Source organism: Mixophyes fleayi, chromosome 2 (genome assembly GCF_038048845.1).
Source record: "Mixophyes fleayi isolate aMixFle1 chromosome 2, aMixFle1.hap1, whole genome shotgun sequence".
NCBI lineage: Eukaryota > Metazoa > Chordata > Amphibia > Anura > Limnodynastidae > Mixophyes > Mixophyes fleayi.
The window spans coordinates 288,820,576-288,892,664 of record NC_134403.1 but is presented as its reverse complement, the minus strand read 5'-3'; the positions used below and the strand labels follow the sequence as shown (position 1 = coordinate 288,892,664).

Genomic DNA, 72,089 nt, shown 5'->3' with positions numbered 1-72,089 from the left:
ATTTACAAATGAAATAAAAAATGTAATAGAGGGGAAAAGCTCCATCTCTACTGTGTTGCAATGAAACACCTCAGTTCACTAACTATGTCGGTGTTGCTATATGAATTTGGGTCCTGTGAGAATCTCTTTTAGTACATGGGATCTTCTAAAAATTGTTCTACTAGGGATAGTTACCACATATGTAGTCTCAATGAATATAACTGGATGTACTATACAAGAACAAATCCACAACTAAAAATAAGTGTAAGATAAAAAACAAGGGATACAAATATTATTAGATAAAGATTGATTTATTAGGGATCATGGATTGATCTTTAATTAAATGGATGTCTGAGAAATACATTTGTATTTATTAACAACAATAAATTGAAAGAGTATATCTTAAGAACATATAATAAGACTTACTTTTAAATCATGGCTAGGCAGTATAGTGCTGCCTATTTTAATAGGTCTTCATTTGACTATTACTTGGTATGTATTTTTTAATATTTCGCTACAAGTCCCTTTAATTTGGAATATCAAGAAATTTTAACAAAGATAGCCCTGATTTTAATATATTGAAATAAAGATTGAGATTTGCATAAAATATCATTGCATTAGACTGCCTCAAGCAAAACACACTGTCTTTCTCTTTTTCTAATATATATATATATATATATATATATATATATATATATATATATATATATACACAAGTTAACCCGTGCATGATACTCATGCATTCTAGTCAAATCAAGCTACTTAAGGTGTTAAAAAGGTTCTTGTCATGCATTTGGGCCATAGCCCAGGCCTCCTCAGGGGAAGAGCATTACATCCCGACGTAAGCGCCCTTTTTTAACGTGGTTTTGCCCACATGTCACCACCTCATCATTTTTCTCCATCACCTCATCCTTCATCTTTATCGCCACATCTATCCAGACACAGGGATCTCTCTCAGCGGTCCTGAGTATCACACTCCTCTCGCTCTGTCACCCCTGGCAACCACCAACCACTCCCCACTGTCACCCCCGGCAACCACCAACCACTCCCAACTGTCACTTCTCCTTCAAGAAATATATATATATTTTTTTTTAAATCTTTATAAACACTTTTAACAATTAACAAATTAAATTAACAAATTAAAAACATCTTAGTATACCAAATTTCAGCCCTTTCTGAGTTTTTTTCCACACACACTAAGAATTTAGTAGGTCAGTGTATAACTTCGCCCAGCATATATATATATATATATATATATATATACATATATATATATATATATATATATATATATAAGATAATTGTCACTGGCTGGCTCCTTTAGCTCCTGTCTGCCAAGTACTATATTGGACTTTTGCCTTAATATGTATCCAGCTTGCAGTACTGCTATTCCACCAGAGGGGACACTGTGGTACTTGGACTGCTCTCCTACCTGCCAGAGCTAGCTCATTACTCCAGGATGCTTAGTACCTGTCCCTGGCCTATAAGAGCCTGCCTGTCCCAGCAGCCTTTGCCAGATCATCTGTTGCCTTTACCTCTTTTGGTTCTCCTGTGTGTAATCCTTGATTGACTTCCTGGTTTTGACCTCTGCTTGTCCCCCCGTTTTGGCACCTCTTCCTGCGACCCCTGATTCAGCTTGTTGTGACTCCTCACCTGCTTCTCCCTAATATCATGGTGGACCATCTGACTTTGATCCCTGGCTTGTTTGACTCTCCCGTGTTACTGTGTCTACAGTATATTGCTCCCACTGCAATCCAGCTTCTACAGTCTGTAGCAGCTATCCAACTATTTGTCTCCCGTATCTACAGTAGTTACTCTACTGAGTCTGATCCAGTCTCCTGGCTGTCTGCCTACCTCTGCCTCCTGTGTAACCTGAGTTCTGACATCCGTGACTCCTCCGGTGCCTTGTGAGTCCTGACACCTCTGTCTTGTCTGGTGCCTCGTGCCTCTTGAGGTATCCTTATCACCATAGTTTATCATGCTTCTCCAGCCTCTATGCCAGACCTTGTCACCCGGCTTCTCAGCACTGACTCTTTGTACCATATTATTGACCATTCCCTGCATTTACGGCTTTCCAAGTTATCTATCTATAAATGCCATACCCTGCTGTACTTGTTGCCACACCATTGATTGCAATATAACCTGTGTACCTGTGTTACTAATAAACCACTTTGCTACACTTATGCTCTCTCAGTGGTCTTCATATTGGGAATCCTGACAATAATGCATCATCGATGATGCTTCAGACCCATTGATAAAAGGAGGAGAGTTGATGGAGATTTTGATACTTGTTATCCATTAAGGAAAACAACACTCTGGTATCTCTTGAAAGAACTGAGAGAGAATGTGCTGTTTCCTTACTAGTTATATGACAATTCAGCTCACTGCTTGATTCTCTGCTAATACAGGAATATTTATCATCTAATTGGGACGGGAAGTAAGGTTAGCTGGCCCCTCACTCTTACTTCTAACAGCTTACTGTTTCATAACATACTGAAAGTGGGCTTGACTTATGATCATATAAAAGTCCATTTGATGCTCCATTTATACTAGTTAGAGTATATGTTTATTGTATTCCAATCATATTTAGCTTTTATTTATATATAAGATTATCAACCTTTCTTAAGGTCTTATTGTCCTGTTGACTTTTTTTCAGTTTTACCTTTTATTATAATTGTTATAATTTTATTTTAAGAAAATTGTTTTTTTTTATATGATAGCTAGTAGTTTTGTGTTCTTTTCTGCCATATTCAGTGTAAAACATGTTTGAAAATTCTATTTTGTGTTAGATTACCAAAATTGTATTTGGCACTCCAAAATTGTTCGTTTTAGTTTGCTGTTACATTAGGGCAACATGGTGGCTAAGTGGTTAGCATTTCTGCCTCACAGCACTTGAGTCATGAGTTAAATTCCCAACCATACCCTTATCTGTGTGGAGTTTGTATGTTCTCCCCATGTTTGAGTGGGTTTCCTCTGGGTACTCTGGTTTCCTTGGCTTCTATTAAATTTACATTAGTCTCTTTGTGTGTGTGTGTATGTTAGGGAATTTAAACTGTAAGCTCCAATGGGGCAGGGACTGATGTGAGTTCTCTTCACAGTGCTGCGGAATTAGTGGTGCTATATAAATAGCTGCTGATGATACTGAGTGGCATGCCTTTTATAAGGAGCAACTGTTTAACAATGATATATTCCTTTATAACTCTTAATAATTTAGATGCAAAGTTCTGATCCTGCCTAGGAGGTTTTGTGTTTTCTCCCCCTCACCTATGAGGTTGGTTTCAGCTATATCCATCTTCTACAGTGTCTTTGGTAAAAAAAAAAAGATAGGCCTTCTGCCAAAGTTAGAGACTAATACATGCTAAGGTGAAGAATATGCTTGGCCTATCATGTAGAGGAGTGAGCAGAATATCTTTTCCTTGGATATCCATCCTAGCCTATTCGGGAAATGCAGTACTATGGCAGTAAAGGTTACTTCTCAATGTAATTAAGGGGGTGCGTCACTGGAGGTCATATAGGAGAGGATAAAACTCGGGAAAGTGTACTAATATTCTGTTACTGGCCAGGAATATGTAGGGCTCTAAAAAGCTCTTGTTTATCCTGCCCAGAGTGTAAAATAACCTCTCCAAAACCTGACTACAGGGCCCCATCCTTGTATAGAAAGAAGAGAGATAGAGTTCGCCAGTTGGATAAAAGTCAAAAACGACAAGTTAAACATGCCGCTTTACTAAAAACATGGCATGAGGAGACCCCGCTGAGAGGGCATACACTAGGACCTAAACTTAAAAATGCGGATTCCCACTTCCATAAAAATGCACCTCCCGCTGTATCCACTTCACTGGGATTGATGAAGCCAAAGAGCACGTGTATGACAAAGAGGGCAGTTTTGTGCTCCCGGCATAGTCCGCTTCGTGTAGCTGAACGAAGCTAAGGAGAGGGGTATGTGGCAATGGGGAAACTTTGCCACCTTCTAGTAGATGAAAGAGTGGTGGTTTCCCTGGGAAACCACAGCCTAAAAGTGCAGAGAGGGTTAAATCTGCACACACACACACACACACACACACACACACACACACACACACACACACACACACACACAGCAGGAGACCAGGTGGACCACCTAGCCTAATCAATTAAATAGTCAGCCAGAGCAATGCCTGTCAGGATGCTTAAAAAACTGGGTTTGAGCTGTGTGTGGGAGACTGAAGCCAAAAAGTGGCCAGTGATCAGTTAGGGACCTAAGTGTGGTAGCCAGCGTTTAGGGCTTTGGGACTGTGTTTATTTCTGTGAATGTTTCATTTGATTGCTGAAGACACTGCCAAGACTGTTTATTCATCCTGGCAAGTAAACAAACGTCAAAGTGGTTCAGCAGAAACCTGTGTGAGGAGCCATCTGTTTGCACGATTTTCGCAGTGGGTAGCAGCATGGGAGAAGTATTGTAGATGGAAGTGAGAGGTAGTTGCCAGAGACAAGGCAAGGAGCAGGCAAGAAGTAGATCTGAGAGACACAGTATTTGAAATAAGATTTGAGATGCATGAATGTTTGGTGTGGTTGAGGACTTTGTAGACAAGGGTGAGTAATTTGAATTGAATTACGGAGGAAACAGGGAGCCAGTGTAAGGATGTCAAGATTCCCAATATAAAGACCACTGAGAGAGGGTAAGAGGAATTAAGTGGTTTTATTTAACACAGGTTTCAGGATGCAATAAATGGTAAAGCGGTAAGTGCAAGTCAGCAGTAATAGCAAAGATAATTCAGTAAGCCACAGATGCAGAGAATGGACAATTATATAGTTCAAAGAGTCAGTGCTGAGAGGTCAGATGACAAGTCTGATTCTGCTGCTGGAGAGGCAGGTTAAATCACGGTTGTTAGGATACCCGGATGACTCAAGAGGCACTAGGCATTGGATGAGTCACGGGTGTAAGGTCTCAGGTTACTCAGGAGACACAAGGCACCAAGTGAGTCATGGATAGGGAAAGTGTAGTGTTCTGAAGGGCGGAGTACTCAGGAGTCCAGGTGGGCAGACAACCAGAAGACTGGTTCAGACATGAGGTGTAACTACTGCAGATATGAGAGCCAGAAAGCTGGAGAGCTGCTACCGACTGTAGTTGCTGGATTGCAATACACTGCAGACACAGCGACACAGAATAGTCAAGCAAGCCCGGGATCAAAGTCAGATGGTCCACCACGATACCAGGGAGAAGCAGGTGTGAAGTTATAACAATGCAGAGTCAGGGTTCACAGGAAACGGGGCCAAATTGGAGGGACAAGCAGAGGTCAATACCAGTAGATCAATCAGGGTTAACAAACAGGAAAACCAGCAGAGGTAATGGCAACAGATGAACTGGCAAGGACTGCTGGAGAAGGCAGGCTTTTAAAAGCCAGAGAAAGGTGTAAAGCATTCCAGAGTAAAGAGCTTACCTCTGGCAGGTAGGAGAGCAGTCCAAGTACCACAGTGGCCCCTTTGGTGGAACAGTGGTACTGCAGGCTTAAAACATATAAAGGCAAAAGTCCAACATAGTTCTTGGCAGGCAGGAGCTGCAGGAGGCAGATCACGAAAATGGATTTGCAGGGCCTGTCCGCCATAGGCTAATACACAGCCATAGAGACCTCCCTTCAAATCATTAAAATAAAAGTTCAGAGTATTATCCAGCACAAAAATGTAGACAGAATCTCTTACCTTTTCTTGCAGTTCTTTCTTGCTTGTTCTTGCAGCTTTGTTGTCGTTTAACTGTCTTCTGGATAGTTGGGGTTCTGTTTTGAAAATGTGCAAACATTGCAACCTCTCAATGATGAGACTCTTTAGAGAGCATCCTCATGAATGCCATAAAATATAGAGATCATACCCACCAACAGCCATTTCCTCGACCACCAGCAGACAATTCATGACCCCCCCAGCCATTTCATCACACCCCAGCGGCCAATTCATGACTCCCCTGGCAATTTCATCACCCACATCCCAAGTTATTTCACCACCTACCACCCCAGCCAATTCAACACCCACCTTAGCTCCTGCCACATACATTTTACTTGCCAATTTATAACATTAAAAAGGATGTATGCATAGATGTCTCTTAACAATGGACATTACATGACCCTCTTCCCCCCAGCCATTAGATCACTGTGCCCCTTATCGCACTGCCCCTTCAATACACTGTTCCCTTTATCACAGTGTCCTCCTCCATCATACTCTGACCTCCTCCATCACACTCTACCGCCCTTGCAGCACACTCTGCCCCCCTTGCAGCACTCACTGTCTCTCTTGCAACACATTCTGCCCCTCAGCAGTCTGCCCCCCCCTTGCAGCACACACTGTACCCCTTGCAGCACATTCTCCCCTTCAGCACTCTGTCCCCATTGCAGCACACTCTGTCCCTCTTGCAGCACATACTCTCCCCCTTGCAGCACACACACTGTCCCCCTTGCAGAACACACTCTGTCTCCCTTATTACACTACGCACCTGCATAAACACACAATTTTACTTACCTAGCTTTCATCGGCAGTCAGTTCCTCTCACTGCAGCTCCTTACTGACACCATCAGGACATGATGATGACACGGTGACTCAGTGGTTAGCACTTCTGCCTCACAGCACTGGGGTCACGAGTTCAATTCCCAACCATGGACTTATCTGTGTGGAGTTTGTATGTTCTCCCCGTGGGTTTCCTCTGGGTGCTCCGGTTTCCTCCCACACTCCAAAGACATACTAGTAGGTTAATTGGCAGCTATCAAATTGACCTTAGTTTCTCTGTCTGTGTGTGTTAGGGAATTTAGACTGTAAGCTCCATTGGGGCAGGGACTGATGTTAATGAGATTTCTGTACAGCACTGCGGAATTAGTGGCACTATATTAATAACTGATGATGATGATGATCGCGCCTGACAGCCAGTGAGGAGGGAGGAGGAGGAAGAGAGGGGGAGGGAGCGGCAATGGCAGTGTCAGCACTAGGGGCAGCTTGGGGGCACATAATCAATAATATAAAAAAAAAATCTTAAATACTGCACCCCCCAGGTCCCAGCACCCTAGGCTGCAGCATGTGCAGTCTATTGTTTGATCAGGCCCAGGGAATTTGCAAAGTGGTGTGGCACGTATGGAACGGTGAGAGTGGAATACCTATAAAAGCAGATACAAAGCAGATCTAGAACAGAAATGACGGTGAGAATAAACCATCACTAGATCTGCTGGAAAAGGTTGTGCATTCATCACTACAATTGGCAGTACTCCCAATCTATATAGATATACTGATATCAATGGCAAAGTCCAAAGGAAAAGTCTGTAGGTCCAAAGTTCACCAGTGCTAAATATTTTGAGTTGAAATAGTGATCCACCAGGTTTGATCTGTTGAAGGAAGCACAACTTATAGCATACAATAAACTTGCACCTTATTCACATACACAGTAATGTGCACGTGGGGTGGTTTTAGGCATATATTGAGTGTTCCATATTGAGAACCCTTGCAAATATTCTTAACTGACAATTTTGTTTTAAAAAATTTACTGACAGCCAACATGGTTTTACTGACATATTTGCATATAATTTTAAAATGTGTTAAAAAGTCAATATATTAACATATAGAGGAAATGGGGTCTAGAGACTGAAAATAGGGTGCCCATGACCATATTTGAACCCAAAGTCATTGATATGGTGAATGCTAAGCAAAATTTAGAACTATCAGTCTCATTTTTTCACTGATCTTTCTCTATTTTATCATACTGACAGGTAAATGTGTTACAAATATGTTACTGATTTTAAATTTAGAGATAGATAGATAGATAGATAGATAGATAGATAGATAGATAGATAGATAGATAGATAGACATATTGCTGTACAAATCCCCATAAATAAAATTAGATTTCAGCACATAAATTTAAAAGAACAAAGTGTGAGAGAGTTGATTAGATTAAGTACCAGGGATGAAAATAGGATATCTAAATTAGCAGCGTAGTCCGGGTGATGTATAACAGGCTGCATACAATGCAGAATGAAGCAAGCTTCTTTAGTTTTCCATTTTTAGATTCTATATTCAGAAATTCAATTGCTCAGAAGAACGGAGCTTCATGTGAAGAAAACACTGGTGATTGTTTTTAGTCAATACCATTTAGACATAGATGAAAGTTCAATGGTAATATAAACTAGATGTTTTAGACACAACTTTAGCTAATAATTACAGGCAGCGCATCTTGTAACTAAGCAGATGAGAATAGTTTAATTCAAGTTTTAAATATCCTAGTAACCAAAGATCGCATCCGCAATGTCTATTTTTTCTTCAATCTCGCTCTGATGTGCAGTTTAGTTCAACACAAATCATTGGACAATTAGCAAAGTTAAGGTGATATAGTATTTTAATGAGCAGAAATTGCTGTGAATTGGGTTTTTGGTGTCAATAATTACAGGAAACATCATTTGAGAATTTTCACAGAATGCACTCAATAATCTGTTTTGTGGACTGTTTATAAAGCTATTGATGCTTTTAATATAACAGCGACACATGATACAAAGAGACATACATACTTTTATTGTATATTTATATGATTCAGCTATTGATTTTACCAATAAACAAGTGAGATAGTGTAAACCATGGTATAAACTTGTAATTCTGGCGGGTCCACCAAAGATGTTTATCATGAGGTCTAGTCAGGGCCTAATTATCCAATAGGCTACTAGGCTGCAGTCCATGGTGCAAGGCTTTTGAGGGGGAGGCACAACATTTTTGGGGGTGCAAAATTGTGACATGGAGAGGTATAAACTGAAATTAATTTTAAAATATAAGCTAATATGAGAATAGTGAAAGAAAAATGTAGTAACATTTTAATATTGACGTATTGCCATGGTAAAGGCTGAAGACAATGAGTCAACCTTGGGTGGGTGCTTAAGATAAGATAAGAGTGTGGGAGAGACAAGTATGGCAAAAGCGCTGGCGTGACAGCCCCTTCACATATTCACACTCAGTAGAGCTCGTTTATATCTCCGTTCTGCTATACAGTTCGGATTTTAATGAAAAATAATGAGTGACAAACATTGCCATGACCCTTTTAAAAAGCAAAGTGGAGTTGAGTTTTCAAAACACGGGAAAATAAATTAAGGACGAGTTGGTTTTATCTACCACGCATTGGCCTGATATGGAAGGCGAAGTCATGCTAGAAGTGTATTATCCTAGGTTGGCCTGAACCCGTAATCAGGCCCTGGGTCCAGTACATGGAATAAAGTACTGTAGAATATTTGTTGCGTGAGAGCAAACTTTCCCACATTAACACATTTTAGAGGCAGATATTCCTCCACTTTTTTACCACCTTGAAACTGTCTCCACTGTATCAGTCGACAACCAAACTTCAAAATAAAAAAATAAAAGACACACCTAGATATAGACTTTATTATGACCCACACAAGCAGCTTAAACTTCTAATAAGGTGGAATCATTTGGAATGACAATGACCATTAGAATGTTGAGAAAATATTTAGCGATAAATGTACTACCGTTATTATAGAAAATTTAGTCTGGATTTCTGCTTGCGGCCGAGCTGCGACCAAAAAGCCGGCATTGAAATTACCGTAATAACAGTAATAGTGTGCAGGCCGCGTTACTTTTTACAGTAATGCAGCCAATTGAATCTGCTCCTAAGTGTAGGAAATTGAGAGTAGGTCCATGCTTAACTGAATTTGTTCCTATTCATGATAATTTTTCTCATATTTAGTCCAAGTAAGAACATTTAATTTTTATTCAAGTATGCTATCAAATGAATATCCAAGGTAAAACAGGATCAAACCAATTGCTTATCTGGGGTTAGGCTTTTCAGCTATCCAGTGGTATCCATGGCATTTTGCAACATGTTGTCATTATCCTTTAGTCCAAAAGTTTTGTTTGATTTAGTGGTCCGTCCTTTAAAGTACTTTTTATTTCTTTTTTTGAGCCATTTGGTTTTGTTCCGTTAACTAACATTTGTATTTGTTTTTGTTTTAAATGTAGAACAAATATTGGATTAAAGTTCAGCTCTCTCCAAGGGGTAGGTACATAGAGTGATTTACATCCGCTTATAGTGTGTTTCCATGTGCCGATGAACACCATCAAAAAGTAGTGCTCAATTATTATTATTAACCTTCTAAGTATATAGCACAACTCTTTACAGAGTCACAGTGGGATAGTAATAGGTACAGCAGCCGTAGTAACCACACTAGGGTCCATCACATGCTCCTACCAGAATTCACAGATAGAAATTTCCAGCATTTATTAAACAGGTCACACTGATGTTTCTTCACTGTCACAGTAATTCAGTGATGAGATACAGTATGTGTACGATATGTGACCATACCCCCAATCACATCATACTACCACTATACCACACCTTGCCACTGGGCCCTGCCCCCAAATTAATATATTATTAAAGGGTATTTTAAACATGAATAAGAGTAACAGGAAGTCTTTGGAAAGATATAAAAGAATCATGAGACAAAACAAATGGCACTTTAGTTACTGGTGAACTCTGAACACAGGTTCTGTCTGAGCACTGAGCAACAGGATCACTTTCCAATTTGACATGGGTGGTCGAACTGGAGTAGTACGGTACTTGGTTGTTCAGATGAAGGCTGCATGCGCGGGCCAATGGTGGTCATCTGCCAGCTGCATTAATGGGCATGCTCAAAAAATATCTGATGGATTCATTAGGATGCATCTCACTGGTTTTAAGTTCACAAAAAGCAAAGATATCTAGCCAATTTATGCATATCACTGATATCAGAACGTGTATAGCCAACATTAGTAATACCATCATATAAAATGCTAATAGAAAGTTCTAATACAAACATATAAGTATGCATTAATATCAAAATATTTACATGATAATACAAACATGTAAAATAAGATTACAGGTTAGAAGATTAAAGATGATGGTTCCTTCTACTATTCAGGTGTTGATTGCAATGTAAAAGAGAAAGGATCCAAGAGGAAGGACCAGCTCTTGAATTCCACATGGGAGGGATCATAATGGCAACACTAAATTTTGAGTGGAGCTCTTCTTTAAGCTTGCCACAGACATGCAGATTTGTTTAGCCAACTGAGTCATTGGACCAAATTGGCTGACCATACATGACCCTATAAACAGATCTAATTGGACTAGATTTTTTCTGTGCACTTGGGCAGCATGGTGGCCCAGTGGTTACCATTTCTGCCTCATAGCTCTAGGGTCATAAGTTTGATTCTGAACAGGGCCCTATCTGCATGGAAAGTGCATTGTCTGCACATGTTTGCATGAGTTTCCTCCTGAAATTCCAGTTTCCTCCCATAGTAGAAAAACATACTGGTAGGTTAATTGGCTTCTGGTAAAATGCACTCTAATGTGTGGGGTAGGAAATTTAGATTGTAAATACCACCGGGCAAGGACTGAATGACTACATATTCTGTATACAGTGCTGTGTAACGCTGTGTATCATGATTGACGCTATATAAATAAATAATAATAAAAATAATCTACCAGGATGGAATATAGCCTGTGATCTTCAGTGACATGTGTGTGCATCATGAAGCTGATCCAGTAGTGGAGGGCAGGGCTTTACGGCCAGATGAGTACTGCAATCAGGACATGCAGCTAACTGTATGTAATTAGTGTAATTTGGCCACCTATGTGTCTGGCCTAATTTGTAGCAGTTTATGCCACTGAGTTATCATGCCAAATTAACAAATTGTATCTGGTGTTGCCAGATTTAAGATGTAGCACAACTGTAGCAAAAAAACAATTGTTACAAGCATTCAAAATGACATACTGTATATGCAGTGTTCTTCACAGTGACTCTCAGATCGTGGAATTTAAATAATTAGATCTAAATTGAATTATGAAAGCACCTGCAGCAACTAATTAGCAATTTTTAAAGAATGACTCCAAGCCATAGGTGACTTAAATATACATAATTTAGGTGTCCGCATTAGTATTATTAGTATATTTTACATGTCAAGAGTAATGCACATAATGAAAATATCAAACTAAATATATAATATCAAAGTTGATATAACAATATATATATATATACACACACATATACATACACACACACACACACACACGCATATGTACATATATACATACACCCACGCATATATATATATATATATATATATATATATATATATATATATATATATATATATATATATATAGTTTGATAACAGCAGACATTAGCATGCTTAATTTGGATGACCTATAAATATTTATGTTCAGGATATGAATAATCAAAGATTTGAGTGCAGGGTGTAAAACGGAATTATTTTCTAGTAGTGTATTATTTGTATGACCCTATTAATAATTATAAGAAGGTTGCCCAGGCAGTATAGTAGTTTTGCCCATTTATATAATGGTTGCAGATCTGATGTGACTACACAGAACATGTATTTAAGCTGGAAATTAACAGGCTACTGGTTCCTTTAGGGAATGAAGTGTCTTAGTCACAATTGCTGTTCTATTGTTTGAATGAATCGTGAGTGTATATAAGAGCCAGGAAGGAATTACCTGTTCACAAATTGGCCAGAGGATTATCTGTGTATCAGTGAATGAGATTTCACAAATCTTAAAAGTGACAAGAGACCCTGGTATTCCAATTTCCTGTAAGTATTACTATTTATTTATCCTATTGTCTATTTTAATGATGGGTAATGCATGATAAAGAATAATTAAAAACTCAATAAATACAAATACTAAAAAGTTGTTAAGAACCAAGCATTGATAAGTGTAGCTTTGAAGAAACATTGAAAGTGTGCATTTATAGGTTATAAAATGTTTACTTTATGTCTTAACTTTTTCATGTGTGATAGGGAGAGAGCAATACATATGTGTTGTATGTTAGTAACACGCTATAAAGAGAAAAATTAAAACTTTCCTAACTGATGTCAAATATTACATTTTTCAAAGACAATAATATTTTAATAATATTTTAAACTGCATTTTGGACAGTGTAATAGATTTGACATACAATGAAAGTTATGAAAAAATATAAAATCTGCCACACCTAATAACAAGATCATATCACTATGGACATGTTTAAATATGCATGACACTAGGTACAGCACAAATACATATAGCATAATAATCCAGAATAGCTGGTAGTTCTTTTAATTTAACAATTTCAACAAACTTAATTTTGTGTGTCTTTATTTTTATTTGAGGTGGAACCATAATGTATTTGTTTATTGGTTACTTATATAGATTATCTTTTATCAAAACTGTATAGTTTAAGTTATTTAATATTGGGTATTTAACAATATACTCATATGTGCTCAATGTGTTGTTATATAGCTAACTGTGGTTATACAAATGTGCTGTGTTGTAGACCTTGGGAAGTAAACAATTATTTACATGGAAATTGTTCCCTATACAAATATGTATCAAATGTTCATATAAGTGATGCTGAAAAAATCAACTGAAGGTTATCTCCAAGATAAATAAGGATCTTGTTCTGGAACACTAAACTGGGGAAAAACAATTCCGATTCTTCGATCAGACATCATGATTTCAAAGCCTTAATCTAGACCTCTAACATTAAGCAGACAAGGACATCCCCTGCCTGTATTTTGGAATAATCACTGGATATTACCCTAATAAGATGCTATTGAATTCTAATTAACCTTCTTCGGTGTATATCATCACATGGAATGAAAAGCAGAGAGCAGAATAAGCTGCACTTTTAAGTCATTTTCTTCAAACAGCAATTTTATTAAAGACAAAACCCAATGATCTTTGCCTTTAATAAAAGTGCCGTTTTAAAAAGGACTGCAAAACGCCGGGAATCGGTGGTTCTATCGAAAAGCCGCATGCTAAATTTAACCCCAAAACTGGGAACTGTATTCATATCATCTAGTAAATTGGTGAAGTCAGATATAATACCATGGTATTTGGAGAATTAAAGAATGGGCACATAATTACTATACTCTGGAAAAAATAAATGAACACACAAAACAATGTATTTATATTTACTGAATATTAATAAAATAGAATCGACACTGTGTATTAATTGTTTTAAGCCATCATTTTATAATAGTTTCTGTGTGGTCAGCTGATATGTTGCCAGGGACTAAAATCATAAATATTGGGGGCTTCTACAACAGGACCTCTGCATTCCTTTCCTGTCATTCAAGTGACTACAATATATAGCCCATTCTCATGGCTAGTATCCAAATCAATACTTATTCTGGTGGTAAATATCAGAGCACCAATGCTAAATTGAGCCAATCCTGTTGTAAATACTCAGAGCTATTATGTATGCAAATCAGACCTCCAATCTTGTGACTAGAGCAGTGGATCCCAAACTTTCTCAGTTCAAGGCACCCTTAGGATCGCCATAATTTTTTCAAGGCACCCCTAAGCCAAAATAATTACCAAGTAGTCCCCCGCCTTGCTTACCACCAGCCCTGTCTGTGGCACCCTTGTGAGATCGCTGAGGCACCCCAGGGAGCCACGGCACACAGTTTGGGAACCACTGGACTAGAGTATAAAGCAGACCACAGGTCTGTTGGTTAGTGCACAAAGCAGACCTTGTAAATGTTGTCCAGTGTATAAACCAGATCTTGAATTTAGCGCCTAGTTTATGAAGCAGACTTTCAATCATGCATAAAACAAACTTCCAATCTAGTAATCTAGTAGTTAGACATCCAATATAGCCAATTTATAACCTGAACTACAAATTGGGAGCTGCTAGAATAAGCAGGCACCCAATCTGATAGCTGGCAGTAAAAGCAACTCTCCACTCTGGTGGCTAATAGAAAAAGAAGACCTCAAATCTCATGGTTACTATATAAATCATAGCTCCAATCAGGTGGCTCATATATAAAGTAGTGTACCAATCTGGTGGGTAGTCTATAAACAACCTTCTAATTTGGTGGTGAGTAGAAAAAGCATACCTCCAATCTGGTTGTTTCTAGAAAATATAGACCACATCCACCCCTCAATGATGTATTGACCAGTCAATGGCTGGGCCTCACTTCTGCTCTTTTCTCATTGCTAAGAGCCACCAGGATCTATATAATATCTAGCAAATGACTCCTGGTGCTGTGATTTGTTAAGTGTCAGACAACAATCTGCTTGTAAAGTGGATTCTGGTTGGATGCAGTCTGAAAATAATGCCATAGCCATCAACTCTTAGCCCAGTCGCAATAATCCTGAGAGGGGATTAGATATTAATGGAGCTTCTCTTTAAATTAAAGGTAATATATAACTTCCTAATGGTTTGTTATTTGTTACAGATACTAGTTCCTGCATACGGTATACTATACTATGCTGTTTACCTTTCTGTCTGCTTCATTATAAGACTTTTTTCTAAACAAAAGTATTTTAACTTTTAACTATATATTCTAAAGAAGGGCTATAATTATAATGTTGAATACTGCTGTCTGACATAAATTATCCTGCACCTAAGAACCCCATCCAACTTTTACCCTGTCATAGTGGTAATGGAGAGTTATGACTTTATACATCTTGATGTTTATTCATTATTCAATTATTGTTCTCGAGTCATCTTGTTATATGCAAGTTCCAAACAATGTCAGGTTTTGTTATTATGTTAAATGTGATGACATTAGCATTAAAATATAGAGTACTGTCCATTGGGTCATAGGTCCTCTTACTAAATATTTGAACTTTATCAAACCCCAGGAGGAGATCTGTCTTGACAATTGCTCTCTTTACCTAGATAATGCAAACAGTAGAACCTGTGTTTCTATGTTCTTAAAGGATTGTTTATATGATGCTATATGAGCATGGTTTAACATGTCATTTTTTATTATTTTCTGTAACACTACTATAGTCTTATGTATTGCAACTATCTGGGATACACATAAAGCAGCTATAAAAGATTTCCTAATTCAAATTCAGTCTCAACACAAAAAAATAGACTATATTAAATTGATAAATTAACCGCTCATCTTTCCAAACATTGAAAAACAAACAGCGCCTGCAGAAAGCTCTAGGGAGCTGTAATTCACAATAAACTTTCCACAGAAAAGGCGTAACGTGCGATTTTGCATACAAAGCAATATTTGTATTAAAAAGTAAAAACACTATTTTAGCTTGAAAACTCAGAGGAGACCACAATTAAAAATATATCCAATCTATTCAAGGGAAAGATGGAATTTCTACACCTGATCTAATAAAAATTCTTCAATCTGTTGATAAATATTATGCTAAAAGCAGTACAAAGGTATAGTTGAGCATGTTAAAAAATGTTGCGCCGCAGTGCTGTGGAACTGGGTGTGTTCATATGATTGGGGGTGTGGCTATGCATTATTTGGGCATGGCTAGCAGGTGAAAAGCGTTAGGCCACCCTCCTACAGAACAAAACCTGCATTGTTGTGCACTCCTGACTTTCAGGACATCTATCACCACAGTGTAGTATATAAAGAATGCAGTGTGTATAAAAAGAGTTAACAATCTTGGCCTGCCCCTTACATTGGGCAGAACAGTCACCAAAAATTTCACAGACTGCTCTCTCCTACCTGTTCTTGTCACTTTCACCACTTGTGGCTGCTGGTTTCTTTAGTTGCGGCTTGTCTGGATCCCGGAATGTTGGGGGCCCTATTTGGAAAAAAAAATGGGTATATTTAGAAAATTCCATCCAGTCCAGGCGTTAAATCAATAGCACCCACGAGTAATATTTAGGCCTTCTTTCAACCCAAACATTACAATAATAGTATTCCCATTTAATAAACAAACCTATTTCCCTCCCTGCAAACAGCCCCAGCAATAAATTAATACTATTTACATTTCATAAATATACCTATTTCCCGCAACCATCACGGCCATTAAATAATTCATAGTCATATTTAATAAAGAGACCTCATTCTCCCCAAACTCACCCTCACATTCAATAGCCCCCAAACCACCTCATCTTAAATTAATAGTCCTCACTATTAATGTGTCCCACCATCGCCCGCAAACAAAACAGCACCCATTAATTAGCCACCACCTACCTCACACAAACTACATTTCCACAAGGTCCCTGTGCCATCACACACATTACTGTGCGTGATGCACATTACACATTACATTACTGTTCATCATCACCACGATGTGCCCCCTTATCACACTGCACCCTCTATGCTGCTTTTCCCCCCTTCACCTGGCCACCCTTCATCACACTGTGCCATGCTGCTCCCCCCCTTCATCACTGTGCCATGCTGCTACACGCCCTTTTTCATCACACTGTGCCAACCCCCCCTTTTTCATCACACTGAGCCTTTCTCCCCCCCCTTTTTCATCAAACTGTGCCTCCCCCCCTTTTTCATCACACTGTGCCTTTCTCCACTCCTTTTCATCAAACTGTGCCCTCCCCCTTTTCATCACACTGTGCCTTTCTCCCCCCTTTTTCATCACACTTTGCCTCTTCCCCCCTTTTTCATCACACTGTGCTTTCCCCCCCTTTTCATCAAACTGTGCCTTTCTCCCCCCTTTTTCATTAAACCATGCCTCCCCCACCCTTTTTCATCAAACTGTGCCTCCTCCCCTTTTTCATCACACTGTGCCTTTCTCTCCCCCCTTTTTCATTACAATGTGCCTTTCTCCCCGCCTCTTTTACACATTTGCAAACAAACATTTGAAATAAACAGTTTTTGCAGGACTCGCAAACAACAAACAAACTTTATGCATTTGCATTTGTGTTCAGAAATTGAAAAACTTTTTGCATGCAGCATACAAACATTGTAGTCAGAAGAGTTTGCATAACTCACCACCCTGGATTTAGAGGCATGGGTTCAAATCCCACTTCTGACACCACTTGTGAAAAGCGCAAACAGGTGGCTCCTTACACAGGTTTTTCTGAAGCACTTTGATGTTTATTTACTTGTTAGGATGGATAAACAGTCTTGGCAGTGTCTTCAGCATCCCACAAAAAAAATCACATAAATATATACAGTCCCATAGCCCTAAACTCTGGCTATCACAGTTAGGTCCCTAACCGGTCACTGGCCACTTTTTGCCAGCGGTCCCCCACACAGAGCACAAGTCCAGCTCTTTAAGCTCCCTGGCAGGCCTTGCTCTGGCTGACTCCTTAATTGATTAATTGAGTTTGTGTGTGTGTGTATGTGTGTGTGTGTGTATGTGTGTGTGTGTGTGTATGTGTGTGTGTGTGTAGATTTAACCCACTCAGCACCACTCCGTCCTCTATTCGAAGATGGCACAGTGTATATATAATCTGAATATATTATATATGTCCATATATATATAATATATATAATATTATTTATAATCTGTATATATATATATATATATATATATTCATTCAATGTCAGTTTCTCTGAAAAGGTTACTTTCAAGACATATTTTGAGTTGGAAACTTCAAACCACAGAGTCTCAGACAATATTCAGAACACATTTTCATATAGTGGAGATCAGAAAGGGACGACTTCTACCACTCTGAGCTAAATTCTATTGCGACCCGAAGGACAATAATAATATCGGGTTATGTATCATTTGTGAGCTTCTATAGCATCACATGTTTGGTATGTTTATTAATTAAGCATTTTATGACATTAGGAATAGTTTTCTACAGCTACTTATTAATATATCATATTAATTAAAATATCCATATTTACATGCAAAGAATAAAAAGCATGATTTCTCTTCAGAGAATGCACTATAGAAAGCTTTGTGTTACTATAGATTAAAATGGAATGTTACTAATTAGATGCACTGAAACATAAAACCTGGTAGAACACCATGTAATTAGACATAATTAATTACAGATTGACATGGAAATAAATATCTGACAGTACTATCCATCTGTTTGTATAATTCTTTTTCCAGGATGCCGATGCTTAGAAACAACTGCTGTATGCATCGTCTAGTAATAATCAAATTTTATTCACTTTATTTTGTGATTAGAAAATGATGGCAGCAGGAAGAAAGACCCCCAAAGAGAATGATGTATATAATTTTGTTGATGACTTTCAAAGCTTGTTTCAAATAATGCTCCATTGTAAATTATAAGTAAACCAGTGTCGGATTTTAAAGTCTGGGTCCGGAACTCTCCCATTCTTGATAATGGTTCAAACATTTGCTTGCACAGATGTTGTAAAAATGTACTTAATAGGCTTCCACACTAAAACCACTAATAAGTAGTGTCCGTTAGGATCATAGATGAAATTTGGCTAATATAAGTTTGATAATGTGTGATCAGTACAGATCACCAAAAATGATACATGACATAGAATAGGAGGAATTATTACCATAGCATAGTGTTAACCAGAAAACTGCAGCTAGCACCATAATTCAACCACAGAGGTTTTTGGTAGAAGTAAAGAGTACAAAACTGCCAGTACATTGGTTACTGGGCCCTGCTTTTCAACCTGATGGCAGTTTAGCAAAAAGTGCAGAGGGTGACTGTAGATGTGTGCTCATCTCATATACATGCCACAGTTCCCCTTATTTTCCTATGCAGATGGTTCTTACCTTGCTGGCAGTACAACAGTCCAATAGGAAATTGAATTCACTTTTGAAGTCATGAATAATGGCTACTCCATTATTTTTTTTTAAAGTGACTGCCCTTAAATAAGTTGCGCTGAATTCTCCCTATTTTTGTTCTGCCCATTTCTTCATTACTCCTTTAACTGGATCCATTTTGCTGCGTCATTGTCATATAACATTTCCATATTCCATTTTTCTAGTGCAAAATGAGGAAAATGTTATAAAAGGATGCTGGAGAGAGAGAGAGAGAGAGAGAGAGAGAGAGAGTGAGAGAGAGAGAGAGAGAAAAGGGTGATATGGAAACTGAAATGAAGCATGTCAAATGGGGAAGGAGGAAGGAGGTGTGATATGGAGGAGAGTAAGTGTGAGAATAGGGAGCAACATCAGAGAGGCTGTTAAATAAAGAGCAAGAAGAATCAGAATAAAAGCAAAAAGTGTTAAAAGGGGAGGGGGCGAAGGAGTGAGAGTATTCGATGGAATGAGAACCATCAAATTGGTAAATGGAGAGTGAAATGTTATAAGGAGCGAGAGAAAAAGTGTGTAAAGGAGGGAGTAATGTGTTAAAAGCAGGGTGAGAAGGAGATTGAGTAAGTGTGAGAAGGACAGAGAGTAAATAAGAAAAATGTAGTGAGAAAAAGAGAAAGAGGCAGATAGGGAGAGAGGTAGTAAGAGAGAACAGCCCACCCAAACAAACAAAATATAAAAAAATAGGTTTAAAAAAAAAAACAAAACACAAATTTTCAAAAATGTTCAAAAAAGGGCAGTTCTGACAAGAGTTTTAGATTGAAAATGGATGTTGTTTGCAGTACCAACAGTTGTTTTAAGCAGCTGTTCTCTGCTTCTCCAGAACATGAAGGTTTGTCTACCAGTCATACGGCTGTTGCAAACACTGCTTCTTCCTTCTATGCCTAATAACACATTGGGTGGTGTTTCTAGAAGCCAGAAGCACTGATTTCCCCCTAGATATAAGAACCACTTCCTTCGTGCGGGAGGTATTTGAGCCCCCTGGAACATTTCTGTTTGACATATCCTGACGTGCTAATGAGTCAGGACAGAGGGTCCAGCTTGATTCCTCTGCTTCATCAGAGTGTGCCAGTAACAGAGTCAACACTTCTTCAGCCACACCTCAGGAGAAAGTGGCCTCCTTAACCCCCCAATAACACACAAGGTGTAGGCGCTGATCTAAGTTTATTTATTATGACTGTTTATTTATACAGCGTGAATTATATTAGAGACATAGATACAGATAATATGAACTCATTCACATCAGTCTCTGTCCCACTGGAGTTTATACTATGAATACACACATACACATACACACACACACACACACACACACAGACTCTAGTCCATTTTTGGCAGAAAATTAACCTACCAATATGTTTTTGGCCTGTTGTAGGGAACCGGAGAACCCAGAGGAAATCCACACAAGCACATGGAGCACATACACACTCCACAAAGATAGAGTCATAGTCAGACTTAAACTCATGACCGTAGCGCTGTGATGCAGTAATGCCAATATCTGGGCCACCATCTGGTGAACCTAGACATTCATCTACAGTTGCTGCTTTTCCTCCCCCACAGTCACCACCAGCAGAGAGAACACAGGGACAGGTAGTGATAGAAAGCAACAGCATGGCTCAAAGATAGTCAGTTTTATTTGCTCTGGATGGACTAATGTGTGATGTTGTTTAAATACTGGCATTCAAAGATATATTTAGTCTGTCAGGAACATACAGTCAATGCCTACTTTATTAGGTACACCTTTCTAGTACTGGGTAGGACCTCTCCCCATTTGCCCCCAGAACAGCGTGAATACTTTAGCATGGATTATACAAGGTGCTAGAAACATTCCTTAGATATTCTGATCCACTTTGACATGGCAGCATCAGAGTTACTGCAGAATTTTAGACTGCACATTCATGCTGTGAATCTCCTGATCCATCAGATCCCAAAGGTTCTCTATTGAAATGAGATTGGTGATGATGGAGGACATTGGCGTACACTGAACTTATTGTCATGTTCGTTTTATCAGCTTGAGGTGACGTGTGCTTTGTGACATGGCATGTTATCCTGCTGGAATTAGTCATTAGAAGAGGGGTGGAATGTAAATATAAGCATGGACATGGTAGCAACAATACTCAGGTAGGCTTTGGCATTTAAATAATGCTCAATTGGAATTAAGTGGCCTAATGTGTGCAAAGAAAATATTCCTCACACCATTACAGCACCACCAGTCTGCATCGTTGACCCAAGGCAGGATGGATCCATGAATTCATGTTGTTTATGCCTAAATTCTGACCCTACCCCTTTTTCAACTGTCCAGTTTTGGTGAGCCTGCACTCATTGTAACCTCAATTTCCTGTAAATAGCTGACAGGACTGGAACCGAGTGTGGTCTTCTGCTGCTGTAGCCTATCCACTTCAAGATTTGTCATACTGTGCAATCGAAGATGCTCTTCTGCATGCCCTTGCTGTAATACTTGGTTACGTGAGTAATTGTTGCCTTCCTGTAAGCTTGAACCAGTCTGGCCATCATCCTCTAACAGCAAAATGTGTTTTCACCCACAGAACTGATGCTTACTGGATGTAATTTGTTTTATACACCATTCCCTATAAACTCTAGAGACTGTTGTGTGTGAAAATCTCAAGAGATCGGCATTTTGAGATACTCAAGCCACTCAGTTTTGCACCAACAATCATTCCACAGTCAAAGTGTCACTCACCGGACTGTGAGTGCTTCTTCCCGGACTATTAGGAACCGTGGACGTCCTCTATCCTGAGGGACTGCGCATGCGCAGCCCTTTCCAAACCTTCAGTGTATGTTCCTTTAACTTAATTGGCAGATCAGGCAACCTCCCTATATTAAGCACCTGTGGTCAACACCACGTTGCCTGATCTTGGAGTCTCATTCCCCATGAGTCTCTGAAGGTGTTCCTGTGTTTCCTCGTTTATTCAGCCCAGCTGATTCCTGTGGTTTCCAAACCACTTCTACCTCTGTGGTTTCCAAACCACTTCTCCTACTGTGGTTCCCATACCACTTCTACCATCTACTGCATCATCGTGACTGTGAGCTGATTCCTATCCGCTGCCTCCGTGCACTACAGTCTTCTAAGCACTTCAACTCCACCTTGTATCATTGGGACTGTTAGCTGATGCCTATCCGCTGCCTCCGTGCACTACAGTCTTTCATTCACATCCACTCACCTGTTCATGATTGTGACTGCCCGCTGATTCCTATCCGCTGCCTCCGTGCACTACAGGCTTCAACCTGCAACTCGTCTGTGTTTCATCATCGTGACTGCTAGCTGATTCCTATCCGCTGCCTCCGTGCACTACAGTCTTCAACCTGCAACTCGTCTGTGTTTCATCATCGTGACTGCTAGCTGATTCCTATCCGCTGCCTCCGTGCACTACAGTCTTCAACCTGCAACCCGTCTGTGTTTCCTCGTGACTGTTTAGCTGATTCCTATCCGCCGCCTCTGTGCGCTTCAGTCTTCAGTCCTTGTCAACTCTACCGTGTTTCCTTGAGTCTGCTGCCACTATTGCTACCCGCTACTCTCCGTGATCAACTGTTCCAGTTCAACTCTGCTCCGGTGTCCCATCGTTACTGCACCTGCTGGTTGCTATTGGTTACCTCCGTGTTCCCGCAGAGACCCGCTGCTGTTATTTCTCAGCGCTACTCATCCATCTACTGCTGATCCGCTCTCCACGCCTTCCTGTGTTCCCTGCTGGTCTACCTACCCGTGCGCTGCACCTACTAGACCACCGCTTCACCCATCCAGGGACTTCGCATCCTGCCGGCCTCCTGCCGTTCAGGTATCTCTGCACTCCTGTCTGACTGCCTCCTGAACCACGGTATGCATACTTCTCATTGACTGTGCTGTGTATTGCATACCTTGCTGGACTGTGTTGGTTCTCCTCTGGAGTGTGCTATCCGCTGAGTCTATTGCCATCATTGACTGTGTTATCTTATGCTGGACTACTTCAAGAGACTTTCTATATTGGCAGTATTGTTCAGTCATCTATACATTTATATTGTGCATATCACTGTGGTTCAAAGTCAAGGTGCCCGTGTATATCTTGTGTTGCAGTCTCTCCCCGTGCACCTCCTCACATATATATTCAGTGGTACAACTTGCTGAAGGCAGACCACTGATCCCTGTTTCCTGTATCACCTGTTCCAGTATCCTCTCACATAGCAGTGGTACAACTTGCTATCGCAGACCACTGACTACCCGGATACCTCCACTTGGATTCCACTCCTTCACTCAGACAGCGGTACAACTTGCTATCTGCAGACCGCTGACTCTCATCACCCCCTCGTTTCTGTTGGACATTCCTCCTCACTATAGCAGTGGTACAACTTGCTACCGCAGACCACTGACTACCTTCACGTGTCCTTTGTCCATACAGTTCCTCGTGTATTATTACCTCCATATGGCCAGTGCTGCTAGTCATAGACTTTCCTGAGCATCTCATCATCTGCTATTTCCTGTTCCGTGATCACCCTGCTACCAGAGTACCATATTACCACCTATACTGCTCTGGTAAGCCTATCACCTGGTGATCCCTGGGTAAAGACTCCTAGTGCCCGTGACAGTAAGATCAGGCCATGACAGACCCAGATACGGAACCTACTGCTAAAGAGATGCTGCAGCATCTGGTCAGCCGTGTGGAGCAACAGGATGCTCGCCAACAGCTGTTACTTCAATGTTACCAATCATTAACCTCCCAAGGAACATCTGGACAGACTGTTACAGCTAATATTGAAGCTCCTGTGCTTTCCTCCGTTTCCCCAGTGCCATCCCAGGTGTCTACAGCTCCTACGCTTCACCTGCCTACTCCGTCAAAATATGACGGGGACCCCAAAACTTGTAGAGGTTTCCTTAACCAATGTTCAGTCCATTTTGAACTCCAACCTCAAAATTTTTCTACCCATCGTTCCAGAGTGGCCTATCTTATCTCATTGTTTTCTGGACAAGCCCTGGCTTGGGCCTCCCCTCTGTGGGAGAGAAACGATCCAATTCTACAAGATAGTGCCAAATTCATTTCCACGTTCCGAAGTGTGTTCGATGAACCAGGTCGTGTGACCTCCGCTGCTTCCAGCATTCTTCGTTTGCGACAAGGCTCCCATACAGTAGGACAGTATGTCATTCAATTTAGGATCTTAGCCTCTGAACTTCAGTGGAACACTGAAGCATTAGTTGCCGCCTTCTGGCAGGGGCTCTCCGATAAAATTAAAGATGCACTGACTACCCAAGAGCTTCCTTCGTCACTAGAAGATTTGATCTCTCTTTGCCATCGTGTAGATATGAGATTTCGTGAAAGAGAGTCTGAGAAAACAACGGCTGTCAAAGCACCTCTTCGTTCAAACCCTCAATTTCGTCCAGCTCAATCCTCTGTGATTCCCATGGAGATAGGACGTTCCAAATTATCTTCAGAGGAGAGGAAACGAAGAGTAAAGAATAGACTCTGTATCTATTGTGCTGATTCCACGCATATGCTCAGCTCTTGCCCTAAGAGATCGGGAAATGCCAGGCCCTAACTAGTTCTGGAGAGGTGAAGTTAGGGTCCCTGGAGTCCTCTCCATTGTCTATGAAATCTAAAGTCTGCGCTTTCGATGTTACGATTTCCTTTGCTACCAAATCCTTTGAGTCACAGGCATTGATTGATTCCGGAGCAGCAGGAAATTTCATTTCTAAATCACTAGTGAATCAATGGTCTCTACCAGTGATCACTTTAAAAACACCCATTACTGTGACGGCTATAGATGGATCACGTCTCATCAATGGTCTCATCACCCAGAGTACGTCTCCAGTAACCCTTCAGATTGGTGTACTACACCATGAAGAAATTTCGTTTTTAATTCTTCCAGTTACGACAAGTCCGATTGTCTTAGGCCTTCCATGGCTTCAATGTCACTCTCCCCAGATTGACTGGCGCACCCCTCAAGTTACGTCTTGGGGGTCTGAATGTCACCATCGTTGTCTCTCTCAAGTTATTCCTCTTAAAGTACAGCAATCTTCCATCTCATCTTCCTCCCCGGGACTCCCTCCTCAGTATGCTTCATTTGCCGATGTGTTTGATAAAGCTCAGTCTGAACGTCTTCCTCCTCATCGTTCTTGGGATTGTCCGATCGACCTTCTACCTGGCAAGACTCCTCCCAGGGGTCGGGTCTATCCTCTCTCGTTACCTGAAACTCAAGCCACATCTGAGTACATACAGGAGAATCTCCAGCGTGGGTTCATTCGACCTTCCACCTCTCCCGCTGGAGCCGGGTTCTTCTTCGTCAAAAAGAAGGATGGATCATTACGCCCTTGTATAGATTTTCGTGGACTCAACGCCATTACTATCAAGAATCGGTATCCCATTCCGCTGATCACTGAGCTATTTGATCGCATCAAGGGAGCTCGGATATTTACTAAGTTGGATCTTCGTGGTGCCTACAATTTAATTAGAATCCGTTCCGGTGACGAATGGAAGACCGCGTTTAACACCAGAGATGGGCATTACGAATATTTAGTAATGCCCTTCGGGCTGTGTAATGCCCCCGCGGTTTTCCAGGGTTTCATCAATGAGATCTTTCGGGACTTATTATATGTATGTGTCGTTGTCTACCTGGACGACATATTGATCTTCTCACAGGACCTGCCTTCTCATCACCAACATGTGGCAGAAGTCCTCTCCAGACTACGGAAAAACTCGTTGTTCTGTAAATTGGAAAAATGTTCATTCGAGTTACCCCAGATTCCATTCTTGGGGTATATAGTTTCCGGAGTTGGCCTGAAGATGGATCCAGACAAAGTAAATGCTGTACTATATTGGCCTCAGCCAACTACTCTTCGTGCCATCCAGCGTTTTTTAGGTTTTGCCAATTACTATAGACGCTTCATTCAAGACTTTTCATCCATTGCATCTCCCATTGTGGCCCTAACTCGGAAAGGGGCTAATACTAAGCAATGGTCATCTGAGGCTCTCCAAGCCTTTCAAATCCTCAAAGAGTCCTTCTCGTCTGCTCCCATTCTGCGACAACCTGATGTGACACTCCCCTTCTTCCTAGAAGTAGATGCCTCTAATGTGGGCTTAGGAGCTATTCTCTCCCAACGCTCGGAGCAACAAAAATTACATCCTTGTGCCTTCTACTCTCGGGGTCTTCTGCCCGCAGAGAAAAACTATACTATCGGGGACAAGGAGTTGCTGGCCATCAAAGCTGCATTAGAGGAATGGAGATACTTGTTGGAAGGAGCTCGCCATCCGGTGACGATCTTCACGGATCATAAGAACTTGTCATATTTGCAATCTGCTCAATGCTTGAACCCTCGTCAAGCAAGATGGTCTCTTTTCTTTTCCCGTTTTGAATTAATTATAACCTTCAAACCAGCTGCTAAGAACAAGAAAGCTGACGCTCTATCTCGAGCTTTTGTGACGTCCTCTGATGTAGAAGAGGTTCCCAACCATGCTATTCTAGACCCCAAATGTATTTCTCTGGCTGCTTCATCCACCAAAATGCTACCATTTGGGAAGACCCTTGTACCTCCTACTCTGAGGAGGAAAATCCTTTCGTGGTTCCATGCCTCTCGTTTTTCTGGACACGCCGGTGAACACAAGACCTTTGAGATTCTCTCTCGTAGTTACTGGTGGCCTTCAATGAGGAGAGACGTCAAAGAGTTTGTTGCTTCCTGTGATTTATGTTCTCAGTTCAAATCCTCCCGCAGAACTCCAGCAGGGTTGCTGCGACCACTACCCATTCCGTCCAAGCCTTGGACCCATATTAGTATGGATTTCGTTACTGATTTGCCACCAAGTAAGAATCACAATACTATTTGGGTAGTGGTAGACAGATTTTCGAAGATGGCCCATTTCGTCCCTCTGTCCGGTTTACCTTCCTCGTCTACTCTGGCTGAACATTTCATTAAAGAAATCTTCCGTATCCATGGATGTCCGTCTGAGATTGTGTCGGATAGAGGAGTACAATTCGTTTCCAGATTCTGGCGGGCCCTTTGTAAAACCTTGGGCATACGATTAGCACTCTCATCTTCTTACCATCCGCAATCTAACGGACAAACGGAACGAGTCAATCAAGATCTTGAGACCTTTATTAGGATGTTCTCTTCAGCCAACCAAGACAACTGGGTAGAATTGCTTCCTTGGGCTGAATTCGCCCATAACAACATGTACCATGAGTCATCATCCAAAACTCCATTCTTTGTGGTCTACGGTCACCATCCGTCTTTTCCGGAATTTCCTGCCCTCCCGCCCACCCAAGTTCCTGCTGTGGAGACTGCTTGTCAGACCTTCAAAAATATCTGGTCTCAGGTCAAAACCTGTTTAAAGAAGACATCTAACAAATATAAGTCTTTCGCAGATAAGAAGAGGCGGGCTATTCCACCACTAAAAATTGGAGATCGTGTCTGGTTATCCACCAAAAATATTCGTTTGAAGGTTCCATCTATGAAATTCGCCCCTCGTTTTATTGGTCCATATAGGATCATTCAAGTTATCAATCCAGTATGTGTTAAACTTCTTCTTCCTAAGAATCTTCGGATTTCCAATGCCTTCCATGTGTCCTTGCTCAAACCTCTCATCATCAACCGTTTCTCGACTCCTCCCTCAGCACCGCAGCGAGTTCAAGTTCATCAGGAGGAGGATTTCGAGATTACTGAGGTATTGGATGCAAAAATTTCGCGAGGAGTCCTCCGTTTCCTCGTTCATTGGAAGGGCTTTGGTCCTGAAGAGCGTTCATGGATCAAAGCTGAAGATCTTAATGCTCCTGCCCTTCTGAAGAAGTTTTATTCCAAAAATCCGGACAAGCCCGGTTCCAGGCGTTCTGTGCCCACCTTTAAAAGGGGGGGTACTGTCACTCACCGGACTGTGAGTGCTTCTTCCCGGACTATTAGGAACCGTGGACGTCCTCTATCCTGAGGGACTGCGCATGCGCAGCCCTTTCCAAACCTTCAGTGTATGTTCCTTTAACTTAATTGGCAGATCAGGCAACCTCCCTATATTAAGCACCTGTGGTCAACACCACGTTGCCTGATCTTGGAGTCTCATTCCCCATGAGTCTCTGAAGGTGTTCCTGTGTTTCCTCGTTTATTCAGCCCAGCTGATTCCTGTGGTTTCCAAACCACTTCTACCTCTGTGGTTTCCAAACCACTTCTCCTACTGTGGTTCCCATACCACTTCTACCATCTACTGCATCATCGTGACTGTGAGCTGATTCCTATCCGCTGCCTCCGTGCACTACAGTCTTCTAAGCACTTCAACTCCACCTTGTATCATTGGGACTGTTAGCTGATGCCTATCCGCTGCCTCCGTGCACTACAGTCTTTCATTCACATCCACTCACCTGTTCATGATTGTGACTGCCCGCTGATTCCTATCCGCTGCCTCCGTGCACTACAGGCTTCAACCTGCAACTCGTCTGTGTTTCATCATCGTGACTGCTAGCTGATTCCTATCCGCTGCCTCCGTGCACTACAGTCTTCAACCTGCAACTCGTCTGTGTTTCATCATCGTGACTGCTAGCTGATTCCTATCCGCTGCCTCCGTGCACTACAGTCTTCAACCTGCAACCCGTCTGTGTTTCCTCGTGACTGTTTAGCTGATTCCTATCCGCCGCCTCTGTGCGCTTCAGTCTTCAGTCCTTGTCAACTCTACCGTGTTTCCTTGAGTCTGCTGCCACTATTGCTACCCGCTACTCTCCGTGATCAACTGTTCCAGTTCAACTCTGCTCCGGTGTCCCATCGTTACTGCACCTGCTGGTTGCTATTGGTTACCTCCGTGTTCCCGCAGAGACCCGCTGCTGTTATTTCTCAGCGCTACTCATCCATCTACTGCTGATCCGCTCTCCACGCCTTCCTGTGTTCCCTGCTGGTCTACCTACCCGTGCGCTGCACCTACTAGACCACCGCTTCACCCATCCAGGGACTTCGCATCCTGCCGGCCTCCTGCCGTTCAGGTATCTCTGCACTCCTGTCTGACTGCCTCCTGAACCACGGTATGCATACTTCTCATTGACTGTGCTGTGTATTGCATACCTTGCTGGACTGTGTTGGTTCTCCTCTGGAGTGTGCTATCCGCTGAGTCTATTGCCATCATTGACTGTGTTATCTTATGCTGGACTACTTCAAGAGACTTTCTATATTGGCAGTATTGTTCAGTCATCTATACATTTATATTGTGCATATCACTGTGGTTCAAAGTCAAGGTGCCCGTGTATATCTTGTGTTGCAGTCTCTCCCCGTGCACCTCCTCACATATATATTCAGTGGTACAACTTGCTGAAGGCAGACCACTGATCCCTGTTTCCTGTATCACCTGTTCCAGTATCCTCTCACATAGCAGTGGTACAACTTGCTATCGCAGACCACTGACTACCCGGATACCTCCACTTGGATTCCACTCCTTCACTCAGACAGCGGTACAACTTGCTATCTGCAGACCGCTGACTCTCATCACCCCCTCGTTTCTGTTGGACATTCCTCCTCACTATAGCAGTGGTACAACTTGCTACCGCAGACCACTGACTACCTTCACGTGTCCTTTGTCCATACAGTTCCTCGTGTATTATTACCTCCATATGGCCAGTGCTGCTAGTCATAGACTTTCCTGAGCATCTCATCATCTGCTATTTCCTGTTCCGTGATCACCCTGCTACCAGAGTACCATATTACCACCTATACTGCTCTGGTAAGCCTATCACCTGGTGATCCCTGGGTAAAGACTCCTAGTGCCCGTGACACAAAGTCTCTTAGATCACATTTATTCCCCATTCTGGTGTTTGGTCTGAACAACAACTGAACCTCTTTTTCATGTCTGCATGCTTGTATGCATTGAGTTATTGTCATATGAATGGCTGATTACATATTTAAATTAACGAGCAGGTGTACCTATTAAAGCGGTCAGTAAGTGTATATTTGGGTGATATCTGATACAAATTTCCTGACATCAACCAAAAATTTCAGTAGCTTAGGATATTCCCACCATACATGGAGGTAGGTCCCTGTGTACATATTTTTCAACATCTGTCAGAAGAGTTCTGGAAGAAACACTGAATTCTAGAAGGCACAAAGTGGCAACATTATAAAAATGTATAGGCATTACTTTAACACATACACATGAAGAGCCTTGAGCAACAAGTTCCAAATATCAGACCACTCCTCAAGATCCAAAACCTCACCTAAATCAGTCTCCCATTTAGTTATGTGAGGGTCTTTATCATTTTAACACTCAAGGTGGATACAAGGCCTTAAGATGCTGGGTTTCTAAGACAACATGTTTCTAAAGTGGATAAAGGCCTGTGAGTACAAGTAGACCTGTTTGAGAAATACCTGAACTGACAGTATTAAAAAAATGGAATTAGCAAGGTTAAATTTGCTTTGAAGATTCTTAGAGGGGAGGAAGTTATCTATTAAATCAAGTACTTCAGGAATCTAGCATTAGCCAGGAATCACATTTTTGGGTATGTATGTCTAGGAAAAAAAGAGGATCATTTCATATAGAGATCAAAAGGGAAACGAAGGAAGAAAGCAAGTAGGATTTATTACATCTTAAACAGAAAGAGAAGTCTCAAAAAAAATACCATATTGTTCTATTATGTCTGGACATCTATAGTAACGAGGATGTGGGATAAATACTAGCTGCTTTAATGACAGTCCACATTTTGGGGTGAAGAAGAGGAATGCCAGTGAACATACTGTGATAAATGTCCTGTTAAAAAGTATTTTCTTAAACTAGAAATTCCTGACCTCTGTGTCACCACTCTGCCTATTCTTTGTATGTAGCAGCAGTACCTCAAATCCACCAGAGGTGCTGCTGTTCTGTTCCTGAACTTTTCACCATGTCTGTAGCACATGCCTGATTAGAACTGCACCTGTTCCACTGCTTGAAATACCTGCCTCAAGCTCTGCTCTGTGCAGTTCATCTTTAATCCCTGACTGCTGCTTGTTCCTCCCTGTTCCAGTGTTTGTGCTTCTGCTGTTGATCTCCCGTTGTGACCCTCTGCCTGATTCCTGGACCCTGCTTGTTTGCCTGTTGCCCCGACCACGGCTTGATTACTGGACTATGCTATTTCGCTTGTGACCCCGACCTCTGCTCGGCTATTGGATTCTGCTTAACCTGATCTCTGCTTTATCACTGGACTCCTTTTGTCTGCTTCCCTGGACAGCCTCGTGCCTCCTGTACTGGGGTAACTCATAATACTTGTCCGTGCTATTTATCTGTATCAGTCATTACTTGGAACCTGTTGCTCTGTGGACTTTTTCTACCATTGATCTCACCTGTTCATATCTGTGGATTTAAGTTATACCTGTTTATACTGCAACCTGAAAATCTGCACGTACTGAATCCTTGTTTATGTATTTTGCCTGAATAAAGACATTTGCTTTATTATGCTTCTGTTGCTGCTTCCTGAACACACTAGGAATGATAACACTCTGCTCCAGGTTTCCACTTTTAATGATGTTGAGCCTGACGGTGGTAATCGCTTCAACGATGACGAGAAATCCGACACAGACAGGACCTACTAAAAAAACGATTTGAGGAAAAACCGACTGCAATATACACAGACTTACCTGAAAATCGACTCTGCAGATATCCGATGGCAGCAGAAGGATGACAGGACCTCAATCCGAATAGACAGCTCTCCGGCAGTAGTGGCTGACGTCGGTGCGACCTGCATGAATTTTTATTTAAAGCGGCAATGTCGGGACCCCGCAGGTTAAGTATTTAAACAGTTAACCTGCGGACTCTTTAGTGGACCCAAGAGGGGAGGGTCGTGATGCAAGACAACCTGAGATGCAAAGCAATGATAAAATCTACACAAAGTATCATGTACCCTTTAGCCACTTGTTCAGTATAAAACAGATGAGAAAAGAAGGAGCCTGAGTTGAGAGCATATATTAAAACCAAAGAAGGAGAGGGTTAGTTGACAAAGTGTGTAAACAATCTGTGACTGGATCACTTATAAGTAACTTATGGTATAAATTTATTGAAAAGAAATAGCGCAGGGCGTTTATTTATATAATTGCAAATGCACTTGTTTTTGATATTGTGTATATGTTGGTATAGGAAATTTTTATTTCTGAGACCAGGGGAGAAAATTTGATTTTTTTTCTGTTTTAACCTTGTTAGAGGAAATGCATTATTTCTGATGTATATATCTGATACAATAAGCCTTTGTTTTGTGTATCTTGGTGTAAGGAAATTCCTTGTTTGGGGTTTTACAACTTTTCTTTGGGAATTCTTTTCTTTGGAGGAAATGTGTATTCTGAAACTGTTGGAAGAACGGACCCATGTTAATTAGACCTTCTGATGTGTGAGGGTCTAGCACCTCAAGGCATGGGAAGATTTAATTAGACAGCTGTTAGATTTTCTCTGTGTCTGAAACAAGATCCAGGAAAGCACAGCAAGTGTTAGGATATCACAGAGTAGTGTAAATATTGTTAGCTTTGCATTGCATGTAAATCCATGTTTGGGTAAACTCTGATTCTATAAATAGCCTGTGAGGCTGTGTTCAAATCTGTATAAAAAGCCCTGCCTTGTATTGAAAATTGTTCTTCTGATTCCATCTGACCTGAGCACTTATACCTTCAATCAGTGTGACTGCAAATAAACATCACTTGCTTCAAAGACCTGCTTGGAAACTTCTCTATCCCTGTGACCTACAGATTAGACCCAAAATATAATCCGTTCCCGACTGTTTCTGAGGTTTGGACCCAGCATTCAGTACCACCGCTCTGCCCGCTACCCAGCAGCTCTGGCCAGTGTGATAGGCCAGGGGGGATCCATCCACAGCAACCCTGATCTATAAAAAGAAGTCAGGAGTACCAGTCCAGGTACACCAGCCATGGGGTACACTCGCAGCATCAGTTACTCATAAGAAATCCGGTACTGGCTGTCGGTAAGGAGTCCTACTGCGGCAAGAGGGTGCATTTGGGATAACGAAAGGGAACGATGGCAAAGCAAGCCCAGCCAGTTCCCAGCAACAACAGACAGGGTGGCATAGGCGGTCCATCCTGTCACACTATCAAATACCTGCCCTCTGTGTCTGAGACAGGTAGGGGGAATGGTATCTTTTTATGAGTCAAGATAGTGAAGTGAGTCTCCTGAAAAATGACTATATTGGCCTGTTATTACTTACACACACAAAGCATTAGCACATTTTTTAGGGGAGTTTAGGCCATTAACGTTAACAGACAATACTTTTATTCCCATGTACTCACATGGTAAGAAGGTATAAGCCAATTGATCAGATTCCTGAACCTACCAAATATTCTTCAAAGTGACGTTAAAGGTGATCGACTCCAGGAAGGGGAAAGGGAAAATTGAAGAGAAAATTATAGGAGGCAGAGAAGCCAAATGGGGAAAGATCAAATATGTGAGCCTAAATTATGATTATGGAATTGAGGATAAGAGACATGTGTGAGTACAACAAATACACACTTAATACATAATTTACAATAGGACATCATCATTTATTTATATAGCGACCAATAGCCACCAATTCTGTACAGAGGATATTTATCATTCACATCATTCCCTGTCCCATTCGAGCTTACAGTCTAAATTATTAACACTCACATAGACAGATACACACAGACTAGGTCAGCAGCTAATTAACATACTTATGTTTTTGGAGTGTGGGAGGCAACCGGAGCACCCGAGAAAACCCACACAAACACAGAGAGAACATACAAACTCCACCCAATAACGCCCTGGTCAGGAATCAGACTCATGCCCCTGTGCCGTGAGGCAGAAGTGCTAACCACTGAGCCACCATGCTCATGGTAGGACACATATATAAATGAACCAATCAAATGGTCTAGAATCTTGAACCTTGAAGAGGTGGATCTTGCTGAACGAAGTAATCTTCTAGAACAATGTTCAGTCCTGATTAATCAATTAGTCCAGTTAAAAAGGCATGGCAGGAACATGAAATTCCGTAGTAGAATATTAGTTTGGATCAGGTGAAACCCCTGGTAAAAGATCATCCTTAAGTTTTGTGGAGAAAGCATGTATACTGCATTAGGAGGGGTGTTGGTCCCAAATGGGCTTAAGCAGATCCGGAAGAATATCAGACATTGGTGATCTAATGCCAAATACAAAGTCAGAGTAGTGGACAGTACCCAGAGGAGGACAGAGCACGGTGCTGCATAATTATTGCCAAGACAAGCTTTCTAACATTCTTGGGACATTCTTTGTAATAAAGTATACACAAAATGATGTACATTAGGTCCTGAGCAGGGGTCACTCTTGATTTGTCTAGAATAAGCTCTGCTACAACTATAGTAAGATTTGCTTGAAAAATATGTTTAAATAGACTGGAAGGGCTTGAAGGTCTATTACCTCAGGGATATGTTTAATATATATAATAATTCTCTGTGCCCTGTTCTCCTTCTCCTCATCATTATCCTTAAGAATATCTACCACTGTTCTAAGTGCTGTCAGCTCTTGATTGACAAATGCTTGAAATTGGCAGAGCTCATTGGAGTTGGCTTCTAAGGCATCTGTAATTTTCCCTATGGCAGCAAATTCCTGCACAGCTTTTTGTAACCTGCTGCAAAGTAGTCTTAAGATCTTGCAGGAGATCAGTAAATATCTGTTGCATGCTGGGACTGATCTGCTTCTCCAGGGAATGACCAGGATTAGGGATCTAATGGACTCTGGTTCTGGTGGCTGCTGAGAGAGGCCTGATTTCTGTTCTTTGTGATAAATACAAGCCACATACTGCTCAGAGGTTTTTTCCCTCTCTGAGATGTCTCAAAGTGGGGGGGAGTAATATAATGGGGTGCTAGAGCTCTTAAATTATGCATCTGCAGGTGCAGCAAGTTTTTTTACACGTCAAAAAGAAATTCACCAATATTCAGGAAACAATGTCAGTAGGTCTCATGCAGCAGCTTGCAATGTATCCGTAAAGTAGTTCTTGACTTGTTGTTACTCATGAAACCTCACAACAAGGCTTATTGAAAGTGCTATTTTATCTGATGGGGAGTGGGGAACTCAATTTTAAATTGTGCAATAGCAAATTCTTCCCAACCTAAAGTCTATATGGCATTTTCCTTCCTTCCTTCCTTGTTGTGTGCTTCTTTTGCATTCCAGCAACAAAAGCACTGTATGCTGTGTGGATAGGGGGATGTCTGTCAGGCTTGGAGACAATGACTGGGGGGAAAAAAAACTTTACATTATTTGTATTGACAATATAGAGGATTCTGTCCAGTTCACTTGTATGAATTCCAGAATAAATTAAAATGTTATCTCATGTGGCTTATATCTTTTCTTTGCTGATTTTACCCCATCCTCAATATTCCTAACACTTAGGGGTATATTAGGGGTATATTTACTAACCTGTCTTGTATAAAGTGTGTGAATGTGGGTATCCTCTCTGAGAGGCATCCAGGAAGTTTTAAACTGCATTAGATAGTACACCTAAATATAGTCTAGAACAGAGTGATGTGAAAGAGGTATGTGAGTACTCAGCCATGTAAGAGTGGGAGAGGAAGAGTGACAATTCCACAACAATTCCCCAACATGAGAGTGTCAGTTGTTATGTCAAGTGATTTAGCTATAAAAAACTGACATGTGATGATGAGTAAAGTTGAAAGATGTATAAAAAAAGACTGTAAATAAACTCATGTATTTAATACAAATGAGTATGGATGCCATCCATCAATGGCAACTGTACACCGCTACACCTTCTGCATCTGCTTCACTGTTCGCAAACCTGCATGTGCAGGTCTAACATTTAACCTTATGAGCCTGAGGTAATAGACTGAGCTACAACTGGGTTGTTGAACCAAAGATACTGCAAGGTAAGAGTTAAGTACAACAAACTACCACCAACCCCAAGCAAATGGATTACAAATAAATAAACATATGTGAATGTTAAAATTGACTTTCCATTTTGAATTCACTTGTATTTTAGATTTAAATGTCTTTTACTAAGTTATGAATAGCTAATTGAAACATTTTTTAAATAGCATTGAAATGAAATCTTGCATACACACTCTGCAATTTGGTTGTTTGCCTATCTGGATATGAACAGGTCTGTGATTCCACATTCCATATTTCCAGCTGTTTATGTGTCAGACCAAATAACTACATAACAATGGAAAGATGACACCCTTACGAAAAGGTTATAGGGCAACCTGATTTTCCAAAGTGAGAAATCAAACTTGCTCATCATATTTTGCTTGTACGTAAGGATCACCATTTATGTGACTAGGATGAGCATGATCTAACTTTCTTTTAACCATTTTTGGACATTCTTCCGAAGGCTTCACAAAAGGTGTATAATTATTATTTTACTTTGTTTACAGATTTTCAGAGAATCAAGAGATGTTCCTGTCACAGAAATACCTGCAGGTGCGACTTTCCTAGGAATTGTCTGCTTTGCCTATCTACTTCCATCTGAGAACACAGAAAAGTAATGTTATTTTATGTTTAGCTTGTAAAGGGAAATTGTAATGGGAAATAGGCTGATTTACTAATTGTGCATTTAGGTGCAAAATCTTCACAGACTTAAACTTTTCTGTCTATTAGTCTGATTGGTCAACACTCTACACTGGTGGGAAGTGTTGGTATGGAGCTGGGGGTTAGCGAGTGACGACAGGATGCTACTAGCATACTGGATGATGCACTTTCTATCTGTCCCTCTCACAGGCAAATCAGGGGCAATGGCCTATACACAAACTCAAGTTGGTTTTTGGTGAAATTATTCTTCAGTCACATTTCCTGATATAAAAAAGTGGATGAAACAAGAATAATATTACACTCTTATATTTAAATTGTATTTGTTATGTAGTCTTCTTTTAAAAGGACTGCCCTCTGCTACTTAACTAGCCCGCCTCCCCATGCAGGCATTAGAGTCTCTCTTGCCCCCCCCCCCCCACTGTTAACTGCATGCGGCTCCCAGTCCTTTGCATCTGACATTATATAGATGACAGCCAGGGCTGGCGCCAATATTAGGCGAACCTAGGCCTAGGGCGTCAATTATTAGGGGGTGCCTAAAATAATGAATAAGTGACATAATGCCTCGTATCCAGTGTTTTAATTCCACATGGCATCCCCATATGGAGCTCTGGCTGCTGACATGAAGGAGAAGCAGCTTCTTACATGTGAAACTGGTGGCTGCTGCTGCTCCATATCAGTGTTACTCTTGGAGTGTGAATCTTGGCTATGATGTCACAGACAAGTGCTATTCTCCCAATGTTAGGAGCAAAGATACCGTCCCAAACTCCCAACTGCTAAGGTAATACACAGCAGGAGTGGGAGAATTGCTTCCAAATGGGGGGGGTGGTGTGCTTCTGAGTGGGAGGGGGGTGTCCCTAGGGTTTGCTCTGGCCTTGATAACAGCATAACCAAACAAAACAAACTTAACTCATCCAAATGATTCAAGTAACTAGGATACTGTATTGCATATGGTAGCTGAATGTATTGGTAACAGACCATGTCCAATCACCTGCCACATATATTGCCCAGACACCGTTTTAATCTAAAACTTCTGCTTACCAAGCTGTCACACAGCTGAACCAGAAGCCAAACAAAAGTAATCTTGATGTCTACAGGAGGACACAAACAACTTGGCAAAATTGCAAGGGTTGTCTAAAAATGTCAAACTCTTCTACAGTAGATCTAATGAAAAGATGTACAGAATGTCTGAATGATAATTGCATCTGCACCACATTTCAAAATGTACCAAATAGCTAAAAAGAGATGCACACAATGTAAAATCCTGGCTACATTGCAATATTCATCACAACTTGTTTGTGGGACTTGGCAGCAGCATGGGTACCTGTCAGAGAGGATGCTCCATGATTAATATATTACTTAAAGATTTTGTTTTCAGAGACATGCACACAACTCAGCAGGCTTTCAGATAACAATTTCCATAGGATATAAAATAATATACAATACCACACAACAATATCATTAAGAATCGCATTATAGCTACGGTGAATGCTATTATAATTATAGGAGTTATGACACTTTTGGCACCCAATCAAAGAGTTTCACCACAAAAGTTTGTATATTACACAAAAGAGAGGCAATTTGAAAGTAATAAGGACAGTGGGGTTTGAATCTAATGTAGAGACATTGCTGACCGAAAAATTGACAAGCTGAGCGGGACAGTGACAAATGAGCCAGCAGCCAAATGTATGGGTTGTCTCCGTCCCACTGACACAGTGCCCAAACTATTATAAGTTCTCTAAGCAGAGATATCTGAAAATGTTTCATTGAAATATATATCAAAATGAAGTCACCAACTAGATTTTGAGAGGAGTGAGAGTCAGGGGGAATGGATCACAGAGAGGAAGATATTGAAACAGGTAAACAATGGAGATAAACTATACTGTCTGAAATCAACTAAATCAGTTCATGAAATATTATTGTACACAGCTATAGAATATGTTGTTACTAAATAAATAATAATAATTATCCTGTCACAGAACAGTTACATTTTAGTATATCACACTTCTAAGCTTAGTTATATGTTTTCCTTTTATCATGCAATAGTGTGTCTAGGCAATAACAATGCATCACCTCTACAGCAGTGCATGCATAGAATAGTAATGTAAATGATAGTTTCTTTCTAATTATTTGACTCTCTGTTGTTTGTTTTAGAGAGAGATCAGTTGCAGAGACTCAGCTAATGCATGATACAGGAAAGATGATTGAAGAAGTAACTCGCCAGAGATGGTTACAAAGTTTACTGGAGACCATTCACAACCCAGGCCGAAGAACGCTTTCTTTGTTGAAACACAATAAGTACATTAATACTTATAGAAAGAAATATGCAACATGTAAAGCTCTGAAATTATAAAAATTTAAATTTAAATAGTATAATAATATTGTGTCCTTACATTACTAATTTATATTATAATACCCAAGAAATACTACAAGAAATTAATATAATAGTCTTCAGTCACAGTGATTTGTGTATTATTAAAAAATCTAATTATGTATCAGGAAAATATTCTAGACTACTCCTCAAGTAATTTACAAATTTTTTCCATCTTTACTTTGGTCCAGTGGCGGATCCAGGGGGGGGCGATCGGGGCGATCGCCCCCCCTAGCAGGTGCTTGCTGCCGGCGACTGCACACTATGTGCAGGTCCGTTCAGCAGAGAGAGTTAGGGAGAGAGTCCTGCCCAACTGCAGCCGGGCAGGATTCTCTCCCTAACTCTCTCTGCCGAACGGACCTGCACATAGTGTGTAGCCGTCGGCAGCCTTAGGTGTCAAAAAGGGGGCGGGGCTAAACCCCCCCCTAAATCGCCCCCGGTACAATTAGGTTCTGGATCCGCCCCTGCTTTGATCAATGGACATGTGTAGTCTCTTAAATACTAACCATATTTGGTCAGTAAACAAGTTTGCACGATGAACACTTATGAAGGTGAATTTTTGACAGTGTCCATGTTTGCAATTCGGCACAACTGCCAAGCAGTCAGGTCATTGCAATTTAGCCACATACTGTGCGTCTTGAAAATCAATGTAGAGATTAAAAGTGAAATAGCTGACACAGGAATGAAATACAATCAATGTGCAACTTTATTTCCCCAACTTATATAATATGAGGATCAAATGAGCTTTAAAATGTCAGTAATATTGGTCAGCAATAGGTAATAATGATTTAAAGAGAGGTGGCCACACATATGCAATGCTTATAATGACTGTGCACATAGAAGAATGTAAGATATGCACATGTTAAAAATGCAAAAGGGCCTGAAAAACATTCAAGTAGTGAAAATAAATATATGTTATAGGCTTGTACATAAATATTAAAATGTTTGCATTATGAGCTCATTGTAGAGTATCCCCAGTGTCACTTAATTAAGGTAATGAGAGGGGTTGGTGCTAGATACTTGAAAACAATATGGAAAAAAGCATACAATGCAATGAACAGATGCACAGAAGGCAATGCTTTATCATTTGCTACAACATCTTTGTTTCCATTTCATAGGCACAAGTGCACACCAGTACTCAGATAAACATGCTATTCTCAATTAAAGAAACAATCCATGTAGACTTTTTAAAGCAAGTTTTGTACCCTTTAAACATGAAATTGATTTTCCAGGAGATACTCTCATGATCCAATCTTGTCTTTGTAAAATGAACATGTAGGGCACATTTATATAGCTGTAATTTCAAAAATAAGTATCTATGCTGAAACATTCCGTTTCTGCTTGTACCCAGCCGAGTGTAATCTGATCTCTGAGTCTGAGGCAGTCAGTCACCAAGCTATGTATTGGTCACATGATGGTAGTGGTTGGGGGGTGAGTTTTAATGCACATTCCAAAGCATCTCTTCTCACTACTTTACATGTCATGAGACTAGTTACCATGGCAATTACATGATATTTATCAAACTGTCAATCAGTAATAGCAGTTTGAATCTAAACTCTAAGGAAAAATTAGCACCACCATGGGGGGAATTCAATTAGCCGTGAAGTGTCTCCGGAATGTCCGCGAGGCACTTTGCAGGGGAGATTTGACAGAAATCTCCAGCCTTCTTACAGGTAGCCAGAGTTATTTAAGTTAAATAAACACACCTCGATTTTTAAATTGTAGATAATAATTTATCTCAGTCTCAGAGGAAAGCATAGATTTCTCTCCGACAGGCACTTATTATCTAATTTCTCAATCATATTTATTTATCTCTCAAGATCCTGCACATTCATCCATCTTACAAAACTGTAGCTGTAGCTCTAAGTGCTTCACAAATTACAAGATTCTCCCTAATCAGACTCATTTATAATGTTAAATGGTGAGGTTTTTACACAACCTACCTACGGACAAATATGGCAGGAGTGTCCATGGTTACCAGTGTCATTTAGTTTGCCAAAATCCAATTCCCTTGAAAGCTTTAGTATACTGTTCAGGTGTATGTAGAAAAGGATTGTATAAATCCTATCTACGATGGTAACAGCTATTGCTCTGCTTCTAAGAGTTACCAAACTCAGTGGCGGATCCAGGGGCCCCCCCTAGCAGGGGCTTGCTGCCGGCGGCTGGACACTGTGCAGGTCCGTTCGGCAGTGATAATGTGCTGCCCGGCTGCTCTGATTGTGTTTTAAACACAATCAGAGCACCGGGACAGCACATTATCACTGCCGAACGGGACCTGCACATACTGTGCAGCCGCCTGCAGCCTTAGAAGTTAGAAAGGGGGCGGGGCCTAAATCGCCCCCCCTATATCGCCCGCGGTAGAAAAAAATTCTAGATCCGGCCCTGCCCAAACTCACTATAATATTAAGTTAGAGAATATTAAAAAAAACGTTTATAGAAAACAATATTTATGTAAAATCTATACAACCCTTTTCTAAGAGATGCTCTTAACAAGAAAACCATAGACAATTTTTTTTCATGGACAAGCTCTATATCCCACCCCTACACATTCTAAGAGGTTCATAGCAGGCCTTAATAAAATGCAAATGCTAGAATAATATTGGACATTTATTGTGGACTAATCTGCAAAGGTCAATTGTTCTATGGTTAAGTGAAAAACTGGATTACAGGAGAACCCATGTCGCGGGTAGACAACCGAGACCTTTCAAGCCAGTCTGTTCACATTGGGTCTACAACAAAGCAATATTAAACTGTCTTGGTCGAAAGCCACCAAACTGGACTTCCAGATCCGTCCATGTATGGTGAGCAAAGGACCTTAATATACACCTCTTAATATATTAAGAGACCTCCTGTTTCCACCTTTTTCATGTCCTTCTATTTACCATCCTTACTTCATATTGAAGGTCTAGCCCAGCTTCTGTGCGAGCATTGACCACTGCATATGATCAGTCACATATTATTTATATAACATATAGGCCTTTTTCTAACAGAATATGTCTAATATCTAACCAAAAAAAGGAACAATTGTTCTAATTTTTATCATAACTCAATATATTATGGTTTATGACAATTTTAAATACAATAGCTCTCATCTCCTGTCTTCTAGAGAGAGATCAGTTGCCGAGGCTCAGCTGATGCATGACAAAGGAAAGACTATTGAAGAAATAACTCGCCAGAGATGGTTACAAGGCTTACTAGGAGCGGTTCACAACCCAGGCCGGAGAGAGGTTCCTCTATTGAGGAATTTACGCAGGGAAGTACATGGAATAAGTCACGAAGAACCACCAAGGGCACAGCATCATGAGAAATAACAGGAACCTTCAATACAAGCCTGCAATTACTGCATACAGTAAAAAAATGCATGAATAAAAATTACTGAGAATTTAGGGATTAGTTTGTTCAGCACTGCTAAAATAGACAGTCATTGTTTCACCTTTATACCATGTCAGTTTAAAGCTTGGCGTTTGCTGCGGTGTCATTCCCAAACAAATCCATAAATTAGATGGTGGCTTTAATATATGGAAAGGAAATTATAAACACATATGTCTTTGGTAAATCTGCCATAGTTTAATATTCACCCATTGTCAGTGAATGGACATAAATTAAAAATGTGTACTTTTGGAAAATTAAGACCATTATAGCTGCCGAGGTCAAAAGTGATCCAGGAAGTGGTTATCTTTATAAACTTGATCTGCAGCTCTAGGGAGGAACCTTAAAAATAATTTGTAAGTATTTGGACGTATTCTCAATGGTACAACTTCTAACATAACCAAATTTACCTGAGATACAATGGTCTGCTCCAATGTTACCCATCCCTTGCCAATACCAATAATGTGGTCGGATTAAATAACTTGATCTAATAGTGTCTTTAATATCAATAATTTAATTGAGCCCATGTCATCATAAATAAAAGTAGGTGTGAAAAATGGGTGTAGACTTTTGTGTTAGCAGGTTAAATTGGTCATGTTGGAAAGCTTTCTTGCATGTCATTGAGGTAACTAAACCTTATTTGCGGGACATTTTGCATCTTGCCTTAACACTTACCAGTTAATTGTTTTTATTTATTTGTTCAGCTGTAATCTCAGTGTTTTAATTACATAGCATTAAACATTTTGGAATAAGATGAATGTCAAATGAAGAGAATCAAATGTGATAATTATTCAATGCAGAATCAGTACTAATTGTTTACTATATACAAACGCACAGTGAATTTAGGGATTAGGCCCAATTCATGTATTACTCTTTGTGTGTCAGTGTAATATATATGAATTAACACAATACGCATGCTACTTAATTTGCAAATGGGAATTGCTAGCATTTACAAATGTGTATTTTTCCTTTTATAGTCACATGCCCTCACAAATTTTGTTGTTTAAAAACAATGTGAAAAAGCTAAACTCCATGTTAGCCACACCCAGCGACAGCATCAGGTAGCTGTACTCCATACTAGCCACGATTATTGACTCAGCATCAGGTAGCTGTATCCCATACTAGCCACGCTCATTGACTCAGCATCAGGTAGCTGTATCCCATACTAGCTATCGCTCATTGACTCAGCATCAGGTAGCTGTATCCATACTAGCTACGCTCATTGACTCAGCATCAGGTAGCTGTATCCCATACTAGCTACGATCATTGACTCAGCATCAGGTAGCTGTATCCCATACTAGCTACGCTCATTGACTCAGCATCAGGTAGCTGTATTCCATACTAGCCATGCTCCATTGACTCAGCATCAGGTAGCTGTACTCCATGTAAGCCATGCTCATTGACTCAGCATCAGGTAGCTATACTTCATGTTAGCCATGCTTATTAAATATGAGCGGTTTCACTCAAGTTCTACTAAGCCTTCCTGGGTCAAAAATAAAAATATGCAGACATAATAATAATGCTTAAACTGATATAAAGAGGGAAATATACACAATATATTTTAACTCATATTCTCCAATTTATAGCAAGATGATTTCAAAATTTCTGGTATTAAGACTACAGCTGCCGTCTAGAAAACTAACAATTCCATTTGAAAAAAATAGTCTAAACTCTGCCACCTCTCCTCTTTACACCCATCCAAAAGAGGAACCTAACCCAAGTCTAGATAGTATCACTTTAATATTACAAAACACAGAGGACTGTTAGATATATATATATTATCTCCAATCCGTCCGAAATTGAAGGGTCTGTCTTGCTGTCCTGACAGTGGGCTCTTTAATCCAGATCACCGTCTTTCTGCACAGCCACTGGTGCACACTTCTGTGCATGTGAGCTTTTAGAGAAAAGGATAGTGACAGGCACACCCCCTGGGGGGAAGGAGGGGTGTATGTGGCAATGCTCCCATTCTGACAAAGCCACACACCCTTTCATGTCTATATACTGATTCAATTACTAAAAAAGTTGGGCACAGTATATTTTTGGAGTTGTACTGCTTGTGGGAAAATTTTAAAAAAAGTGAAGAATCAGTGCAATGTTTTCCTATTTCTGCTCATTTTTCTACATAGTCCAAATAAAATAAATATATGTTTATTCCATTATGCTGCCAAAAGAAAGAACCATTTGTTGTAACAATAATTTGTCTTCAAAAAAGTAGAACAAAATGTTTTCTGACCTGCTATTAATTCAACTATCAAAATGTATAGAATTATTATCATTCATGTGGATGCAAAAAGGACATGTTTCTCACTGAGCAAAATTTGCTAAAGTTTCTTAAATAGGAGTCACAATGTCTCTTTCACATAAATTGTAGGAAGTCTTCTAATTATACTAACTGCCCCTTCCAACCTTTAATTGGTCTCCACTGCTCCTCACTGCTCACAGGATGTGGTCTTCAGTTCACATTTATTTCCACACTGTCCTTTACTCCATGACAAAAATCATGCCGCCTAAAGAAAATATCTCCGGCATCCACTCTTACTGCAGTATTGAAACTCTAATACATGTACTCATAATCTCCTGTCTTGATTACATCAAGTCTGAGTTCAGTGACCTTCCATTAACTAAACTGGGACCACTACAATCAATTTTGGATGTGGCTGCAAAACTGATTTTTCTCACTATTTTACCAATGCTACAATTTTATTTCAGGCACTGTATTATTAAGGTTACCTTGAGTATAAAATTGTAATTCCTTGCCCTCCACAACACTGTACTACTATATGTTTCTTCAATATTCTCAATATAACTACCTGATTGTCCACTGCTATCTGCCAATGGCAAAATTCTAGCAGAAGAAAGAAGAGAAATTGTGATGCTGCACAGGGCTATAAAGGAAATTTAATTAAAACAGAATTGAAATCCCTGGGAGAAATTCAAAAGTGGAACGATATAATTATCAAACCTTTTGAAAAATTAGTTAATGTGTTACTCTGTCACAAAGAGGCATATCTGAAGGAAGCAGAGAGACAATTAGACATTTGTGGAACATGCTAAAATATCCAAGTTTCACATGGTTCCAAAAATTTATACAAATAGTACCACACCTCCAGAAAGACTGACTGATACTGTCAGGAACAGACAGTTTTTTCATGGACAAACATCTTAGGCAGTGTGTAAAAACTGCTTTGCCCTCAAATGATAATGTTACGCAGATGGGTGTGGTATATTTGATCGATGATAGAAATACAGACACTGAGCATATCTACATAAAAATACCGAACACTATGAGAGCGACATAAAAAAATAGAGACTTATTAACCAATAGACAGAGAAGATTTCCGACCCCGCTTGGACTCGGGCTGCTCTGAATTGCGACTAAAGAAAATCTCTGACTTGGAATTGACGTCAGTTAACATACACTAACCTTTCCTGTTTTAAATCGGCAATGCAAGGACCCGGTACCCTATGCTAATATTAACCCTAACCCTAATCCTATCCCTAATGCTAACTGTAACACTAACCCTAACCCTCAGTTTGGATTATTGAGGAGATGGGTCCTGGCATTGCACAAACACTGAGAACTTTGAACTAATGGCTACACAGCTCAGTAAAACTGGGTACACACTACAGTAAATTTCTCCAAAGCGATTTTACCAACAACTGAAAAAAGTCCCGATCAGCATACCGATTCATGTGTACATACTATACACGTTTTACACAATGTACCTTCAGATCTGTTCTCTTCATCTGTCATAACCATCGGCTTAAAAGATCATGACTCTGTATGGCAAACAACTGTTTAGGAAACTAGGACCCCCTCCGAGGATGACACTTGCCAAATTCACCCATCTCTCCATCTGGTGTCCTACCCCTCCATCCACGGTGCAATCCTACCTCTCCTCTCTCTGTGACTTGTACCCAGATGCCTTCTGGCACCACCTCTCCCTGCAGCCCCTACCTCTCTTGTCCCCAGTTGTCATGGGTCCCTCATGCTGTCACCATAATATTGTAGCCAATAGCTGAGTGACTGTAAGTTCTCTGTATCATCCCTTTTACAAGAGGTAAAATAGGGAGACAAAATTTTGTTACAGAAAACAAGAAACCACAGCCAGTAAATGTAAGTCAAGGTGTGCAGTAATACCGCATGCAAAGACATATCCCAACCTAGCTCACTATACCAGACAGGAGGAGGGGATCTGATCCTTCCCTAGAAATTGTCTCCAAGCCACCACATGCAGCTTGGGTCCACATAAAGACCAAGATGCCTTTTATAGGCAGACATCCCCTTTTTATAGACTAGTCAGTCAAAGGATGAGAGAAGCAGGATCTTTCCAATTCCAGTACATGTAGAGGTGCAGAGTACTGAGGAGAGGTGCATGGATTTTTATATAACTCTGAACACTCAAGGAAAAAAATAAGGAGACTTGTGCATTGATGAGATCCCATTCATTTATTTTCCTTTTTAGGACTGTGTAGCAGGTCATTTAAGACAAACTAGAGAAAAAATTGTGTGGTAGCGCAAAACTCAGATCGGCACAATAATTTAATAATGTCTTATAAACATGCAGTATAAAAATTAAACATACTGATAATTGATATGAAAAATAATAAAATGGAGACTGCTGAGCAGATCAAATCAGAGAACACAGTGATAACCACAGTATAGTAGAATGTGAAAAAATAAGTTGCCACAATGTCAAATCTCTCCACGGTTCAGAGAAACCACATAAGGTAAGTATCTAGGTAACAAAATCAGTAGACCAGCTAGTAAGATACTTCATAACATTAGACATATGCAGTCACTTGATGCAGATAGTTGTATAAAGATCAGAAAGTCTTAACCAGCATCAAGTATTAAATTTCAATAAGTTGTACATATGGAGCCAACTTATAGACGGACTTGGAGTCTTTCACTCCAGAGGCATTATAATGTATAGTCAATCTAGATTCCACGAAACCATATGTGGTAGAGGCACAGAGCTAATAGCCTCTATCGGGCTTGCGAGATGTTTCCCGTACTGGAATATGTATACACACTCTCCTAGAGATTTCATATGGGAGCGGCATACATAATTACATACGCCTGTGCAAACGTATCTAGCCAACCTCAAAGTGGGCTCGATTTCCTCCGCTTTTGGATATGTGTTTCCATGAATGAGCACAAAGGTCCTCGTTGACTCAAAACAGTCAGCTGTAGAGGGAGGTCAAAAGTTTTCAAACCTGCATATAAGCCTCAATGCCGTCTGTTCACGGAAAGAAGTTGAAACCCAAAATTTACAGTGGCTTGAACCGAGAGCGGTAATCCTACCCCAGGGTATAGGTAGTGTAAAACTTTCAGGTCTCCGGATGTTCAGTGTGCACTAGAAGAGCTGCCTGATGCGTTTCTCGGCATGTAGCTGCAGTTTCATCAGAGGCAATGATAAATCATTCACAGGTGGGGAAGTTGTAATATACTCTCCTATTGCGGTCATGTGATACATTTTGTCCATAATAGAAAGGAGCAATCATGTGGCTCGATTAACTCAATATGATGTTAAGTTCATTCATAAAAAACCTTTACAATATAAACCCCGCAAATATCTCTAATCAGGGTAAGTTCAAATAAAACAGAATAAGTAATATATTGTCACTGTCATCTACCGCCCCCCTGGCCCCACCTCCCTCTTCCTTGACAACTTTTCTGCCTGGCTTCCTCACCACCTCTCCTCCGACCTCCCCTCAATCATTCTCTGTGACTTTAACTTCCCCATCGACAACCCCACCGACCCTGCTTCCAGCAAACTGCTCACCCTCTCTTCCTCCCTTGGTCTCACCCAATGGACCTCCTCCTCTACCCACTGCCTTGGTCACTCTCTTGATCTTGTCTTCTCCTACCTTTGTAATCTCTCTGACTTCTCCATCTCTCCCTTTCCTCTATCTGACCACCATCTCCTCTCCTTCTCCCTCTCCTCTTCTCCTGCTCCCCTCCCCCTGCCCAAACCTACTCTGTCCATACGCAGCCTCGACACTCTCGACCCTGTCTCTCTGTCCTCATCTCTCAATACCCTCCTTTCTCCCCTTTCCTCTTAGGCCTGTCCAAACCAGGCTGTCTCCCTCTACAATCAAACCCTCACCTCCGCTCTGGATGCAGTCACCCCTGCCCACTCCGTCCACCCCCGCTGCTCCAAACCCCAACCCTGGCACTCCAAATTTACCCGCTTCCTCCAAAAATGCTCCCGTACCGCCGAACGTCACTGGAGAAAATCTCGCTCCCTGGCTGACTTCCTCCACTTTAAATTCATCCTTTCATCCTACAGCTCTGCCCTCTCTCTAGCCAAACAATCTTTCTTTAAATCCCTCATCTCTTCCCAGTCCTCTAACCCCCGCCGCCTCTTCGCCACCTTCAGCACTCTCCTGGCCCCCTCCCCCCACCCCCTCCTCCCTGACTGCCTCCGACTTCGCCTCCTTTTTCTCCTCTAAAATTGAGGCCATCCGACTTGAAATCTCCTCCTCCACTCTCTCTTCTACCCCTCCCACTCTTCCGTTCTCCACCCTAAACACCTTCCTTTCCACTCCTTCCGCCCCACCACGGGCGAGGAAGTGCACTCTCTCATTTCTTCCTCCCCTCCTACTACCTGTCCCCTGGATCCCATCCCCTCCCACCTTCTTCGCTCCCTTTCCCCCACTACCTGCTCCCACCTCGCTCACCTCTTTAATCTCTCCCTCTCCTGCGGCATCTTCCCCACCTCCTTCAAACATGCTCTCGTATCCCCCATTCTTAAGAAGCCTAATCTTGACCCCACTTCTCTCTTGAACTATCGCCCCATATCTCTTCTCCCCTTTACCTCCAAAATTCTCGAGAGGCTCGTCTGCAGCCATCTCACCTCCTACCTTTCTGAACACTCCCTCCTTGATCCTCTCCAGTCTGGTTTCCGCCCCCTTCACTCCACTGAAACTGCCCTGGCTAAAGTCACCAATGACCTCCTCTCTGCTAAAGCCAGGGGCCACTTCTCCCTTCTCATCCTCCTTGACCTCTCTGCAGCCTTCGACACCGTTGACCACCCCCTCCTCCTCCACACTCTCCAGTCTCTCGGCCTCTCTGGCCCTGTCCTGTCCTGGTTCACCTCTTACCTCGCTGACGGATCCTTCTCTGTCACCACCACTGAGTCTCTCTCCCCCCGTCCACCCTTCCAGTCGGGGTCCCCCAGGGCTCTGTTCTGGGCCCCTTACTCTTCTCTCTATACACCTCCTCCCTGGGTAAACTCATCAGCTCCTTCGGCTTCAACTACCACCTTTACGCTGACGACACTCAACTATACCTCTCCTCTCCTGATCTCTCTCCCTCCCTCCTCTCTAGTGTGTCTGCCTGCCTCTCTGGCATCTCCTCCTGGATGCCCTCTCGATTCCTCAAACTCAACCTCGCCAAAACCGAGCTGATAGTTTTTCCTCCCCCCCATACCTCATCAACTGTCGACCTCTCCATCACTTTCGACAACTCCTCTATCTCCTTTGTCCCCCAACTTCGCTACCTTGGTGTCACCCTCGACTCCTCTCTCTCCTTTGGACCCCATATCCTCTCTCTTGTTAAATCCTGCCACTTCCAGCTGCGTAACATCGCTCGCATCCGGCCCTTCCTCTCCCAAGATGCCACCAAATGCCTTATTCACTCTCTGATAATCTCCCGCTTGGACTACTGCAACCTCCTCCTTACTGGCCTCCCCCTCTCTCATCTCGCTCCCCTTCGATCTGTACTTAACGCAGCCACTAGGCTTATCTTCCTTTCTCGCCGCTCCTCTTCTGTCTCCCCCTCTACCAATCCCTCCACTGGCTCCCCTTCCACTACAGAACTCTGTTCAAGCTCCTCACTCTTACATACAAGGCCCTCGCCAACGCCACTGCACCCTACATCTCCACACTCCTATCTATTCATGCTCCATCCCGTCCTCTCCGATCTGCCAATGACCGTCGCCTATCTTCCCCCCTCATCACCTCCTCCCACGCGGGTATCCAAGACTTTGCCCGCGCTGCCCCCTCCACTGGAACAAGCTCCATCAGGACTTCCCCTAACCTGTCCAGTTTCAAACGGGCTTTAAAAACCCACCTTTTTCTTAAAGCCTTCCAGTCTCCCACTTAACTACCTACCTTATCCTCTGCCTCTCCCCCTTCTTTTCCCTTCCCTGCCTCCGACCCTCTACTCTCCCTCTCTCCCCTGCGTTTCTCCATCTGTCCACCCCTCCCCTTAGATTGTACGCTCCTCTGAGCAGGGCCATCTCTCCTCCTGTTTCCACCACTTTTAACTCTGCTCTCCAGCTACTTTGCCCTCCTCCTCGAGGACCCTCCTCCCCCCTCTGGGGGTCTCCCTGTCTTCCGCGCCCTCCTTTTGGGCCCCGTCATTTGCGGATACTCCCCCCGCCTTCACTAGCTGTGCATTGAGCTTACTGAGTTACTGTGCTTTATGTTTACTGTACTGTGCTGTCTCACCTTGTATTGTAATTCGTTTTTGTCCCTGTACGGCGCCACGGACACCTTGTGGCGCCCTATAAATAACAATTAATAATAATAACTATAAAGCCATTTAGCATATTATAATCAAAAGACACAAAATATTATAAAATAAAAATCAATCCAAAATATTAATATGAATATGAAGAGTATAGACAACCCACATTGATGATAATTTATAAACATATATAAGGTAACCATAGCTTGTTAAAATATTATTGTGAATAAACACATAACTAATATAATAAGAATAATCAAAAAAGGATTTAACATTCTCAAGATAGCAAAGTCAACTGGTTCCTATGGTTTTAATGAGCGGCACTCTAATACAATGTGTATAAAGATATACATTACTAATAACGATTCCATTCATGGAATACATAAGTTATCACCTTAAACGTTATTGAGTTCAATGTTATCATTCAAGCCCTGTGGGGTCATGGTACTTAACTTGAAAATCCAAAACGCCTCACGTTTGCAGAGCAAATTGAATCTGTTTGCTCCTCTCTTTGTTCTATCAATTTGCTCTATTTCTCTTATTTTAAGACCAGATAAACTGCCTCCCTGGCAGATGTTAATGTGTGACGATAAACTATGCGTTTTAACTTTATTCAACATATTGCGCCTGTGTTCCATAAACCGTGTCCCTAAGGATCTAATAGTTCGACCTACATATTGGACACCACAGACGCAATTAATCAGATAAATTACAAATGTAGATTGACAATCCATAACTTTCTTGATGGGGAATTTTTCACCAGAAACAAAGGAAGAAAATTCACTGGCTCTATGGTCCACATAATTGCATGTGGTGCATATTAATTTCCCACATTTGTAGAATCCACTCGATCTGCTTAGCCATCTTTCAGCAGATTCGGTAGATTTTTAAATAACATGGGTTTTATCGAAATGTTTGAATAAGCTAGGTGCCAATGTTTCTTTTAAATTTTTAGATCTTTTAAAAACCACAATGTTATTGGTCTTAATATCTTGACCTATATAATCGTCAAGTTTCATCAAGGAGGCATTTTTATTGATAGCACTTCTAATATCTTGTGTTGCAGAGTTATATTGTGTGACAAAGGTGAACGTTCTAGTCTCCTGCTTATTGTCTTTAATTTTCTTTGACAAGGCTTCTGGAACATGAGGGTTTCATTAGAAACACAGCAAATGACTTAACAAAATCAAGACCACTAATGACAGTAGCTAAACGCATTCTCGGTCATCTCGGAGGGTGTCCAAAAGGTCTGAAATCCTTTGTAATATAATACGAGTCCATGGGGATCCAGGAAGGGGACCTCATACAGCAACTCTTGAGACAAGAAAGTCAATATATCTTCCTCATGGGAACTTTATCCCTTTATTTCATTCCTAGATCTAAATGAATACATTAACTCTATGCTATTGTTATGAAATATAACGACAGTACTCTACCCAATGGATACATTCATAATGTTAACAACTGAATCATATCAAAATTAAGTAATTAAAGAAAGAGAATCTACACATAGGGGTAAATGTATCAAATAGTGTTTTTTGCAAATCGACAATATCCGGCGACTTTGCATGGTAAATTTAAAGCAGCAATAGCTTTAAAGGAGCGTTTTGCCTTTAAAGTCATGGGGCTAGATTTACTAAACCAATCAGATTCTAGGTGCTAGATTTACTAAGCTGCGGGTTTGAAAAAGTGGGGATGTTGCCTATAGCAACCAATCAGATTCTAGCTATCATTTTATAGAAGGTACTAAATAAATGAAAGCTAGAATCTGATTGGTTGCTATAGGCAACATCCCCACCTTTTCAAACCCGCAGCTTAGTAAATCTAGCCCTAGATATCATTTAAATAGTTCACTCTACAAAATGACAGCTAGAATCTGATTGGTTGCTATAGGCAACATTTCCACTTTTTCAAATCCGCAGTTTTTAGATTTTAGTAAATATACCCGTAGTCGCTTTAAATTTACCATGACAAAGTTGCCGGATATCGGCGATTTGCAAAAATCGTTATTTGATATATTTACCCCATAATCTTTTCCGAATGATAATAAACAATTACTACATTTTATGAGACTATATTTATAAAACCTTTAGTGTCACACTCACATGTTCACCATTAGATATATTATCATGCTTTAATATATGCGATAATATACACCACATTAATAAACTGTTAGTTTTTTTATTCTAATTCCATTTTCAACACTTTAGTTAGTTTATTTTCACCAATTTAAAATTACAAAAATGAACACCATTAGTATTCACAATGATAGACGGATAAATAAATTAACTTTTTATTATTTTATTATTATTTGGAACATTTTATTTAGTTAAAGAACAACTTTCACAAAATGTTTGAAGAACTGAAGATATAACCATTATAATATATTAGAATGGACACACTTCTTACACTCTTCACTATTTTAGCAATCATAACTCATAAATAAGAATCATTCCAAATAAATATTTTGATACGGTTTATAAAAGATTAATTAATTCATTAATACAATGATCCTTATATGACAATTACTTTACGAGATATGTAAAGAATAAACATGATAGAAATGTTATTTTATTAAAGTTATATTTTAAGGGGGGTATTCAATTGTTGGCGGAAACGCCGAAAATCTCGCGGTCCGCGCACTATTACCGTTATTACGGTAATAGCGCGGGGAAAAACCGTTACTACGTTAATTTTCTCGCTGGATTTCTCGCTGAGCCGCGAGCTGAAATCCAGCTAACTACTACCGTAATATTGGTAGTAGTTTTTACGCAGCGGGATTTCTGAACAATTGAATACCCCCCTAAGAGTACAACAAATTATAACATTATGAGATACTTCAGAAGGTCAAAATCCTGATTGATTTCTATGTTAATAATACTAAAGAATTGTTTGAAATTAACTGAGCAACTTGTTTCTCAACCAAAGAACAAATAACAAATTATTTCAGAATCGCATTACAATATTACTGATGATTTTATTGGCAAATGGATCCATCAATCAACACAACCAATTAAGAATCTAATTGGATATTCTTCCGTTAAATATAGAAGCCCTGGACAGGTGGTGACGTGCATATCACATTATATTTGTCCACTCTGCCGGAATGTTCGTGAGACTCCCGAATTCCAGGTAGATCTCCCGGACTCTCGGGAGAGCAGGGCTTTCTCCCACATCTGCCCACTTCACAGTGAACTGGGCAGGATTCGGAGCCTCCATGACACAATTCTCTGGGAATTGCATCCTTTTGGTCTGTCTCCTGCGGTAAAATTATGCTGCACCATTGCATGGAGGGCACGGGGCCAAAATTGCAGTGATTCACTGAGCCCCGCACTATCTGTCCTAACATGCTCACCTCCCCTCTGAGATCTCCCTATGTGTCACATTATTATTCGGGTTAGAATGAGTTAGTGGCAAGACTAAATGGACAGGCAGGGTGTCACGGACACTAGGAGTCTTTTCCCAGGATATCACCAGATGATGATCTTACCAGAGTAGTGTATACTACACAGTGGTCCTCTGGTAGCAGGGTGACTAGCGAAACCTGAGAATCAGCAGATGGTGAAAGGATGCCAATGGAAAGTCTATGACTAGCAGCAAACTGGTTATAGATTAGGCAGATATGAACACGAGGATCTTGATGGACGTGAAGACGTGAGGAAGGTCAGTGGTCTGCGTACAGCAAGTTGTACCACTGCTATAGTGAGAGGACTTGTCCAGGAGTAGATAGGAGGTGGTGAAGTCAGTGGTCTGCGTACAGCAAGTTGTACCACTGCTTGTAGTGAGGGGACTGGTTCCAGGTGCAAGTAGGTAACGGGGAAGTCAGTGGTCTGCGTACAGCAAGTTGTACCACTGCTATAGTGAGAGGACTTGTCCAGGAGTAGATAGGAGGTGGTGAAGTCAGTGGTCTGCGTACAGCAAGTTATACCACTGCTTGTAGTGAGGGGACTGGTTCCAGGTGCAAGTAGGTAACAGGGAAGTCAGTGGTCTGCGTACAGCAAGTTGTACCACTGCTATAGTGAGAGGACTTGTAACTGGTGCCAGAAGGTAACTAGGAGTCAGTGGTCTGCGTACAGCAAGTTGTACTACTGCTATAGGTGAGGATAGGCACAGGTGCCGATGAGTGGAAACATAGAATGTAGACACGGAGAGCACAAGGAACTTGATCCCAAACGATATACACAATTCGATAATAATATGACAAGCGCTGCTTGGCAGAGACAAAGTCACTACTGAAATCCAGGCCAATAGGAGAAAGTCAATTAGCATATGTATCTCATGGAGATAGAGGATTCCGTAGGTAAACAGATAACAGTCCAAGCGGATATGCAGAAAATGAATATAGTCAATAGAGGGTAAGCATACCGCGGTTCAGTAGAGCAGGCTGTCCACTAGAGAATACAGGAATAGTAGAGCAACTGAACGCCAGCACAAGTAGAGACCACAGGTGAGTGGTAGCGGTAATCAGCGTCTGGGTTAGAACACAGGCAGAGAACTTGACACGAGTAGAACAACGATGATTAATGCAGGAATCACAGGAGACAGCAACACGAGTAGAACACTGGAGTAAATAGCAGTCTGGAAGCCGCAGAAGAGTAAACAGGAATCAGCAGGGACTGAAGACACGATGAACACAGGAGAGTTGAAGCGGTCTGGAAACCGGCAAAGCGATGTACAGGAATCAGCTGGAACTGAAGACACGATGAACACAGGAGAGTTAAAGCAGTCTGGAAACCGGCAGAGCGATGATCAGGAATCAGCTGGAAACTGAAGACACGATGAACACAGGAGAGTTGAAGCGGTCTGGAAACCGGCAAAGCGATGTACAGGAATCAGCTGGAACTGAAGACACGATGAACACAGGAGAGTTGAAGCGGTCTGGAAACCGGCAGAGCGATGATCAGGAATCAGCTGGAAACTGAAGACATGAGGAAGTACACAGGAACACCTTCAGAGACTCACAGGGAATGAGACTCCAAGATCAGGCAACTAGGTAATGAACACAGGTGCTTTAAATAGGGAGAGTTGCCTGATCAGCCAATTAACTAAAAGCAAAAGGTCGAAGAGTTCATAGGGGCTGCGCATGCGCAGATCATCAGGATGGCGGACGGCCATGGTTTAGAATAGTTGGAAAAGAGGCACTCACGGTCCGGTGATGACACAGGGCTATGGATCACAAATAAGTTTATGTCAGCATAACAATTAAGAACAGAATTTTTCTTCTTGTTAACGATACTACAATTAAGTATTGATAGTTTTGAGAAATATGAGCACATTATAAAAGAAAATCAATTACATGAAGGAGTAGCTCTATTAAATCAGTACATAAATATTGTGGAAGATTCAGAATCACACTACCAGTTTCTCTACAGATGCATGGGTATAGGGGCCCATGCATCTGTAGAGATTGTGCTGATTGAATGGGGAGTGAAATTTAACACTAATATAGGTTGTGAAAAGCGTGCAAACAGATGGCCCCTCACACAGGTCTCTGCTGAACCATGTTGATGTTTATTTACTTGTCAGGTTGGCAGTGTCTTCAGCAATCAAATGAAACATTCATAGAAATAAACATAGTCCCATAGCCCTAAGCTCAGACTATAACAGTTAGGCCTCTAATTGGTCACTGGCCACTTTTTGGCAGCAGTCTCCCACACACAAATCAAACCCAGCTTTTTGAGCTTCAAAAATTGATTAGACCAGGTGCCTCACCTGGTGTGTGTGTGTGTGTGTGTGTGTGTGTGTGTGTGTGTGTGTGTGTGTGTAGATTTAACCCTCTCTGCACTTTTAGGCTGTGGCTAGAAGGTGGCAAAATGTCCCAATTGTTACATATTTCACCAAGTTGCTAATACCATTTATAATTATAACTACAGCATTTTTGTTAAGATAACTGAATTGTTTCATATATAGGATAAATCATTAGACAAGTGAGATACATTGGCAGTAATGAATAATTAATTTCAATGATAATAGCATAATGCTAATCTAATTTCAGTAACAAATGTACGCATATAACCTAAATAAAACTGGAGTGAAATATGTACTAAATTACCATGATAAACATCAAGTTTCCTATTGAAATACTAAGTTTAACATTCTTAGGAGGAATCTTTTCTTAATATATTAATATTATTTCATCAGCACAGAAAATTAGCAATATATCGAACACCTTATAGGGAATTTATCAAATACAATTATTAAAAGTGAGTTTTTTAGGCTGGGTACACACTACAGACTTTTCACCCGATTATCGTGCTAATCACACGATAAAGGACCGTTAGGTCCGATATCGCATTAGTATGTACGCTCCCACGTTCATGTTTTATCGTTCCAAAGCACATCATATCGTTGGATTTGATTTTATAAACGGACTCCCCCACTCAATTATCCTCAAGTTCCGGCTCAAGAATGACACTTTGGGCTAGATTTACTAAGCTGCGGGTTTGAAAAAGTGGGGATGTTGCCTATAGCAACCAATCAGATTCTAGCTTTCATTTTGTAGAAAGTACTAAATAAATGAAAGCTAGAATCTGATTGGTTGCTATAGGCAACATCCCCACTTTTTCAAACCCGCAGCTTATTAAATCTAGCCCTTTGTCTTCAGCCTTTACCACAGGAATACGTCAAGATTAAAGGCTTACTTCATTTTTCTTTCATATTTTCTTTTTACTTTGGAGAACAACTATTCTCATATTTTAAAATTAAATTTAGTTTATACCTCTCCCTGTCACAATTTTGCACACTCATAAAATTTGTGTCCCCCAAAAGCCTTGTGCACTAGGCTGCAGCCTAGTCAGCCTACTGGAAAATCAGGCCCTCCTGAGGATTGCCCTGCACAAGGAATAACTCCTTCTCTTTTGTTATGTACGTCTAGTCGCTATCCAATGACCATTGTCCACTTCAAATTGTTTGGTTCCAAAGCACAATGCGATTTAATAGCAAAAAGCAGCAGAGTAACAATTTAATAATATAAGTACAGCCGATTACATATGCAGGCACCCTGGATTCAGCATACAGTCATTCAGTCCTGAAGTCTGTGGTTGAGAAGAGTGTCTGCTGGCCCCAGAGCCCCTGCTTATATACAGTTTGTGATACAGTGAAAACAATACAGATGATTTGGCATGTATCCATAGGTTCAGGCTTCAGAAAGGTCTAGTGTAATGCAGGTCATTGGCCAGTTCAAACAATGCCCTCCAAGGTTGGGGGTCAGCTCTCCAAAAGATACATACTAATCTTCCCGCCGAAAAATGGTTCAAACTGGTCTATTTACATTACACACACAATACCATTCTGATCATTTATTCCCTATAATCCATATCTTGCATACGCAAGGTGCGATCCTTTAGGTGATTGAACCGGATGTCTGAGGATAAATAGGGGATAAGAATGATACTAGACATGATATGTTTTCTGTATCATGAACCTTAGATCTCACTAAAGTGTATATAACATTATAATATTTAACTATAAACTCTGCTACATTTCATTATAAATAATTATGTGTTGCAACTATTTTTATTAGGAACTAATTACAAGTGTATGTGTTCATGTAAATGTGTGTATAAGTGTTTGCACGTGCTGAGATTAATTACGCTCCTTCACGCCGTAGCGTGCTATTCGCATAATTTCAGACATAGACAATCAGATTGATAGATAGATGATAGATGATCACTTTAGAATGTATATATATATATATATATATATATATATATATATATAAATGCTTAGTGGCGTGTGTTAGTCTGTCTGTGTGTGTGTGTGGAAAAAAATAAAAGCAAGCTGCAGCGCCACCTGCTGGGCGGAGTTATACACTGACCTACTAAATTCTTAGTGTGTGTGGGAAAAAAAATTCAGAAAGGGCTGAAATTTCGTATACTAAGATGTTTTTAATTTGTTAATTTAATTTGTTAATTGTTAAAAGTGTTTATAAAGATTTAAAAAAAAATATATATATATTTCTTGAAGGAGAAGTGACAGTTGGGAGTGGTTGGTGGTTGCCGGGGGTGACAGTGGGGAGTGGTTGGTGGTTGCCGGGGGTGACAGAGTGAGAGGAGTGTGATACTCAGAACCGCTGAGAGAGATCCCTGTGTCTGGATAGACATCTGGATAGATGTGGCGATGAAGATGAAGGATGAGGTGATGGAGAAGAATGATGAGGTGGTGACATGTGGACAAAACCATGTTAAAAAAGGGCGCTTACGTCGGGAAGTAACGCTCTTCCCCTGTGGAGGCCTGGGCTATGGCCCAAATGCATGACAAGAACCTTTTTAACACCTTAAGTAGCTTGATTTGACTAGAATGCATGAGTATCATGCACGGGTTAACTTGTATATATATATACATATATAATTTATTTTTTTTTCAACGGCATGGTCGGAAATCATTATTTTGAATATATCCACAGTTTAATGGCCAACTCCTAGTATACTCCCATATTACCAATTCACTCCCATCTCCAGGACTTTTCACTTGCTGCACCCATATTCTAACTACCCTACCCTATTTGTCTGAGCTCTACTCTAGAAACTTGAACGCATTTTTAGGGAGGTAATTATACATTCCATTGGTCTAGTTCCCCTAGTTCTTTAAAAACAAAACAAAACACCCATTGATGTGAGCCTTAAGCTGGGTACACACTACAGGTTTTTTGTTCAATTTTCGCATCAACCAGTTGACATACAACGGGTCGTTCGAAAGTCAGGTTAGTGTGTGCAGTGACACAATGGTCGAGAGTCTTCCCAAATGGTCCATTGTTGCCTCCAATCACCTTTCTATTGTGTAGTGTATATAAATTTACGATCAATCCACGATAATCCTCTGATACATCCTTGAGTTGGGGCTCCATTGGGGGGCGTGTGTATGGAAATTTCAGATGCCTGTACCTGTCCCACGTGGTGCGCTGCCCGCACATCACTGAATTGTTAATTAGATGTTTGTAAGGGAATAGCAATAGCAGTAGTCTATTGCATTGATGCGTCTAGCATATGGCAGCCAGTTTAATAAATTGTAGTGTTATACCAACCCTTTACATCTATATTGGCAAACTATTCATATTTACCCTTTCTAAACTTATACCTATTTAAACTAATAAACGTATAAACTTTATAAACTCATATTAACCTTTATTAACTAATATTTGTAACATACCCAGAATAAACCACACAGTGTTAATGCAAAAATATTTAGTGCAGAATAATAAAAGTTATAAAATTAGTACTACACTTTAAAGGTGCTAATAGTTTGTGGCAAAACCGTTCCAAACAGCATAGACATTTCAACAAAATTCTTCACAAGCTTTTTAATTTTTTTGCTGAAGTCACTTATATTCTTTGTTATTTCTTTAAAATAATCGTTGAGCTTTACAACGTTTTTTTCTCCCTCAGAATTTCCATCGGATATGACGATTGTATCTAGGAAACAAGAAAATAAAAAATGTTTAGAATTAAAATTCTATATCTGTAATAAAGTTAACAAAAGGCTTTATCCAACACCAGAAATAGTCCCATTTGCTCACCTTGCACACTGCTCCAGATCAGTTTATGTTGTGGTCCCTCTGGTACAATCACAACAATAGTGGGCTTAACCTCCATAGGTTCTGCAAAACAGGCGCCATTTTGGTTATTATAACTAGGGATGTGCACCGGCGACTTTTGAGGTCTCGTGTTTTGTGTTTTGGATCCGGATTTTCATTATTTTTGGGGTTCGGATTTGTCTCGCAAAACACTTGACGAAAGGTCTCGGTTCGGATTTAAGGTTTTGGATTCGGATTTTTTTTGGAAAAAACATAAAAAGTTTAAAAATCAAGTTTTTGGGCTTATTTTCACTCCTATGCTATTAGTAACCTCAATAACATTCAATAACAAGCATTTCCACTAATTTACAGTGTATTCTGAACACCTCACAATATAGTTATTAGTCCAAAACGTTGCAACGAGGTATCTTTCTGGACTGCGTAGAGGAGTGGGTCACCACAATATATATAATAAGAAAACCATCAACTTGTATGATTCGCACCAATAAATGTACCTGGACTGCGTAGAGGAGTGGGTCACCACAATATATATTAAAAACCCTGAACTTGTATGATTCGCACCAATAATGTACCTGGACTGCGTAGAGGAGTGGGTCACCACAATATATATAATAAGAAAACCATCAACTTGTATGATTCGCACCAATAATGTACCTGGACTGCGTAGAGGAGTGGGTCACCACAATATAAATTAAAAACCCTGAACTTGTATGATTTGCACCAATAATGTACCTGGACTGCGTAGAGGAGTGGGTCACCACAATATAAATTAAAAACCCTGAACTTGTATGATTCGCACCAATAAATGTACCTGGACTGCGTAGAGGAGTGGGTCACCACAATATATATTAAAAACCCTGAACTTTTATGATTCGCACCAATAAATGTATCTGGACTGCGTAGAGGAGTGGGTCACCACAATATATATTAAAAACCCTGAACTTGTATGATTCGCACCAATAAATGTACCTGGACTGCGTAGAGGAGTGGGTCACCACAATATATATTAAAAACCCTGAACTTTTATGATTCGCACCAATAAATGTATCTGGACTGCGTAGAGGAGTGGGTCACCACAATATATATAATAAGAAAACCATCAACTTGTATGATTCGCACCAATAAATGTACCTGGACTGCGTAGAGGAGTGGGTCACCACAATATATATTAAAAACCCTGAACTTTTATGATTCGCACCAATAAATGTATCTGGACTGCGTAGAGGAGTGGGCACTGGGCACCACAATAAAATATATAAAAAACCTTCAACAGGTCTGCATTACACTGCACATACGGCTGCTCCTCCATCCTCTCCATCATATACATGTTGGAGTTTTAGCGTGTGACAACCTCTTGTTTTTGATAATGTCAGTGCATTTTGAATATTTTTCAATTTGCCCCACACCACTGAATGTACTTTATCTATGATACGCATCTATCTATCTTGACTGCGTAGTGTGGTGGCCCCGGTACACAATTTGGTACCGAGGCCACAATATAATTAAAAAACCCTCCACGAGTCAGAATTCCACCAAAAAAGGGTATGGACTGCGTAGTGTGGTGGCCCCGGTACACAATTTGGTACCGAGGCCACAATATAATTAAAAAATTGGGCATCAACTGTCACCGTTGTTTAATATCTGATACACCTAAATATGGACTGCACAGTGGAGTGGCACCGGTTGTAAATTTGGTGCCGGGGCCACAATACCTCCTCCAACTTCCAAGTGTAGTGTTTATAAAGACAGACAGCGTCGAAGTGTTATTAGTTGACTTTCTTAACCCTAAAATTGTCCCTGTTGCAAATATTCGTGCAATGGACAGTTACTTTTCTTATTGAAAGACTCAAGCTTTCAAGTGTAGTGTTTATAAAATATAAACAACAATACAGTAGTTTTAGAGCACGTCAATACCTCTTGTTTTAAATTATGACAGGGCATTTTACTTTTGGTTTAATTTCTTGAATTTGTTTAAATTTGGTTTTACTTTTTGAACATGGCAAACGACTGTTGATTGGTCATATAATGCAAAAAAAAAAGTTCCAAGATGGAATTGTCCTTGGGCCCTCACACCCACCCTTATGTTGTTGAAATAGGACATGCACACTTTAACAAACCAATCATTTCAACGACACGGCCTACCAAACAACTTTGGCTGAAATGATTGGTTTGTTTGGGCCCCCACACCAAAAAAGCTATTCATCTCTCCCTGTACAGACTAAACAGGCTCTACTGAGGCAAGATGTCGTCCTCATCCTCAACCTCTGATTCCTCTCCCCCTACAGTGTGTACTTCCTCCTCATCACACATTATCAATTCGTCCCCGCTGGACTCCACAACCACAGGTCCCTCTGTAGTATCTGGAGGGCAGTGCTGTACTTCATTGAGGAATTGATTATTCATTTTTATAAACATAATTTTTTCAACGTTATGAGGAAGCAACATCCTTCGCCGCTCACTGACCAGGTTCCCCGCTGCACTAAAAACTCTTTCCGAGTACACACTGGAGGGGGGACAACTCAGGTAAAATAGAGCCAGTTTGTACAGGGGCTTCCAAACTGCCTTTTTTTCCTGCCAGTAACAATATGGACTGTCTGACATGTCTACTTGGATGGTGTCAGCAAAGTAATCATCCACAATTTTTTCTATTGTGACAGCATCCAATGCAGCGAGAGTAGACATGTCTGCAATGGTTGGCAGGTCCTTCAGTCCGGACCAGATGTTATCAGCATCCCCGCCAGTGCCTCTTTTGGGAAAACTGAGCTTTTTCCTCGCAGCCATAGATGTGGAAGAAAATGAGGGTGGAGCTGTTGGCATGTCACGGTCCTCTTCAGAGGACAATCTCCTGACCAGCAGGTCTTTGCACCGCTGTAGACTTGTGTCCGCCGGAAACAGAGACACAACATACGCTTTAAACCGAGGATCGAGCACGGTGGCCAGAATGTATTCCTCTGACTTTAAAAGAGTGACCACCCTCGGATCCTGGCAAAGCGTACGAAGGGCTACATCCACAAGAGCTACATGCTTGGTGTAATCGCAATGGCTTACCAGCTCCTCCCTCACTTTCTCCAGCTGCTTCTGCAACAGCCTGATCAGGGGAATGACCTGACTCAAGCTGGCAGTGTCGGAACTGACTTCTCGTGTGGCAAGTTCAAATGGCTGCAGAACCTTGCACAACACGGAAATCAGTCTCCACTGTGCTTGACTGAGGCGCATCCCCACTCCTTTGCCTATGTCATAGGTGGCTGTGTAGGCCTGAATGGCCTTTTGCTGCTCCTCCATCCTCTGCAGCATATAGAGGGTGGAGTTCCAGCGCGTCACAACCTCTTGTTTGAGGTGATGGCAGGGCAGGTTCATGCTTTTTTGATGTGCCTCTAGTCTGCGGTAGGCACTGGCTGAATGCCGAAAGTGTCCAGCAATTTTGCACGCCACCGCAAGCATCTCCTGCACACCCCTGTCACTCTTGAGGTAATGCTGCACCACCAAATTAATGGTGTGGGCAAAACATGGGACGTGCTGGAAATTGCCCATATTTAATGCCCGCACAATGTTACTGGCATTGTCTGACACCACAAATCCCCATGAGAGTCTAAGTGGGGTAAGCCACTGGGAGATAATTTCCCTCATTTTCTCTAATATGTTGTCAGCGTTGTGCCTCTTATTAAAGCCTGTAATATACAATGTTACCTGCCTTTGCACGAGCAGCCATTTTGTAGTTGCTGCTACTGATGCAGCTGTTGCTGTTGCTGCGGAAGGGGATGCATCTACCCAGTGGGCTGTCACAGTCATATAGTCCTTCGTTTGCCCAGAACCACTTGTCCACATGTCCGTGGTTAAGTGGACAGTGGGTACAACCGCATTTTTTAGAGCACTGAGGACACTTGATCGTACTTCTCTGTACATTTTTGGTATCGCCTGCCTAGTGAAGTGGAATCTCGACGGGATTTGGTACCGGGGACACAATACCTCCATCAACCCTCTAAATCCCACTCCACTGATGGCGGACACCGGGTGCACGTCTAACACCAACATTGCAGTTACAGCCGCAGTTATACGCTTTGCAATAGGGTGACTACTATCGTATTTTGTGGTCATGGCAAACGACTGTTGGACGGTCAATTGTTTTGTGAAAGACTTAGCGGTCTTACGACTTCCCCTCTGGGAAGATGACCGACTAACAGCAGCAACAGCAGCAGTGGCAGTAGTAGGCGTACCGCTGCAGGATTCCTCGGATGAATCCCGTATTGAGGAGGACTCAGTCTGGCTGCTGACTTGGGCTGCAGGACTGAATCTGATGGAGATTGTGGAGGAAGTTGACGAGGAGGGTGTTGCTGGTGTGTATCCAACTGGACCACGGGATTTAGGTGTCCCTGTACCGATGAGGGTCCTAGCCCCAGTTCCTGAACTAACCACTGAACTATGAAGGTTATTCAGGTGACGTATAAGGGAGGATGTTCCTAGGTGGGCAAGATCCTTACCCCTGCTTATTTGAGCTTTACATAAGCTACATATGGCCATACATTGGTTGTCTGGATTTGGATAAAAATAACTCCAGACCGAAGAGGTGCATTTTTTGGTCTTCTGACCAGGCATGACGATGGGCTTTTTCATCCCATGGACATCAGCTGTTTCCCCCCCTGGTGCCTCATTTACAATAACCACATCACCATCCTCATCATCAAGTTCCTCCACAGCGCCAGCTACATCATCAATAGACTCCTCCCCAGCCACCTCTTCCCGTACAGTGATGGGAAGGTCAGGCTTGACAACCACCAACATCCTTGGACTCGCCTTGTGGATTTGTGATAATTTCTCTTTAGAAGGCAGAGTTGTTTGCTGTTTTGTTGCTGACAGCATAACTCTCTTCAATTTTTTGTAGGGGGGGGAGGAGGAGGAGGGCTAAGATCCGTGGGTGAAGCTGAACCACTAGTCATGAACACGGGCCAGGGCCTAAGCCGTTCCTTGCCACTCCGTGTCGTAAATGGCATATTGGCAACTTTACGTTTCTCCTCAGATGATTTTAAGTTTCTCCTTTTGCTACTTTTTCTTAACTTGGGCTTTTTGGATTTTACATGCCCGGTACTACGAGATTGGGCATCGGGCTTGGAAGACGACGTTGATGGCATTTCATCGTCTATGTCATGACTAGTGGAAGCAGCTTCAGCATTAGGAGGAAGTGGGTCTTGATCTTTCCCTACTTTATCCTCCAAATTTTTGGTCTCCATTATATGTAGCACAAGATACTGCAGAATGTGTGAACTTGGTAATATTGCAGTACCAATGGACTTATACTGCTGGATTGGTTTTGCAAATTTGGTTATAATTATATATATTTTTTTTAATTTTTAATTTTTAATTTTTTTTTACTTTTTTTTTATTTTTTAAAAACTTGGGAATAATGGGGAAATAACTATGCCCTTAGAAGCACAGAGCACAGGACACAGCACCACTGGACTGAACAGGACACGGCACAGGACCCAGCAGCACTACGGAACTCAGCAGGACAGAGCACAGGACACAGCACCACTGGACTGATACTGCAGAATGTGTGAACTTTGTAATATTGCAGTACCAATGGACTTATACTGCTGGATTGGTTTTGCAAATTTGGTTATAATTATATTTTTTTTTTTTTTTTTTTTTTTTATTTTTTTTTTTTTACTTTTTTTTTATTTTTTAAAAACTTGGGAATAATGGGGAAATAACTATGCCCTTAGAAGCACAGAGCACAGGACACAGCACCACTGGACTGAACAGGACACGGCACAGGACCCAGCAGCACTACGGAACTCAGCAGGACAGAGCACAGGACACAGCACCACTGGACTGATACTGCAGAATGTGTGAACTTGGTAATATTGCAGTACCAATGGACTTATACTGCTGGATTGGTTTTGCAAATTTGGTTATAATTATATATATTTTTTTTAATTTTTAATTTTTTATTTTTTTTTACTTTTTTTTTATTTTTTAAAAACTTGGGAATAATAGGGAAATAACTATGCCCTTAGAAGCACAGAGCACAGGACACAGCACCACTGGACTGAACAGGACACGGCACAGGACCCAGCAGCACTACGTAACTCAGCAGGACAGAGCACAGGACACAGCACCACTGGACTGATACTGCAGAATGTGTGAACTTTGTAATATTGCAGTACCACTGGACTTTTACTGCTGAATGTGTGAACTTGGTAATATTGCAGTACCAATGGGCTTATACTGCAGGATTGGTTGTGCAAATTTTGTGGTAATTAAAAAAAATTAAATTAGTTTTTGGTATTTTTTTAAATAACTTTTTTTTATTTTTTTAAACACAGGGGAATATTGGGGAAATAACTATGCCCTTAGAAGCACAGAGCACAGGACACAGCACCACTGGACTGAACAGGATACAGCACAGGACCCAGCAGCACCACTGACCTCAGAAGGACAGAGCACAGCACACAGCACCACTGGACTGATACTGCAGAACACAGCACAGCACAGCACAGCACAGCACAGAACTAAACAGCACAGCACAGAACTAAACAGCACAGCACGAGATCTACCAGGACAGAGGACCACCTAACACACCCTCCCTCTACCCTGATCAATGCCCGAGTGAAGATGGCGGCGACTAGCGGGGAATTTATAGGATCCGAGTATCGCGAGATCCGACAACGGGATTATGAGTCAGAGCCTCAGTTTCAGATTTGAATTTGGCGCCAATACCCGGATCTGTCTCGGATCCGACTCGGATCGGCAACGTTCGGGTGGGCTCGGATTTCAGAAATCCGAGTGCGCTCATCTCTAATTATAACGGTACAAGTATGTGCCGAAAGCATTGCGTTGCCTACACATTTTCGTTTAAATACCTTCTTTCATATGTCCGTATTCAACATCTATTTTTCTTGCTTGATAACAGGTGTAACTTTAGTGGTATCATTGGTATCTAAGCTGCTCTTACCAAAATTAATTTTTCGTTTTGAAAAAAACAACCAATCTTACAAATCTAGCTTTTGCATTGCTTCACTTTAAATAAAAATGAAATAAATAAACTCTTTCATACTGGTACACTACATGTGGTACTCACTTTTTTTTTATGTTTCTACGAATTCGCAAGAGTCTCCAGTGGTCCATTACCTTTACCATCCTCTCTACCTCTCTTGGACTCATTGGCTTTGCTCTTTTAAATGTCATAAATTTTATTTCTTCTCCTTCTTCTTGACCATCTCCATTCCCGACCACAACTTGTTCATATTTTTTTGGGCCTTCTAGCACCATCTCCGCCTCCATTGCTCCAACCCCCACCGACACCTGCCCCTCTTGCACCATCTTCTCACATCCCTCGGCCCCAGACAAGCTCCTCAGTAATTTTATACACTCACACATGGGTATCTGCTGTGGACCAATCAGCAATGATGGCCGACAGAATGGAGAATTGTGGGTGAATACTATTCGTGCATAATAACCTTGTGTATGGAGAATTTTACCTGAATTTTGTTGTCTTCTGTTTTTTATGCATTTTAGGGTGTTAACTATAGTGAAAGCTCTGCCCCTTTATGCTAATGCCTTTGGTATATCATTACATGACCTGCATATGACGCTTCAGTGTGTACGGAATTTAAATCATTGTTCATGACAACATGGCTGTAAAAGTCGCTACCGGGACGGCCACTCTTCCATTTATCGTCTAAAACGAGGCTAGTGTATATGCAGTCAATAGACCGAGCGATCAGACCATCGATCGGATGTTAAAGCGGTCGGCATAAAAAGTTGGTGGAAATTTAGGCAGTGTGTACCCAGCTTTATTCTACTAAAAAACCACCATCTTTGGTCTATTTATCAAAATACGATATCCTTAAATTCTGCGAATAATGGGAGTATACCAAAGCACATCACCAGAGACCCCCTGCAAAACATGGGGTATCTATTTACTAGAGAGTGGAGCATAAGTACCCCAGCTGTTCTCCAATGCTAACACCATCTCAGGGGTGTAGCAAGGGGGGAAAATGCTTTATTAATAAAATGGAGGATTTTTTCCTTTTTTTTTTTTTTAAAGTTTAATTTTTTGTTTACAGAACCTGGAACTGAAAGCCCAAGTCCTGGCTTGTAATTCCAGTGCGCATAAGCGAGTCAGGACTGGCTTGGCAAACCATATGTGTCTCTACCGCTGCCAGCCAGTGGTGCCGAGAATCGAGCCAGTGATGCTGAGAGTTGAGAATTACAAAGTTGCCCCAGTGATTTTTTTTCCCCCCTTAAATCTCATATCAAAATACTCTCCCTCCCGCCCTCTTAGATCTACTTCTGACCTGTGCCTTGTCTCAGCTCTGGTAACCACCTCTCACTCCCACCTACAAGACTTCTCCCGTGCTACTCTTTCCCTACCACACTCAATTAGACTTTCCCAGAGCCTTCAAATCTTTACACTCTTTGAAAACCAATCTCCTTATTAAAGGTGACCTTATCCCCGATAACACTGTTCCCACTAATACACCCTTACAACTGTCCAAATCTCCACTCTGAGCAACATTTGCTCCTCTTGTATCCTGTTTTATGTATCAACTGTTTTCCCTACTGTTCTGCGCTGCGGAGCACTGTGGCTCCTTATAAATCCACGATAATAATAATAATAATAATAAATTGCCCAAAAACTATTTTCAATCTCTGCGATAAGCAGCAATTGAAAATTTTCATAAAATAATGGTCTCAATAGATAGACTCTTTTGTCTGCATGTTTTTCTCACAGAAACTAGCTGAATGGCAAGTCCATACAAAACTAAAGTCATTCTTTCTGGTCCATTGTATAAATAAGCACATGTGTTTTTGTTTCATTCTCCCATCTTCCTTACATGTCCTTCCTGTAGGATTATCTCACTTTATTTCACTTGATCCTGTTTTCACTCCCTTATAGCAGAACTGTACAAAATATTGGTGCTTTATAAGCTAATAATAATAATAATAACGATGCCCGAGATCCTCCCTGTGCTGTTTTGGGGCTTTTCAGAAGTCGGTTCAATTACGCATTTTGTTGGACTGTATATATTATTATCATTATTACCATTTATTTATATAGCGCCACTAATTCCGCAGCGCTGTACAGAGAACTCACTCACATCAGTCCCTGCCCCATTGAGGCTTACAGTTTAAATTCCCTAACACACACAGACAGAGAGAGAGAGAGACGGACAGACAGAGACGAACAGACAGGCTAGAGTCAATTTTGTTAGCAGCCAATTAACCTACCAGTATGTTTTTGGAGTGTGGGAGGAAACCGGAGCACCCGGAGGAAACCCACGCAAATACGGGGTTAACATACAAGCTCCTCACAGATAAGGCCATGGTCGGGAATTGAACTCATGACCCCAATGCTGTAAAGCAGAAGTGCTAACCACTTATATATGCAAAATGTTAAGTTTGCTAGATATGTATTGTATTTTATCATAAAACTCGACCACCTCATGTCGTATTAGAATACTCTAATTAGGCGTCCGGGCTAACTTGAGCTGCTAATAGGATTGTGCATATTAAGGCCCATATTTATTACCCACCACAAAATATGAAAGATAGTTTTTAATCCTCTTTGCATAGATAAGGATTAAACTATCGTTCATATTTATTAAAAAAAAACCTCCACACGAACAGCAGTTCTGAAAAACTGCTGTTCCTGTAAAGTACAAAACCCACTTCATACTTGTCTCTTCTCCTCTTCTCCTATGCGATGGTGATAGCAATCATGTTTCCTCCTTTCAATCCCTGTGCGCATGCGCCAACCAAACACCTTGGGCACATGCACAGAAATCCTGAACTGCAAGAACATAATTCATGTGACAGGGGGGATCATATGATCACTCCACACATGCGCTGTGAATCATTGCTCTTTGGAGCAGAGCTTAACATAGCTGACAAGTATCAAAAACGTGAAAAACCTCAAAATACACCAGCCTGAGCTGGCGTACATTAACGTGATACAATATTTCAAAGGGTAAAAGGACGGGGAAAAAGATGGGCCTATATAAGTCGCACTAATGATAGAGCATATCCCGTGTAGTTTGGATTATTATATTTTATTAAGTACGGGGTGCTACCATTCCTTGGAGAGGCAGATGAAAGTTTAATAAAAGAAGGGCTTCATAGGTGCACAAATGCTCTAAATCTTGAAAGGAGTATGGAACACTTAAGACGTAACTTTTATTACTGACATATCAGCGAAATATAAAATGAAATGAACAAAGTTAAAACGTGATGTGTACTTAAAAGTTCGCTGGATGCTCCACTTCATCCCATTGGTCAATAATTACTTCCTTATACTGGATCCTATTCGTGTGTATAACAATATAAATTTGCCCGGTAGATCAATTATCTCACCACGTCTGGTTTTGATAATATAAGTAAATGATCAAAGGGTATAATCAAAAGTCTCTATAATTAGCCATTGGTTAATAAACTTCCCTCCTGGCTGACTAGATATTGCCCTAAGCTGTCTAGCTGTCAAGGGATCTATGAGGCACGGTAATCTAGCAGGTAATTTGCACTGATCTATATAAGGTGTATTGCTAGCTACCTAATGTAATCTCCATCTAACTTTGGGTCTAATAGGAGCATTAAAAGGATCTGAGGATTTGTAAATAGGTAGTGAAGAGCATCCAGCGAAACGCCGACGCGCGTTTCGCTATGTGTGCTTAGTCCTGGCTATCGGAGGACGCGACTGACAGCTCTTTTATACTGTCAGTATGGGGCTACGTGGATGTCACGTGAGGATTATTTCCAATCATGTGGCGAGAATTAAGATTGATGTGGTTGGCTGCCTATCTCGGGTCTCGTAATATACGAGTCAATTTAGTGGATGTTCTCCAATGGGGTCCTGCGTTATTATAGCTCTATGGCGATGAGCCTTCATTAACGTGAATAAGTTCCAAAAATTAGGCATTTTCAGAACTTAGTAAATTGCGCTAGAGAGCAGTCCCCATACACTGTTATGGGGACTGCACTGCAAAACGAAGATGAATGCAAAACAAATATTTGCAAAAACATACAATAACTGAAATTACATATCATCCACTAAAAATGCTACGATATCTGTTGCAATGCAAAGTTCATACATTTAAAACCTACTTAGTTTTGCTGTAGTTTTCGGGAATTTTAGATGGAAAAATGTAATAGTAAATAGGCCCCTAAGGATATAAGGTTATGATTAATGAAAGCTGAACGATGTTGAACAACATGGAAGATGTGTTTCATACAGTAAAACAAATGAACTATAATAATAGGGAAAAGCACTTACAATCCTTTTTTTTTTCTTAGTTTGAACAAAAACTGGCTGTACTACTCACTCTGACCCCCAACAATACACACCGTTTCCACCACACCTCCAATCACACTCTGCATTCAATACCAGCTATGTCTTTTACTATATTTGCTTCTGCTAATTACTAGGCCAAAGCCGTGGCCATAATTACCCCAGTCCCTTCCCCACGAC

At 41.0% G+C, this 72,089-nt stretch overlaps 1 long non-coding RNA gene across 1 annotated transcript; it reads left to right on the top strand.

Moving 5' to 3' along the window:
- The first annotated feature begins 36,730 nt into the window (after positions 1-36,730).
- Positions 36,731-43,361, top strand: LOC142140411 (uncharacterized). Its single transcript, XR_012688460.1, has 3 exons — positions 36,731-36,833; positions 39,032-39,175; positions 42,355-43,361. It is a non-coding gene; the product is annotated as an uncharacterized LOC142140411 (long non-coding RNA).
- Positions 43,362-72,089: the final 28,728 nt, after the last annotated feature.